The following is a 72089-nucleotide window of genomic DNA, read 5'->3' on the forward strand; positions in this document are numbered from 1 at the left end:
TCTAAGCTACCAAATATGTATTTAAAAATGATTCTTAGTCAAGTAGAAAGTATAGAATGAATGTCATCTGTATATTTTTAATATTAAGAGAAAATAATCAAATTATTATAATAAAAATTAAATCTTTATTGTTAATCTATTAAGTCTCTATCACACAGTGAATCATTTTACAAAGTCACCCAAACACACAGATGAAATAACAATTTAGATCTGCAAGAGCAATGTCTTAACAGAATAATCATTATTTAGGTTATTAAGTGAATCACCAAGAAAAATGTTTTTCTTCATAGGAAATTACTTTTATGAACTCTTTCACTTAGACATAGTGATTCTCTAAAAAAAAAAAAAAAAAAAAAAACATTCTCTGAACTATCTAGTATTCCATCATTTCTATTCTTAAATAAATAAGAAATAAACGCAGACCAATTAGGTGCCCAATATGTTACTAGAGAAGAATAGAGAAATAACTCCTGAAAGAATGAAGAAACAGAGCCAAAGCAAAAAAAAAAAAAAAAACCACCCAGTTGTGGATGTGACAGATGATAGAAGTAAAGTCCAATGCTGTAAAGAATAATATTGCATAGGAACCTGGAATGTTAGGTCCATGAATCAAGGCAATTGGAAGTGGTCAAACAGGAGATGGCAAGAGTGAACATCGACATTTTAGGAATCAGAACTAAAATAGACTGGAATGGGTGAATTTAACTCAGATGACCATTATATCTACTACTGTGGGCAGGAATTCCATAGAAGAAATGGAGTAGCCCTCCTAGGCAACAAATGAGTTCAAAATGCAGTACTTGGATGCAGTCTCAAAAATGACAGAAGGATCTCTGTTCGTTTCCAAGGCAAACCACTCATTATTAGGGTAATCCAAGTCTATGCTTCGATCAGTAATCTTGAAGAGGTTGAAGCTGAATGATTCTATGAAGACCTAAAAGACCTTCTAGAACTAACACCCAAGAAAGATGTCCTCTTCATTGTAGGGGACTGAAACGCAAAAGTAGGAAGTCAGGAGCTACCTAGAGTAACAGGCAAATTCGGCCTTGGAGTACAAAACGAGGCAGGTCAAAGGCCAACAGAGTTTTGCCTAGAGAACACTCTGGTCATAGCAAACACTCTCTTCCAACAACACAAGAGAAGTCTCTACACATGGACATCACCACATGGCCAATATCGAAATCAGATTGATTATATTCTTGGCAGCCAAAGATGGAGGGCTCTATATGGTCATCAAAAACAAGACCAGGCGCTAACTGTGGCTCAGATCATGACTCTCCTATTGTCAAATTCAGACTTAAATTGAAGAAAGTAGGGAAAACCACTCCTGAGTGATTTAGGTTATTCAGGTATGACCTAAATCAAATCCCTTACCATTATACAGTAGAATTGATTCAGAGGGATTAGATCTGATAGACATAGTGCCTGAAAAACTATGGATGGAGGTTTGTGACATTGTACAGGAGGCAGTGATCAAAAGCATCCCCAAGAAACAGAAATGTAAAAAGGCAAGATGGTTGTCGGTAAGTCCTTACAAATAGCTGAGAAAAGAAGAGAAGCTAAAGGCAAAGGAGAAAAGGAAAGATTATACCTATCTGAATACAGAGTTCCAAAGAATAGCAAGGAGAGATAAGAAAGCCTTCCTCAGTGATCAATGCAAAGAAATAGAGGAAAACAATATAATGGGAAAGACTAGAGATCCCTTCAAGAAAATTAGAGATACCAGGGTAACATTTCATGCAAAGATGGGCTCAGTAAATGACAGAAATGGTATGGACCTGACAGAAGCAGAAGGTATTAAGACAGGATGGCAAGAATACCCAGAAAAACTGCACTAAAAAGATATTCATGACACCGCAAAGATGTGACCAGTCATCTACAGCCAGACATCGTGGAATGCAAAGTCAAGTGCGCCTTAGGAAGCATCACTACCAACAAAGTCAGTGGAGCTGATGAATTCCTGTTGAGCTATTTCAAACCCTGAAAGGTGATGTTGTGAAAGTGCTGTACTCAATATGCTAGCAAATTTGGAAAACTCAGCAGTGGCCACAGGACTGGGAGAAATCAAGTTTCATTCCAATCCCAAAGGAAGGTAATGCCAAAGAATGTTCAAACTACCAAACAATTGCACTTATTTCACATGCCAGCAAAGTAATGCTCAAAATTCTCCAAGCCAGGCTTCAACAGTTTGTGAACCATGAACTGCCAGATGTTCAAGCTGGATTTAGAAAAGGCAGAGGAACCAGAGATCAGATTGTCAACATCCATTCCAGAAAAATATCTACTTTTGCTTTATTGACTTTACCAAAGCCTTTGACTGTGTGGATCAGAACAAACTTGTGGAAAATTCTTCAAGACATGGAAATACCAGACCATCTGACTTGCCTCCTGACAAATCTGTATGCAGATCTGGAAGCAATAGTTAGAACTGGACATGGAACAACAGACTGGTTCCAAATAGGAAAAGGAGTACATCAAGGCTGTATATTGTCACCCTGCTTATTTAACTCATATGCAGAGTACATCATGAGAAACACTGGGCTGGAAGAAGCACAAGCTGGAATCAAGATTTCAGGGAGAAATATCAATGACCTCAGATATGCAGATGACACCACCCTTATAGCAGAAAGTGAAGAGGAACTAAAAAGCCTCTTGATGAAAGTGCAAGAGGAGAGTGAAAAAGTTGGCTTAAAGCTCAACATTCAGAAAACGAAGATCATGGTATCTGGTCCCATCACTTCATGGGAAATAGATGGGGAAGCAGTAGAAACAGTGAGAGCCTTTTTTGGGGGGCTCCAAAATCACTGCAGATGGTGACTGCAGCCATGAAATTAAAATATGCTTGCTCCTTGGAAGAAAAGCTATGACCAACCTAGACAGCATATTTAAAAGCAGAGACATTACTTTGCCAACAAAGTTCTTTCTAGTCACAGCTATGGTTTTTCCAATAGTCATGTATGGATGTGAGAGTTGGACTATAAAGACAGCTGAGCACAGAAGAATTGAGGCTGTTGAACTGTGATGTTGGAAAAGACTCCCAAGAGTCCCTTGGACTGCAAGGAGATCCAACGAGTCCATCCTAAAGGAAATCAGTCCTGAATATTCATTGGGAGGACTGATGTTGAAGCTGAAACTCCAACACTTTGGCCACCTGATGCAAAGAACTGACTCACTGGAAAAGACCCTGATGCTTGGAAAGATTGAAGGCAAGAGGAGAAGGGGATGACAGGAGATGGTTAAATGGCATCACTGGCTCGACGGACATGAGCTCTGGGAGTTGGTAATGGACTTGGAAGCCTGGGGTGCTGTAGTCCATGGGATCACAAAGAGTTGGACACGCCCTAGTGACTGAACTGAACTGAATATGTACAAGCGAAGTAAAGATCCACGTGAGAAAAAGGTAAGTGCTATCTGCATGGTCAGGTAAGTTCCATCAAGAAGGCAGTGTGGAAAAAAAAAGAAAGAAAGGCAACAGAAGGTAGTGTGTGGGACTTCCTTGGTGGTCCAGTGTTTAAGAATCTGTGTTGCAACACAGAGGACACAGGTTCAATCCCTGGGCTGGGAACTAAGATCCCACGTGCCATGGAGAAACGAAGCCCCTGTGCTGCCACTAGAGAGTCCACGTGCTGCAGTATCCAGCGATGTTGGATATAAACATATCCAGCGAGCCAGCAACTAACACCCTACACAACCAAATAAATGAAGGAATAACTAAATGAAAAGAAGGCAGTGTGTAGGTGAGCACAAAAATAGCATTCATACTCATGATAGAACTAGAACCATTTGGCAAAGGCACTGAGATATTCCAGCATCTCTTAGCATTATTAAAGACCTCTAAAGACCTGAAGGTAAATTCTAAATCGGTTGCAGAATGTCGAGCCGTGAGGCTGGAGAAGTGCACAGGGGTCAACTTGTTGGTGCATCTGGAAGGCGTCCTACGAGCCATGAGTTCTCTGTGATGCTGACATGCAGAGGCCTTGATTACATTCACATTTTTCAGAAAGTCGTGGTTAAGTCATCCAAGTATTGCTATGTTGGCTAATGGATTTATTCTACAATTGAAGAAATAGCCTAAAACTGGAAAATATTTTGTAGTCATTTCATACTTTTCGAAGTGGCTCTATCCTTATTACCTCATTTATAAACTTATATGATGTGAGGGCTAGAATCCGGGCTTTCTTACATCTCATTTACTCCTACTGAGTGGGGAAAGGATGGGTTTATAAAGGAAATTAGAAAACTGTATTATTTTCTCAACATTCACAACATGGTTAGAACATTCTGTTAGGTAAATTAACTTGCTTCAGTAACATCACCCTTACCCCTGTCTTATTCATATTTTACATTCATTTCTTGTTTTCTCTAACTTTAATGTGAGAACACTTGATGCAGGAGAACAAAATTAAGAGTTAGACATCTTTGATTTGATCATTTTTTCATCTTGGTTCTGCCGCTCAAGCTTTGCACTGCACTCCTTGTGGGCTTCCCTATATCTTGTCCCTGCTTGATCTAAGCTTGATCCAGGCTTAACCTCAAGCCTGGGTTAAAAAAGTCAGAAATAATTTTTCACAGTTCATGGGTCAGACAAATATGTGCGGGGTAAGTTTTCACAATGAGTCAAGAAACACACAGCTAAGGCAGCTGTCAGATATGCTCTGAGAAAAAATGTGGTGAAGAATATTGAAAACTCATAAAATGTAGTTTTATTAAAAAAATTTTTTCTCTCCATGGGGATGCTGAAATAAGAATTAATGCAATAACTAAAAAGCAATTGTATTACTAGTACTAAATTTCTCTATTTCTATAAATTATATGTATTTGAAATGTTGGGACATGTGATCCTTTGTCATCTCATCAAAATTTGTGCATAAATTTGAGATAAGTTTACAAATATACCTATATTGATATTAATGTAAGTTAATTAAAACTCAAGTAATACACTATAAAGCAGAAAAGGTAAAAGAAAAAGGACAGTACATACAGAAAATTGCTAGCAGTTTCTGGTGATTGTTGGTCTTTTGCATATTGGAGAAGGCATCAGAGAGAATATTTCCCCTGTAACCACAGGTAATATAAATTTTGTACATTATTATGTCTGCTTTGCAAACATGGGAAATTATAGCTTGGGAGGCAAATGAATACTATTCAATGCTTATCAAATGTCTGAAAAAGAGGAAAATATTCTAGTATCAGGCAGCATACTTGCTGAGAACTTTTTAGAAAGCCCATGCCAGTGGTTTTGACTTTTTATTTAAAAATGTGTTAATGGTTGCTCTAATCTGTCCTGTTCCTCTGTGTATGCTTACCTGAGCCTGGCTGCTATTAGAGTTCTGGACACCCTTTAAACCAGTCTGACCTGTCTGTCATATCACTTCACTGGCTTAATTAGTGAGGTCATGCTTGAGTTCTTTTTTGGCCAGAGTATGGGCCCATATTCCATAATACTTGATTTCAGCATCTCATGGTAATTCATCACATGAGATACAAAGCACAGCAGGGTTACTCTCCCTAGGTAAGCTTTTACAGAAATAATTGTGAGCTGACTAGTCACGACCTTGGCTTTATCTATGCTCAATTTTTGATCTAAAACTTCAGTGAACATCAATTTTGAAACCATTTCTAAGTACACGGAGGAATAGCATTTGAAGCTTGGGACCATAAATTCTCCTTTAGATATTTCCCTGTCCAGGGTAGATTGAGTAGGATTAAAGGGAGCAGTCATGCACTCAGGGTTAAATAAAAAAGGTATTACACTTGAATGGTAATTTAGGTAGGACGGATGTTTTTTGCATTACAGACACAGGGGTAAAGCATGGCAGGAAACTATTCAGTGGGGAAGATAAAGGGAAATGATGCTTTAAGCCTCTCTGACCCACAAACAGAAAGAAAAGCCATTATTAACTGAAACCAGGAGCAAGTGTAAGGCAGAGGACAAACAACCAGACTATGAATCACCCAGGGAACTTACTTGTAGTTGGTTTTCACCATGTAAAAAAGTTCAGTGATGATGAATGTGATAACCAAGGTTTAGCTAAGTGATTAGAGAAGAATATTAAGCTAGGTTTTAAAATAATATTAATTACTCCCAGAAACAGATAATTGGGGAAATGTTTTAAAACCTATAGGTGATACGCTTTGCACACATTAAATACAAATAATAAATTAGAAACTTCAAAGTGAGAGTCTATGTGGGCAGAAATATTTTGAAAATTAGTTTGGCATTATAAAGATATTTAATGTTTGGTTGCTTTAAATTTTGTAAAAATGATACTATATAGACAGGTACCCCAGCAGGTATTTTCAAGAAAGTTTATGGCAATAAAATTTATAACAGACAAAAGTTAAAATTCCCTAATATTTAGGAGCAGAATGGATGAAAAACAGAGGTATAGTTGGCCCTCTGGCTATTCTGCTATATATTTCCCTGATAGCTCAGTTGGTAAGGAATCCTCCTGCAAAGCAGGAGATACCAATTTGATTCCTGGGTCAGGAGATCCGCTGGAGAAGGCATAGGCTAGCCATTCCAGTATTCTTGGGCTTCCCTTGTGCCTCAGCTGATAAAGAATCTGCCCACAATGCAGGAGACCTGGGTTCAATCCCTGGGTTGGAAAGATCTCTGGAGAAGGGAAGGGCTTCCTACTCCAGTATTCTGGCCTGGAGAATATCATGGACTGTATAGACCATGGGGTCGCAATGACTGAGTGACTTTTACTTTCATACTATTAGTGATAATATTATAAATATATTCAAGCAATGGAAAATGCAGTATTTCCAGATAAATACTACTGGATGGGTGGGGATGGGTTGGGGTAGGGTGCATACTTTCGAGTGGGGCATAAGAGATCAAAAATATTTCATAGTGTGAGTAGTCTTAAAGGCAATGGTTCATTTTTTAAAATATTTTGTTTTATAATTTACAGCATCATTTTGCTTTATCAAAATTCCAGGATTAAAAAGTCTCGAAGGCAACAGATCCAGTACACAGAAGTATTTTTATACTATTAGAAAAAAAAAAAAAAATTGAGAGAAAAAAATCTCAATTCTATTTCCTTCTACTTATACTAAAATGAATGATCCTCAAGCTTTCAAATGTACAAATAAAATATAGCTTTTTAGCAAATTGAAAATAAAGATACATGATTTAAAGTTGCTAGTCTAGATGGGGAAGACTGTTTCAGAAAATATTGTGCATGACTCACGTATGGGTTTTCCTGACAGAGGTGCTGGCACCATAGAAAGGCCAGGACAGGAATGTGTTTGCATTGTCCTGCCCACCTTGACTGGCTATTCAGAGTTTTGCACCTGGATAGAATCTAAGCAAACACAATGGTGAAAGGTATCTCTTTCCAGTTTTCTTCTGGAAGTTTATTTATGGGAAAGCACATTAAAAAAAAAAAAGCCCTGTAACTATTTCAGTATCTGACCCAGTGTGTTAGGAATCAATCATATTGAATTCAAACTAATAACTTCATTTTGGAAGAAAAAGAAAGACAGGAATCTGGCATAGCTGGAAATTCCCAAGGTGAAATGGTCCGGTGATGACTTCAAGATAACCTTGCCTTGAGCTCTTTGGGAAAAGAAAATATACAAAATTGGGGCAATTTGTATATTCCCTTTTATACATGATGATTTCAGAAAATTTCCATCAAATATAGGATAGAGTTGAATTAAAAAGAAAATACAGAATAGTATGTATGTGACCTGAAATTTTGAGTTAGAAAAATGTTGCATCTCTCTTTCAGTTTACTTTATCATCTTTTTTAAAGGAGTAATTTTAACAACATATTTGTTTTATTTCTTTAAAAAAAAAATTCCAAAACTATGGGTTGGTTTAGAAACTTTTATCAAAGATTTCTCTCCACATGCTTATTATCTATAAATTAACAATTATCTCTTTGAAAGGATTTCTCATTAAGTGAATTGTTTCATATTTAATCAACTATAAAATAGCTCCCATGTATTTTGAAATGGAACCATTGATTTAACTATATATCTGAACTGGTGAAATGAATTTTTATTATTTTGAACTATAACAGATTGGACGGTTGGATAAATTATCAATAATATTATTGCTCTATAATAAGAAATAGCAATATACCATGGCTGTTATCTAGAACCAGGCATATTTACTTACAGGTGAATTTATTAATCTAATAATTAAATATAATTAAAAGGATAATATATAGAAATATGTCTTTTAAAGTTACTTGTTCAACATAACCACAGATTTTCTGTATTTTCAATAAGTGTTTTTTTTTCTGAATCAACTAACTGTAAATACTATTTCTGGTGGATAGTTTTTACCCATATTAGACATATAACTTAATTTACCTCTCAAATTAGTATAACTATTTAATTTTTTCAATAAAAAACAATTGTTTTTGACTGCACAGCACAGGCATGTGGGATCTTAGTTTCGTGACCAGGAACTGAACCCGTTCCCCTTCCGGTGAAAGTATGGATTGTTAACCAGTAGACCACCATTGAAGTAGCAAGGTGCCATAACTATTTTAATAGCTAGGCTTTCCTGTTGTGTCTAGTCAAGTAAAGGTCACTATTGTCTTAGAGTCTCTAAGGATTTCCTGAGACCAGAATTTGATAGCAAGCAGTCTTTTATTTGGGAACCACAGGATGAGAGTGGCTCCTGGAGCCAACTCTATGTGGAAATGCTGGAAATAGTACAAAACAGATTCTTCATCTGACCCGAAGTTTGAGGAGCGGAGGGAGCTGAGATATTTTCACATCAGCTTTCAAGAGTCTTTGGCTGAAAGCTGCTCTTGTCGGGTGAAGACATTCCTCCTCTGGTGCTTTTTGTTGGGGCCCACAGATGTTTTACTTTCCACAGTTTTGGGGCAGGCAGGGAGAAGCCATCGAGAAGAGTGAAGCAGGCAGTGGCATAGAGTAATCCACAAGGGCACCAAAAAAGAGCCTGGGTCAGCACTGCCAGGCTCTGCTACCACTGCCATTCACCTCCTCCTCAAAACTCTCAAGACTCTTTCTGTGATATCTTTTATTTCAATCCATATATTAATATCTTGTACATTCACATCTTATATATTCTGCCACTAAATTATCTGTCATACATATCTCTATTTACACTGTAGAGATGTACAAAATTTATCATAATTGCTCTCTTGGATTATTGCAAGTTTATTCTAACTGGTCTTATTATATCTAGTGTTGCTCTCTTCATGGTAAAATCACATTATAATTATTATTTATAATAAATTTACAATGTGTATAATAATAATTATTTTTTATCATTTTGCTAGATTAATTCTTTAACATGGTGCATTTTGAAACCGGAGTATTTTTCTAGCTGTCTGGACCTAAAAGGAAATATTCAATACGATAAAAAATCTGGCCATGGCAATCTTGAAAACACTTTAATAATATCCTATTGTGTCTAGTATAAAGACAAGAATTTTAATATTTTTCATTTTAAAAGACTTTTATCAAAGCATAGTTGATTTGCAATACTACATTAGTTTCAGGGATACAACATAGTGATTCAATATTTTTATAGATTGTTATTGTTCAGTCACTCAGTTGTGTCCAACTCTTTGCAAACATTTGTACCGCAGCATGTTAGGCTTCCATGGCCTTCACCATCTCCCAGAGATTGCTCAAACCCATGTCCATCGAGTTGGTGATGCCATTCAACCATCTCATCCTCTGTTGTCCACCTCTCCTCCCACTGTCAATCTTTCCCGACATCATGGTATTTTCTAATGAGTTGACTCTTTGCATCAAGTGGCCCAAAATACTGGCGCTTCAGGTTCAGCATCAGTCCTTCCAGTGAATATTCAAGACTGATTTCCTTTAGGATGGGCTGGTGGATCTCCTTGCAGTCCAAGGGACTCTCAAGAGTCTTCTCCAACACCACAGTTCAAAAGCATCAATTCTTTGATGCTCAGTTTTCTTTATAGTTCAACACTCACATCTATACATGACCACTGGAAAAACCATAGCTTTGACTAAACAGACCTTTATGGTCAAAATAATGTCTCTGCTTTTTAATAAGCTGTCTAGATTGGTCATAGCTTTTTTTTCCAAGGAGCAAGAGTGTTTTAATTTCATGGCTGCAATCACCATCTGCAGTTATTTGGAGCCCAAGAAAATAAAGTCTATCACTCTTTCCATTGTTTCCCCATGTACTTGACATGAAGTGATGGGACTGAATTCCATTATTTTAGTTTTTTGAAAGTTCAGTTTTAAGCCAAATTTTTCACTCTCTCACCTTCATCAAGAGATTCTTTAGTTCCTCTTTGCTTTCTGTCATAAGGGTGGTGTCAGCTGCCTATCTCAGGTTATTGTTATTTCTCCTGGCAATCTTGATTCCAGTTTGTTCTTCATTCAGTACCAGAATTTCTCATGAGGTACTCTGCATATAAGTTAAATAAGCATGGTGACAATATACAGCCTTGACATACTCTTTTCCCAATTTGGAACCAGTCTGTTGTTCTATGTCCAGTTCTAACTGTTGCTTCTTGACATACATATAGGTTTCTCAGAAGGTAGGTAAGGTGGTCTGGTATTCTCATCTCTTGAAGAATTCACCAGAGTTTATTGTGATCCACACAGTAAAAGACTTTAGTGCAGTCAATGAAGCAGAAGTAAATGCTTTTTCTGGAATTTTCTTGCTTTTTCTATGACATTTTGATCTCTGGTTCCTCTGCCTTTCCTAATTCCAGCTTGAACATCTGGAAGTTCTCAGTTCATGTACTGTTGAGCCTAACTCGAGAATTTTCAGTGTTACTTTGCTAGCATGTGAGATGAGTGCAGTTGTGCAGTAGTTTGAACATTCCTTGGCATTGCCTTTCTTTGGGATTGATAACTGACCTTTCCTAGTCCTGTGGCCACTGCTGAGTTTTCCAAATTTGCTGGCATATTGAGTGCAGAACTTTCACAGCATCATCTTTTAGGATCTGAATAGATTGGCTAGAATTCTATCACCTCCATTAGCTTCGTTCATTGTGATGCTTCCTCAGGCCCTCTTGACTTTGCATTCCAGGATGTCTGGCTCTAGGTGAGTGATCACACCATCAGGGTTATCTGGGTCATTAAGATCTTTTTTGTATAGTTCATCTGTGTATTCTTGTCACCTCTTCTTAATATCTTCTGCTTCTGATAAGTCTATATCATTTTTGTCCTTTATTGTGCTCATCTTTGCTGAAATGATCCCTTGGTATCACTAATTTTCTTGAAGAGATTTCCAGTCTTTCCCATTCTATTGTTTTCCTCTGTTTCTTTTCATTGTTCACTTAGGAAATCTTTCTTATCTCTCCTTGCTATTCTTTAGAACTCTGCATTCACATGGGTATCTCCTCTGCCTTTTGCTTCTCTTCTTTTCTCAGCTGTTTGTAAGGCCTCCTCAGACAACCATATTGCCTTCTTGTATTTCTTTTCCTTGGAGATGATTTTGACCATTGTCTCCTGTACATTATTATGAACCTCCACCCATAGTTCTTCAGGTGCTCTGTTTATCAGATCTAATCCCTTGAGTCTATTTGTCACTTCCACTGTATAGTAGTCAGGGATTTGATTTGGGTCATGCCTGAATGGCCTAGTGGTTTTATAGATTATACTCCATTTTAAGTTAGAATAGAATAATGGCTATATTCCCTGTGCTGTATAATATATCCTTGTAGTTTATTAATTTTATACATGGTAGTTTATAACTCTTAATCCTCTCCTCCTATTTTGTCCATTCTTTCCCTCTCCCTACTGGCAAGCACCAGTTTGTGCTCTGTATCTGTGAGTCTGTTTCTGTTTTGTAGAAACATTGTATGTGTTATTTTTAGATTACCTGTGTAAGTGATGATATATAATATTTGTTTTTTATCCATCTTTCTTAAGTAAATATCTATATATTTAAAAACTATACTAAAATATAATGTAAAATATTATATTTTAAAATGTAGAGGAGAAAGATGAGGGATTTCATGTATATCTCTCAAATCTACCAGCATGAATATGTTCCCTGTATTTATTAGCTTGTTTTTTGCTTAATTTTGTTTTTGTATTTTTAGATTCCAATGAGATTATATGGTATTTGCCTTTTTCTTCATGATTCATGTAGCATAATGCCCTCAAGATCCATTCAGGATATTGCAAATGGTAAGATTTTCCTCTTTTTAAATATATAATTTTTAAAACAAGGTGAAATTAAATTATGAAGTATAATTTAATAGTAATTTTATGTATGTAGGTAAAACATATTTAGCAAACTTTTTATAAATAAAGAAAGCAAGAGAGCAGATAAAATAGACAGCCATGTTAGAGAAGTCCATGGGCTTCAGTCATTGCTCAGTAATTATATAGTAAGAGTATTGAGGTATGCTTTATCACTGGTCTCCCATGGTGGTTCAGATGATAAATAATTTGCCTGCAACACAGGAGACCCAAGTTCAATCCCTGGGTTGGGAAGATCCCCTGGAAAAGAGAATGGTAACCATCTCCACTATTCTTCCCTGGAGAATTCCATGGACAAAGGAGACTGGCAGGCTGCAGTCCATGGAGTAACAGAGTCAGACAGGCCTGAGCAACTAAACCAGTCACTTTCATGCTTTATTATTATTTAATCTTTTATTTTGTTTGTCTTGCAAATGGATAACTGGGGTATCACAATGCTATGATATTTCATCTTTATTTTTTATCCATAGTATTAACATGTGCAGTCAAATTCTGTTTTTAAAACTCATTGTAATAGAGACTTAACACAGTTTCACTTCTTTCAGTTTACCTCTGTTTTTTATGAATTGAGCCTTGATGTATAGTTATAATTGCATAATTTATAAGTGTAAATATTTTACATTTCAAAATTAAATCTAGAAAAAAACATCTATATTTAGAGAAGTCAATTTTATTTTTTCTGGTCACCTCTATCTTGTTGTTTCCTCCTTTTATATATATATACCAGAGTCAAATGCTGCTGCTACAGAGAGCTTTGGGGAGCTCACCAGCTACTGCACTGGCTAAGCAGTGCTGTTATTATTATCCATCAGCTAGAATGACTGAAGTGCCTGAGTTCTCTGAGTCTGGAGATCCAGTGGCTGAGTCTATGAAAATTAGCCCTTTATTAGACACTTTCAATGACCATTCCTACATGAATTAGTTATTGTTGGTAATGAAGTGCTGCAAGAAGTAATGACTTAAACAGCCATTTTATGATTTCTCACTAGTGTATGTATTGGCTGAGAAGTTCTGCTTCTCTGGCTGAGCTTGCTCATGCATCTCCATCGGTGGTTGGCTAGGAGCTGCCCTGTCTCAGAAGGTCTCAGTAGCTAACTCTGCTCTCCCCATATACCTCTCACATCCTTCCAGAGATTAGTCTTGGTGGCAGTGACAGTGTTTCAAGAAGAAAAGTAAAAGTGTGAAAGTGTCTTTTCAAGCCTCCATCTGAGTTGTTTGCTCCTGTTGTTCCTTTACATGAAGTCATTGTAAAGTCAATGAGGGAGGGCACTATCCAAGGGCCTAGATACAGGATGATGTGAATGAATGGGCCATTCCTGCAATCAATCTGGCAAAACTCTGTTCTAACTGCTTGTGGTATGAGGTTAAGGACAGAATCTGAGATGCCGGGTTGTAGATGAGGGAACATACAAACAAGATGAGGAGCTTACAATCATCTGGGGCTGGTTGAGGAAGCCTCAGATGTGACTGACTCTTTTTATCTGAGTGTCTGATTGACTTATTTTCTTCTTCCTTCTCATTCTCCTTCTTTTCCCTACTCCTTCTTTTCCCTCCTCCTTCTTCTCTTTCCCCTTCATTTTCTTTTCTGTCTCTATTTCTCTTTCACATGCATGCACATTATATATTAAGTTTTAGCAATCCCCATGTCATCTCATTATCTAAGATAACTGGAGCATGTGCTCAGGGATACTGGTTGTTCCTTTACTAACTCCTAGCTGCATTTTCACTTTGTCTCTTATATATGGAAAGGAAAAACTTGATGGGGTAAACACTGGTGGGAAACAACATAGCTGGTGAAAGTGACTTGTAGAGGAAGATTTTTGTTGTGATTTGGCAATATATTTACTCAAATTGCCAAAATACCTGAAAAGATTTAATATGAATGAAGATCGAATAAAAGACTAAAAAACTAAATCTCTGTCATCTTTGCAGTTAGGATTTAAGAATTATTATTATAAGAGAAGGAGATTCAAATATACATATGGTGACTTTGTTGTTGTTATTGTTTCAGCTGCTAAGTTGTGTCTTACTTTTTGCAACTCCATGGACTGCAGCACACCAGGCTTCCCTGTTCTTTGCTATCTCCCACAGACTGCTCAGATTTACCTCTTTTGAGTCAGTGATGCTATCTGACCATCTCTTCTTCTGCTGGTCCCTTCTTATGGTGACTTAAGTTTGTGCTAAACGTTGAAATATGTCCCCAAAGATTTTGCAACAATCAAATGTTTACTATGATTGTTGAAATGATTTTGTTTTAGTCTCTTGAGGAAATCAGAGAGCTGAAATTTTACTGAAAAGTTCTTAATAGTGTAACATGTACTGATATTTGGAGTGTTTTAAGAGGAGTATACTATTTGGATAAACTCTAATGCATCTGAAACACTTGAAAAATAAGAAGAAAGAGGCACTCATTTTTTCTCTCACCCTATTCTGATAATGAAACATTAGCAAAGTATCACTTTTATTGTTCTTGAGTATTTTTGAGAAAATGCAAAAAATATTTAATTTCTGATCTTATTTAAATAATGGAAATATTTTAGGGACTTACATGCAATTTTCACTTTTATGTGTAATAGTTTTCTGTTATAATAAGTAAATAACTATGCAGTATCCTTAAAGAAGGGCTTCCCAGCTGGTGCTAGTGGTAAAGAACCTGCACGCCAATGCAGGAGATGTACGAGATGCGGGTTTGATCCTTGGGTCAGGGAGATCCCCTGGAAAAGGGCATGGCAACCCACTCCAGTATCTCTTGCCTGGAGATTCCCATGGACAGAGTAGCCTGGCAAGCTATAGTCCAAGGGGTTGGACATGACTAAAGTGACATAGCACGCACACATGCATCCTTAAGAATATAGAAATATATTTATGCCATAACCATTGGAAAAAATTCCAAATGATGTTTAAAATTTGTGACCAGGCTGATACAAATTTAAAAAGCTCTGGTAATAATGACAATTTTGTTCCAAGGATACATTCTGTGTCAATACCCTATGAAATGGAGAGGATGTAATCACATAAAATAGATGAGTATTTAGAAGTCTCCTTGTTCCAAAATAATGTTCTGCTGTTACTAGATCCAGGACCTGCAACCTACTGAAGACTACTTAAAATTAATAAACATCTCCAGTATTCTTGCCTGGAAAGTCCTACAGACAGAGGAGCTTGGCAGACTACAGTCCATGGGGTTGCAAAGAGTTGAACACAGACAATATCTGGGGATTAAGTACATGATGTATATCTTTGAATGAAGGAAGAGGGCTGCTGTGAAGTTTAAATGTACTGTGTTTGTAAAAATGGTTTTACCTGACATCTAGGAACATGAAGAAGGTTATGATTTCTGGTGAGCACTGTGGCCAACAAAGAATAATATTACAACTATGTGTCATTGTGACCTCTTATAAAAATGCTTTTTATTTGTATTTTATTTTATTTACTCTGTGCCTCAGCCTCAAGTCAGTTAAGAGTCCACATGGTATATAGACTAAAAATATCTATTTTAGAATTTTGTTTAAAATCTTTTATGTACAAAGATACATAAAAGATTATATGCATATATATAATTGTAAAACTATGAGTGAATATTTGATGAAGTTTTCATGAATGTGTAGCCATGAACACCCTGAATAAACTGATATGGAAAGTGAGAGTGTTTGTAGCTCAGTCCTGTCGGACTCTTTGCAAACCCATGGACTGCAGCCCACCAGACTCTTCTGTCCACAGGATTCTTCAGGCAAGAATACTGGAGTGGGTAGCCATTTCCTCCGCCAGGGGGTCTTCTGACCCAAGGATCAAACCTGGGTCTCTTGAACTGCAGGCGGATTCTTTACCATCCATTCAGAGCCACTAGGAAACTTGACAAAGTTTTCATGAACGTGTAACCATGAACACCCTGAACATAAACTGATATTGTTAATTTTCATATTTTGGTTACTATATTGAACAAATATTCATAAATGAGAAAATAGCTTTATGTTTTAATTATGTGTGTCTTTTCCATGTCTTCTGCTTCAAGACAGAAAGGAAAAATAAACCTTTAATAATTAGTATACCATTGATAGTATAACACATAATTCTAAAGTAGATTCTACCAATCAGGATAAACCAAATACATGATTATAAAATTAAATTGTTAGATTTCAGATATATGTTTTACATAAAGATGAATAGGTCAGCCTGCACCAAGCAGAGTAAATAACATTTTACTCCTTCAAAAAATTCATTTTAGATATACACAGTCTTCAGTTCTATTTAGACCTTAAGCAATTAGTCTTGTTTGCTAAACCTTTTAAACACATAAAACAAGATTCGTTCATTTATTGGGTTAAAAAAAAATCTTTTAACATAAAAAATTATCCTTTTTTTTCCGTATTATGTATAGGCTATTTAATAAGTATCTCAAAACTTTTAAAATAAAAGATGTTTGGGAGTTATTCCAATAAGATATCTTTACCGGTAAAACTCAATAATGTGCTTGCTTGTTTCATGGGAATAACCCTGTGAACTCTTTGAAATCAATGGAAGAAGATATATAATTGTGTTTTACATTTACAGCCACAACCCACATTGTGCACAATCTATTTAGAAGCAGTATGATGTTACTTTACAGTCTGTTTTATGCCTAATGTTTTCATTTTAACATTTCTAAATTTCTCTGCTTAACAATTTTAAATTGAACTGTAAGGTAACAGCATAATTTAGGTTACTGGAAGTCAATTAACTCTGCATGATACTTGAGAAAAATCAGCTTATACAATTGCAATTTCAGAAAATAAAAACCTTCATTTTTGTTTGTAAAGAGTAGCTCACATCAAGGACTATTATTCTACTGGGATATATGTTTGGCTACAACATAGTAGAAAATAGAGACACTTTTTTCTCTTTGACTTTGTTGACCCCACGTATTGTTCTAGCCAAATAAATTTCCACAAGATATTGTAGTACATTCAGTGCTTTGGGTTGCTTTAGGGAATATTGCTTCAAAAATGATGAAACCACTGATGATTTCAGCTTTTAACCTCAGCCATAAATACAAGTACTCTACAATAGCCTCACAATTTAAATGCAAATAATCTTTAAACAAAACTAATCTTGAGGGCTTTTGTATAGTGAATGATAAATGGAAAGGAATTTTATAAAGTGTGATAGAGAGCAACCTCAGTTTCTTTCTCACATCAATCATCTCTCCTCATGGATCAACAATTAAAATAGTTCAGGGCTTTTGAGGGAGCTGGGGAGAGCAAGTTCATCATTTAGCTGCCCATGGCATTACCTGAGAGAGAGGCAAGCTGATCCAAAGGGTAAGTGTTAATTGAAAAACATGTAAAGCTGAAGATTCTTCCTCTAGGTTTGCTTACCTGCAATCTGAGTTATGCCTCAGTTCAGTTCAGTTCAGTTACTCAGTCATATCTGACTCTTTGTGACCCCATGGACTACAGCACACCGGGCTTCCCTGTCCCTCACCAAATCCCAGAGCTTACTCAAACTCATGTCCACTGAGTTGGTGATGCCATCCAACTATCTCATCCTCTGTCTTCCCCTTCTCCTCCTGCCTTTGATCTTTCCCAGTATCAGGGTCTTTTCCAATAAGTTAGTTCTTCACATCAGGTGGCCAAAGTACTGGAGCTTCAGCTTCAGCACCAGTCCTTCCAATGAATATTCCAGATTGATTTTTTTTTTAGGATTGACTGGTTTGATCTCCTTGCAGTCCAAGGGACTCCCAAGAGTCTTCTCTAACACCACAGTTCAAAAGCATCAATTCTCCAGTGCTCAGCTTTCTTTATAGCCCAACACTCACATCCATACATGACTACTGGAAAAACCAAAGCTTTGACTAGATGGACTTTAGGTGGCAAAGTAATGTCTCTGCTTTCTAATATGATGTCTAAGTTGGTCATAGCTTTTCTTCCAAGGAGCAAGTGTCTTTTAATTTCATGGCTGCAGTCACCATCTGCAGTGATTTTGGAGCCCAAAACAGTAAAGTCTCTTGAGTTATGCCTAGAAAGTCTAATCGTCTTATCTAAAATAGTATGTGCTTAATACAAAGAAAGTAAACACTTATTATAGCTGAGTTCTTCATATTGAACAACCTTATGTTTTCAAAATATCACTTTGAGCAGAATTTTGTAATAATTAAAACTATATTTTACATATATCTAACAGAAAGAATGGCACCCCACTCCAGTACTCTTGCCTGGGAAATCCCATGGGTGGAGGAGCCTGGAAGGCTGCAGTCCATGGGGTTGCTAAGAGTCAGACACAACTGAGCGACTTCACTTTCCCTTTTCACTTTCATGCACTGGAGAAGGAAATGGCAACCCACTCCAGTATTCTCGCCTGGAGAATCCCAGGGACGAGGGAGCCTGGTGGGCTGCCGTCAATGGGGTCGCACAGAGTTGGACACGACTGAAGTGACTTAGCAGCAGCAACAGAAAGAAAGGGGCTTCCCAGGTGAGGCTAGTGGTAAAAAAATCTGCCTGCCAATGCTGGTTACCGAAGAGAGGATCCCTGAGTCAGGAAGACCTTCTGGAGGAGGAAATGGCAACCTACTCCAGTATTCTTGCCTGGAAAATCACCTGGAGAGAGGAGCCTGGAGGGCTACATAAAGACGCAAAGAGTCAGACAAGACCGAAGCCAATTAGCATCAGACAACAGAAAGAAAATTTACATTTAGTTGTTGTAATTGTTCATGATCTTATTCTATATGTAATTGTACATTTAAAACTAGTAAACTGATACTTCCTTTTACTTCCAATGATCTTTTTTTTTCTTTTTCTGAGACAAAGATCTATTTTGGTTTAGTGGCTTAGTCATGTTCCACTCTTTCACGACCTTAGCCTGCCAGGCTTCTCTGTCCATGGAATTTTTCAGGCAAGAATACTGGAGTGTTACAATTTCCTCCTCCAGGGGATCTTCCTGACGCAGGGATGCAACCCACGTCTCCTCATCTTCTGCATTGGCAAAGGATTCTTTCTACCACTGGGAAACCTCTGTGATTATTTTGATTGAATGCTAAGTCGCTTTAGTCATGTCTGACTCTTCGTGACTCCATGGACTGTAGACTCCCAGGATCCTCTGTCCATGTCAGTCTTCAGACAAGAACACTGGAGTGGGTTGCCATGCCCTCCTTCAGGGGATCTTCCCGACCCAGGAAATGAACCCGTGTCTTTTATATCCTCTACATTGGCAGGCAGGGTATTTATCAATATAACCACCTGTGATTATTTTTATTACTTTTTAAAACTCTGTTGCACTGGTGACATGTACAAGGAGAAATAAATCTTATAAAAGCCTAATTCAGAAGATGATATTTCTTTGCTCATTTTATCTGCTATTTGGCATCAGTATTTAATTATAATAGTCAAATATAATATAGAGTTGAGACAGCTGCCCAGAAAAAATTGCTAGGAATTTTCACTTAGGACTTAAAAATAGTGGACATAACAGGATGAACAAACTGAAGAAGAAAAACTAGTTACATTTTGCAATCAATTAACTGTATATATTTATATTTCTGAAGGGTTTACAGTTTGGCTTAAATATAAATCTCCAGTTCCTCTTTAGCAAGAACTAGAAAAATTCATCAGTTAATTTTAACTGCGAGAATAGTTTCCTTTCTGGTGTCATCTGAGATCCTTTACTCCCTATTTTAATGAAGTATTTTATATCACTATTCCCCCTCTTTTGCTGTCTTTCAATCATTAAATTATTCAGCAAATAACTAGATCTATAACTGTTCCATGGAAATAATAAAATAGATAATAATACAATTTCTATTCTGGAAGTTATAATCTAGTGGGAGAAAAAAGTAACAGGAAATTTGTGTTACAATGTAGTTGTGATATATGTCAGTTCTTAGTACTGTTTGCAAAGTATTCAGAATCTGTGCAGTTGTTCAAAGTTAACTGTAATGCAGTGTCACTATTTTGTTGTGAATGAGAATTCTTTCTACCAATAAATTCTTTGAATATTGTTTTTGCTTTTTAACCTGAAAATAACTGATCTGCATTTGTCTTTTGTTCTTTCTCTAATTTGTAAACCCTCTGCCTTTCACCTGCAATGTTGCGGTAATAGGGAAAGTTATATTCTACCAAGTTTTTTTGAAAAACATCCATCATTAATCAAAACCACAGACATTCAGAGGCTAAAGCTATTAAAATATCTCCCTCTGTGTGACCTTCTACCCCACATGAGAAGTTCAGGTTTTCCCTTTTAACTAATATTAAGCAGGCTCTAATATTACACAGCAGCTTCTCAGGTGGTAAAGAATCTGCCTCCTAATGTAGAAGATGTAAGAGACTTGGGTTAGATCCCTTGATCAGGAAGGTCCCCTGGAGAAGGAAATTGCTACCCACTCCAGTATTCTTACCTGGAAAACCCCATAGATGGAGGAGTCTGAAGGGCTACAGTCCATGGGGTCATAAAGAATGAGACATGACTAAGCACGTGTGCGTGCACGCACACACACACACACACACACACAATGTTTCATCACTTCCCAATGTCCCAGATCAGCATCAATCCCCCACTATTCACACAATAAAGTCCATGATTTTTCCATCATCTGTCCATTTCCTACCTTAGCAATCTCTTTCATCTTTTAGGAAGTAGTTCAAATACAATTTCCTCTATGAAACCTTTCCCAAAACCAATCCTCATACTTAACAACTCCCAAAAGCATCCTGTAGGGGAGGAAAGATTTTTCCTCTACCCTCTTTATATATATAAGTGGGGCGTGAATATTAAACTGATGAAAGGCAGATGAACAAGATAAAAGACATAAAAATGTTACTGATATTAATATTTTTATATGCAAAGGATTTCCCAGAAAAGAAGTGAGAACTTGAAGAAACAACAAAGTCTCAGGCAGTTATATGCCATTTTTCAAAAATGCAATTATATAAGTGATTGGAGAAAGGAAAAGGCTTTAGATTTCTGGGGATTGTACACTGGGGACAGGCAAATACATCGGTTAAACTAGTTATAAATAAGGATTAATTTGGTAAGCTCTGTTTATCCAGACTGAACCCAGTGCCTTCTCTATCTCTAGTGATAATGATTCTTCTCTCATTCCTGGGAAGGGAGAAGGATCACCTTCACAAACAAACATTAAGGCCTGCATTTTCCCTTAGTGCCTCAGATGGTAAAGAACCTGCCTGCAATGCAGGAGACCTGGGTTTTATCCCTGGGTTGGGAAGATCCCCTGGAGAAAAGAATGGCCACCCACTCCAATATTTTTGCCTGGAGAATCCCATGGACAGAGGAGCATGGTGGGCTACAGTCCATGGGATCACAAAGATTAGGGCATAACTTGGGTAAAGCCAGATCCTTACATTTATAACGATGTAATTCTTGTAATAGGACTATAGTTTGTCATTTTCATTATTCTAGTTTACAGATGAGGAAACAGAGGCATAGAAAAATTAAATCACTAGTCTAAAATTACACAGATAGTAAGGGGCAATCTTGGATTAAAAGACTTATTTATACATAATCTTAACTGAAATAGAGTTTAAATGTACTTCAAACATGTCTTTCTATAAAAACTATTCTTACAAAGAGCTTTCAGAAATAATAAAGCATAAGTTTGAGTCAACAAAATGTTACTGACTCCATAATCTCAACTCTTAAGATTTTCTATGTATTCCAATATTCTAGTTCTGTATCTTTTCTTGCATTATATTTCTGCTTTAACAATGAGCCTTGCTAAGAAAAAAAAGTCCCTTCACTTCCAAAAGGATAATTGTTAAAGATTTTTACATTAAAAATGTAAAATGGAATTCTCATTAAAATCTTTGTCAATTTGTCCATTACTTTTATGTCCTTAGATTACATCTTTGTTTCATTCCATTATTAGAAAGATTACTGAATTCTATATCCTCTATAAGTAGTATTAATTATACAATTGATTAAATGATAGAGATATAGGGAGAAATAACTCTTTTAAGATAGCCATATTCTTTCCAGCTGGAAAGTTAGGTTAACAATAGAAGAACATACTGTACTTCATAAATTTCATTTGCATTTTTTCCTGTCCTTTTATTCATGAGTTTAGACAGTATGCTAAAATGTGCTCAATCCACCGAGGCATGGAACAAAACTACATTTCCAGCCTTGAATTATTATGCTCTCAGAGGAGATGGGACACTTTTACTTTTGGCAAGGTAATCATTTTTTGGAAACAATGTTTTGAGACTATCACATTCTATGATAATGAATCATTTTATATTGAGGAATTGATGGACTATTTTTTGGTGATTCATTTAAGACTGCCTGGAAATGACAAATAAAACCAATCAAACATAATTTCAGACAGAATACTCCATCTCAATGTTAGATATATGCATGATGTTGGCATGAACATTTGAAATAGTCCTGATTCTTTATGTTCAGGTAGCTAAAACTGCCTCAATAACTATCTGCTTTTATGACAAACAAAGACATGAAATGAGAAGCTTCATAATTAAAATGTCTAACCATCCAAATGCTTTCAGTATTTTACTCAATGCACTACATTTCCTTGTAAATTTGCTGAAAAAGATGGAATAATAAAATTAAATATATAGAGCTGAAAACACTGAAAAAGCTGTCTTAAAACTCAACATTCAGAAACGAAGATCATGGCATCTGGTCCCATTACTTCATGGCAAATAGATGGGGGAAAAATAGAAACAGTGACAGGATTTATTTTCTTGGGTTTCAGAATCACTGTGGACAGTGACTGAAGTCATGAAATTAAAAGACACATGCTCCTTGGAAGAAAAGTTATTATAAACCTAAACAGTACATTAAAAAGAAGAGACATCACTTTGCTGACAAAGGTCCATATGGTCAAAGCTATGGTTTTTCCAACAGCTGTGTATGGTTGTGAGAGTTGGACCATAAAGAAGACTGAGCACCAAAGAATTGATGCTTTTGAACTGTGGTGCTGGAGATGACTCTTGAGAGTCCCTTGGACAGTAAGAAGATAAAGCCAGCCAATTCTAAAGGAAATCAATCCTGAATATTCATTGGAAGGAATGATGCTGAAGCTCAAGCTCTAGTACTTTGGCTACAGATGCGATGCGAAAAGCTGACTCATTGGAAAAGACACTGATGTTGGAAAAATTTGAGGGCAGGAGAAGGGGGCGACAGAGGATGAGATGTTTGGATGGCATCAGCAACTCAATGGACACAAGTCTGAGCAAACTCTGGGAGATGGTGAAGGATAGGGAATCTGGTGTTCTGCCATTCATGGGGTTGCAAAAGTCAAACACAACTGAGCGACTGAACAACAATAAAGAACTGAAGAAAAAGATCCAAAGTCTTAGATTTAAGAAACCAGTGAAACCATATAAAATTAACCAGCATCTCTCATATATTTATGGTTAGAAAAGCCTGCTAGGCATATATGAATTTTGAAAAAAGCTCCTAAAATTGGTCAAAATATTCTTAGAAATAAATATCACAGCTACTTTATCAGCTAGGGGCTTCCCTGGTGACTGAGTGGTGAAGAATCCGTCTGACAGTTCAGAAGACATGGGTTCAATCCCTCATCCTGGAATATTCCATATGCATTGGAGCAACTAAGCTAATGCACCACAACTCCTGAGCCTGTGGTCTAGAGCCATGAGCCACAATTACTGAAGCCTGTGCACCCAGAGTCCACGCTCTGCAACAAGAGAAGCCACCACAATGAGCAGCCTGTGCAACGCAACTAGGGAGTAGCCCACGCTCACCAAAACTAGAGAAAACCTGTGCCAGGCAACAAAGATGCAGCACAGCTAAAAATAAAAAGATCAGCCAGGACTATTTCTGCATCATGTCTATATAGAAATTCCCTAGGTAATATATGATTACTGTGTTTTCAAAAATGCAGAATAGAAACTATCAAAACCAGCTTTCATAGCTTATGTAGACACAGAAAGTGTTAGAGGACCAGAAAGTACTAAAGGAGTACTATTTTCCCTAGTAAATATCTATTATTACAAAACAGAATTCCTATTGTTAATGCAGAGTGTTTGTAAAATACAAATCCATAGAATATAGCACAGTTACATGAAATGATTCTCCAAGTCAGGCTTCAACAGTATATAAACCATGAACTTCCAGATGTTCAAGCTGGATTTACAAAAGGCAGATGAACCAGAGATCAAATTGTCAACATCTGTTGGATCAAGGAAAAAGAATAGAGTTCCATAAAAATAGCTACTTCTGCTTTATTAACTACGCCAAAGACTTTGACTGTGTGTATCACAACAAACTGTGGAAAATTCCCCAACAGATGGGTATACAAGACCACCTGACATGCCTCCTGAGAAATTTATACTCAAGTCAAGAAGCAACAGTTAGAACTGGACATGGAACAACAGACTGATTCCAAATCAGGAAAGTAGTACATTAAGGCTATATATTATCACACAGCTTATTTAATTTATATGCAGAGTACATCATGAGAAACCCTGGGCTGAATGAAGCACAAGCGGGAATCAAGATTGCTGGAAAAAAATATCGATAACCTCAGATATGCAGAGGACACCACCCTTATGGCAGAAAGCGAGGAAGAACTAAAGAGTCTTTTGATGAAAGTGAAAGAGGACAGTGAAAAAGTTGGGTTAAATTTCAACATTCAGAAAACTAAGATAATGGCATCTGGTCCCATCAGTTCAGTTCAGTTCAGTTGCTCAGTCGTGTTCAACTCTTTGTGACCCCATGAATCAAAGCATGCCAGACCTCCCTGTCCATCACCATCTCCCGGAGTGCACTCAGACTCACGTCTATCGAGTTGATAATGCCATCCAGCCATCTCATCCTCTGTTGTCCCCTTTTTCTCCTGCCCCCAATCCCTCCCAACATTAGTCTTTCCCAATGAGTCAACTCTTCGCATGAGGTGGCCAAAGTACTGGAGTTTCAGCTTTAGCATCATTCCTTCCAAAGAAATCCCAGGGCTGATCTCCTTTAGAATGGACTGGTTAGATCTCCTTGCAGTCCAAGGGACTTGCAGGAGTCTTCTCCAACACCACAGTTCAAAAGCATCAATTCTTCAGCACTCAGCTTTCTTCATAGTCCAACTCTCAAATTCATACATGACCACTGGAAAAACAATAGCCTTGACTAGACAGACCTTTGTTGGCAAAGTAATGTCTCTGCTTTCCGATATGCTATCTAGGTTGGTCATAACTTTTCTTCCAATAAGGAGTAAGTGTCTTTTAATTTCATGGCTGCAATCACCATCTGCAGTGATTTTGGAGCCCCCAAAAATAAAGTCTGACACCATTTCCAATGTTTCCCCATACTTCATGACAAATAGATGGAGTAACAATGGAAACAGTGGCAGACTTTATATTTGGAGGCTCCAAAATCACTGCAGATGGTGACTGCAGCCATGAAATTAAAAGATGCTTGCTCCTTGGAAGAAAAGCTAAGACCAACCTAGACAGCATATTAAAAAACAGATACATTACTTTGCCAACAAAGGTTTGTCTAGTCAAAGTTATGATTTTTCCAGTAGTCATGTGTGGATGTGAGAGTTGGACTATAAAGAAAGCTGAGTGCAGAATTGATGCTTTTGAACTGTGGTGTTGGTTGAGAGTCCCTTGGACTGCAAAGAGATCAAACCAATCAATCCTAAAGGAAATCAGTCCAGAATATTAATTGAAAATACTGGTGCTGAAGCTAAAACTCCAATACTTTGGTCACCTGATTTGAATAGCTGACTCATTTGAAAAGATGCTGATGCTGGGAAAGATTGAAGGCAGGAGGAGAAGGGGACGACAGAGGAAGAGATGGTTGTATGGTATCACCGACTCAATGAACAGGAATGCGAGCAAGCTCTGGGATTTGGTGATGGATAGGGAAGCCTAGCATGCTGCAGTTTATGGGGTCACAAATAGTCAGACATGACTGAGTGACTGAACTTAACTGAATTAATATGAAATGAATCAATATCAATTATTTGATAAAATAAAATCTTTTAAATGGAGAAAGATCTGTAATATACATATATACACAGAAACAATATGGCACAATTGAATTGGAAAATTGCTCCTATAAGACATGAAATATTTTGCAAACATAAGAATTAAAACATATTAGAAGTGGCTTCACCTATCATTTATCCTGATTCACACACTATAATTACTGTTCTTAAGTCTGAAATTTTGCAGTATTATTTAATTGTATAAATGTAATAATGGCCATTCATTGGGCATAAAATACTAGACATATGAATAAGCTCTTAATTAAGTACAAAGGAGGAACATGTTTGGGAACACTGGTGGCAAGGAGCATAGACTCTGCACCCAAGGAACACCTCTCAGTGCTGTAAAAACATTTAATGATAATGCACTATGCATCGTGAACTCCTGATATCCAAACAGGTTATCAAATTTTATTTATCTGCTTTTCAATTCATGGACATTGGTATTGTTTCCAGGTTTTGTTCTTACAAATGATGCCATCAGAAGCATTCCTACACATGTCTTCTGGTCTATTGCAGCAAAACAGTGTCATGCATATAAGTGTAATTTGGGGATGATAGCATAAATGGATTCCCATGTGGTGATAGTGGTAAAGAACCCACCTGCCAATGCAAGAGAAGTAGGAGACATTGGTTCAATCCCTTGTCAGGAAGATCCTCTGGAGGAGGGTGTGGCAACCCACTCCATTATTCTTACCTAGAGAATCCCATGGACAGAGGAGCCTGGTGGACCACAATCCAGGGGGGTCACAAAGAGTCAGACATGACTAAGGTGACTTAGCACCCAAAATATGGAGATGCTCAACATTTCAAGACAATGCTGAATCATTTACCTGAAAGTGGTACCACTTAATACCCTCATTTATTAAAAAATAAGGAACCTCAGAAATATGAAGTTCCCCAGTATTTGATGTTGCCAGATTGTATTTTATTTCATTTGGCAGTCAGTTAAATGCTTGAGAAACAGAAATTCATTGGGGTCTTATTTTACTTTGATTAATCATGAGGCTGATATTGCTGAGTGATTCTTTTTCTGGTTATTAGTTTTTTCCCGGTGGAGAATGTCTGCTTATGACATTTGCTCTTTTTGTATGAGTTTTCATGGTAGATTGTTTTTAAAAAAGTGTTTAAAAACTAGATGCCCATCAGCAGATGAATGGATAAAAAAGCTGTGGTACATATACACAATGGAATATTACTCAGCTATTAAAAAGAATGCATTTGAATCAATTCTAATGAGGTAGATGAAACTGGAGCCTATTATACAGAGTGAAGTAAGTCAGAAAGAAAAACACCAATACAGTATAATAATGCATATATATGGAGTTTAGAAAGATGGTAATGATGACCCTATATGCGAGACAGCAAAAGAGACAAGGATGTAAAGAACAGACTTTTGGACTCTGGGAGAAGGCGAGGGTGAGATGATTTGAGAGACTAGCATTGAAACATGTATATTACCATATGTGAAATAGATCTCCAGTCCAGGTTTGATGCATGAAATAGGGTGCTCAGGGCTGGTGCACTGGGATGACCCTCAGAGATGGGATGGGGAGGGAGGTGGGAGAGAAGTTCAGTATGGGGGACGCATGTACACCTGTAGCTGATTCATATGAATGTATGGCAAAAACCACTACAATATTGTAAAGTAATTAGCCTGCAATTAAAATAAATAATTTACCAAAAAAAGAAAAAAAGAGAGAATCTCAAAGATTCCCTTATCCTAGAGGTTTTCTAAAGCCATTTCTCTTAACAAAGGTTAGTATCTGTGTTTACTCTCCTCCAACATGTGACTTATTTTGACATATAGAATGAGACAGAAGGGATGTTGTGTTATTCCTGTGCCTAGGCTTAAAAAGCCATTTGTATGTCCTTCTCTACTCTCTGAGCCCTAAGCCATCATGTAAAGAAGCCTGACTAAAAAAGAGTATGGAGGAGTCATATGGTGAGAGGATTTGGAAGATGTGAGAATAAAATGAGACAGTCCCAGCCAGTCCCAGCCAGCCAACCACAGAGCCACCCAAAAGCTGGTGGCTGAAATAAAGTCATGATGTCCAGGATTTTTTTTCGCTTGTGTCTCTCAACCCAAGTCAGCAAAGTAGTCCATAAGCAAGCCATCCAAAACGCATTATGTCTCAGAACTATGAAAAAATGTATGGTACTTGTTTTCACCAAGCATTTTAGAATTGTTTGTTATGCAGGAGAAGATTATTAAAACATTGTCTTCCTATTATATATTCTTTATATAGATCATCATTGCTCAGTTGTATCTGACTATTTGTGATGCCATGGACTGCAGCACACCCATCTCCCAGAGCTTGTTCAAACTCATGCCCATTGAGTTGGGGAAACCATAATCCATCCTATCTTCTGTTGTTGCCTTCTCCACCTGCCTTCAATCTTTCCCAGCATCAGGGGCTTTTCCAATGAGTTCAGTTCTTCACATTAGGTGGCCAAAGTATTGGAGCTTCCGCTTCAGCATCAGTCCTTCCAATGAATATTCCGACTTGATTTCCTTTAGGGTTTACTGGTTGGATCTCCTTACAGTCCAAGGGACTCTCAAAAGTATTCTCCAACACCATAGCTCAAAAGCATCAATTCTTTGGCATCCAGCCTTCCTTATGGTCCAACTCTCACATCCATACACTACTATTGCAAAAACCATAGCTTTGATTATATAGACTTTGTCAGCAAAGTAATGTCTCTGCTTTTTAATATGCAGCCTAGATTTGTCATAGATTTACTTTCTAAGAGTCGTTTAATTTCGTGACAGCAGTCATCACCTGCAGTGATTTTGGAGCCCAAGAGATAATATCTGCCACTGTTTCCATTGTTTCTCCATCTATTTGCCATGAAGTGATGGGACCAGGGGTCATGCTCTTTGTTTTTTGAATGTTGAATTTTAAGCCAGCTTTTTCACTCTCCTCTTTCACTTTAATCAAGAGACTCTTAGTTCCTCTTTGCTTTCTGCCATCAGGTAGCGGATGGTGTCATCTGCATATCTGAGGCTATTGATATTTCTCCCGGCAATCTTGATTCCAGCTTGTGCTTCATCCAGCCCCTCATTTCTCCTGTTGTACTCTGCATAAGTTAAATAAGCAGGGTGACAATAAATAGCCTTGATGTATTCCCTTCCCAACTTTGAACCAGTCCTTTGTCCCATGACTATTTTTAACTATTGCCTCTTCACTTGCATAGGTTTCTCAGGAGGCAGATAAAGTGGTCTGGTGTTCACCTCTCTTTAAGTATTTTTGCAGATCGCTGTGATCCACACAAAGGCTTTAGCGTAGTCAATGAAACAGAAGTAGATGTTTTTCTGGAATTCTCTTTCTTTTTCTGTGATTCAATGGATGTTGGCAATTCAATTTGATCTCTGGTTCCTCTGACTTTACTAAATCCAACTTGAACGTCTGGAAGTTCTTAGACATTGTACTGTTGAAGTCTAGTTTGGAGAATTTTCAATATTACTTTGCTAGTGTGTGAAATGAGGGCAATTTTGCAGTAGTTTGAAGATTTTTTGACATTGCCTTTCTTTGGGACAGGAATGAAAACTGACCTTTTTCAGTCCTGTGGCCACTGCTGAGTTTTCCAAATTTGCTGGCATATTGTGTGCATCACTTTAAAAGCATCATCTTTTAGGATCTGAAAGAGCTTAGCTAGAATTCCATCACCTCCACTAACTTTTACTGTAGTGATGCTTCCTAAGGCCCACATGGCTTTACATTCCAAGATGTTTTGCTCTCGGTGAGGGATCAAACAATTGTGGTTATTTGGGTCATTAATATCTTTTTTTGTATAGTTCTTCTGTGTATTCTTGCCACCTCTTCTTAATATTTTCTGCTTCTGTTAGGTCCATACAATTTCTATCCCTTATTGTGCCCATCTTTGCATGAAATGATCCCCTGGTATCTCTAATTTTCTTGAGGAGATCTCTAGTTTTTTTTTCCATTCTATTGTTTACCTCTTTTTCTTTTCAATGTTCGCTTAGCAAGGCTTTCTTATATCTCCTTGCTATTCTTTGGAACTCTGCAATAATGGGTATATCTTTTCTTTTGCTTTTCTTCTTTTCTCAAATATTTTTAAGTTCTCCTCAAACAGCTATTTTGCCTCTTTTGCATTTCTTCTTATTGGGAATGATTTTGATCACGGCCTCCTATACAATATCACGAACCTTCATCCACAGTGCCTTAGGCACTCTTTCTATCAGATATAACCCCTTCAATCTCTTTGCTACTTTCACTTTATAATAGTAAAAGATTTGATTTAGGTCATAACTTAATGGTCTAGTGGGTTTTCCCCTAGTTTTTTCAATTTAGGTCTGAATTTTGCAATAAGGAGTTCATGACATGAAACACAGTCAGCTCCAGTCTTCTTCTTGCTGACTGTATAAGCTTCTCCATCTTCACTTCAGTTCAGTTCAGTTGCTCAGTGGTGTCCGACTCTTTGTGACACCACGAGCTGCAGCATGCTAGGCCTCCCTGTCCATTGCCAGCTCCCAGAATTTACTCAAATTCATGTCCATAGAGTCAGTGATGCCATCCAACCATCTCATTCTCTGTCATCCCCTTCTCCTACTGCCTTCAGTCTTTCCCAGCATCAGGGTCTTTTCCAATCAGTCAGTTCTTCACATCTGGTGGCCAAAATATTGGCAGTTTAAGCTTCAGCATCAATCCTTCCAATGAATATTCAGGACTGATTTCCTTTAGGATGGACTGGTGGGATCTTCTTGCAGTCCAAGGGTACTCAAGAGTCTTCTCCAACACCACAGTTCAAAAGCATCAATTCTTTTGCTCTCAGTTTTCTTTGTAGTCCAAGTCTCACATCCATATATGACTCCTGGAAAAACCATAGCCTTGACTGGATGGACCTTTGTTGGCAAAGTAATGTCTCTGCTTTTTAATACGCTGTCTTGGTTGGTCATATCTTTCCTTCTAAGGAACAAGCATCTTTTAATTTCATGGCTGCAATCACCATCTGCAATGATTTTGGAGTCCAAAAAAATAAAGTCTGTCACTGTTTCCACTGTTTTCCCACCTATTTGCCATGAAGTGATGGGGCCAGATGCCAGGATCTTCATTTTCTGAATGTTGAAATTTAAGCCATCTTTTTCACTCTCCTCTTTCACTTTCACTTTCTCTTAGGCTGCAAAGAATATAATCAATCTGATTACAGTATTGACCATCTTGCGCTGTCCATGTGTAGAGTCATCTCTTGTGTTGGTTGAAGAAAGTGTTTGCTATAACCAGTGCATTCTCTTGGCAAAACTGTTAGCCTTTGCCCTGCTTCATTTTGTACTCCAAGGCAAACTTGTCTGGCACTCCAGGTGTCTTTTGACTTCCTACTTTGCTTTCCAGTCCCCTATGATGACAAGGGCATCTTTTGTGTGTGTGTGTGTTAGTTTTAGAAGGTCTTGTAGGTATTCATAGAACCATTCAACTTAAGCTTCTTTGACATTAGTGGTTGAGGTATAGACTTGGATTATCGTAATATTGAATGGCTTGCCTTGGAGACAAACAGAGATCATTCTATCAGTTTTGAGATTGCACCCAAGTACTGCATTTTGGACTCTTTTGTTAACTGTGAGGGCTTCTCCATTTCTACTAAAGGATTCTTGCCCACAATAGTAGATACAATGGCCATCTAAATTAATTTCACCCATTCCAGTCCATTTTAGTTTGCTGATTCCTGAAATGTTGATGCTCACTGCTGCCATCTCCTGTTTGACCATTTCCCAATTACTTTGATTCCTAGACCTAACATTCCAGGTTCCTATGCACTATTGTTCTTCACAGCATTGGACTTTAAATTACCACCAGATACATCCACAACTGGGTGTTGTTTCTACTTTGGCTCAGCCTCTTCATTCCTTCTAGAGCTATTTCTCTGCTCTTCTCTAGTAGTATATTGGACACCTAATGACCTGGGAGGTTCATCTTTCAGTGTCCTATCTTTTTGCCTTTTCATACTGTTCTTGGGATTCGTATGGCAAGAATACTGAAGTGGTTTGCCATTCCCTTCTCCCGTGCACCACATTTTGTCAGAACTCTCCACCATGACCTGTCTGTTTTGGGTGGCCCTACATGGCGTAGCTCATAGTTTCATTGAGTCAAACAAGGCTGTGGTCCATGTGATCAGTTTGGTTAGTTTTCTGTGATTGTAGTTTTCATTCTGTCTTTCCTTTGAAGGCTGATAAGAGGCTTGTGGAAGCTTTTTGGTGAGAGGGACTGGCTGTGGGCAAAACCTAGCTAGCTCTGGTCGACAGGGTCTTGCTCAGTAAATCTTTAATCCAATTTTCCAGTTATAATAATGCATGTTATTATTTGTTATTCAAAAATATTGTTTTATATCGTATGTGTTTCCAATAATTTCCTAAGTTTATGGCTTGATTTTCCACTTTATAAGATATTTTTTGAAGGTCAGAAATGTTTAAACTTAATATTGCCACATTTTGAATGTTCATTTTCTTTAATACTGAGAAAAACTTTCATGACCTGTTTAAGAAGACTTCTATCTCCCAATATAAAAAATATATTCATCTATATATTCCCCCAAACACTATAAAGCTTTGTCTATGTAATTTTAAGTTTTAAGCCATCTAGAATGAATTATGGATATGTTTTGAAGAAGGATTTAATTTCAATGAAATGAACTGAAGAATTCAATTTCACTTTTCTTTCCATATGGATAACAAATATTTGCTGATCATTTTGCCACTTCAGCTCTAAATTAAAGTGGCATATTTGTGTGGATCTATTTCCGGGTTCACTATTTTCTTCTATTTGTCAAATTGCCTCTCCTTGTACACATTTTACACTTTCTAAATTGCTATAGCTTCAAATAAGTCTATGGATTTTGTAAAGGCTTTTTCCCTTCCACATTTTTCTTCTTCAGAAAGATTTAAACTATTTTCAGTTCTTTGTTTTTCTATATAAATTTTCAAATCATTGAGTGCGTAGTTCTGTAAGTCTATGGATTTTGTAAAGGCTTTTTCCCTTCCACATTTTTCTTCTTCAGAAAGATTTAAACTATTTTCAGTTCTTTGTTTTTCTATATAAATTTTCAAATCATTGAGTGCGTAGTTCTGTTTGTATCTATAGAGAAGACGTGGCATTTTTATGATACTCATTCATTCTATATATTGATATTGGGTATAATTCTTTGTTTCATATTTTCAGTGATTTTTCACTAGATTTACATTTTCAGTCTTGCCACATGTATTGCGTATTTTTAGTTACATTAACTTCTAGATATTTATTTTACTGTGATATTTAAGTGTCTTAGTGTTGTTGGTAAACACTGATTTTTTATTTTTCTTTTAAAAAATTTATGATTTAATTTTATATTGGGGGTAGCCCACTCCAATATTCTTGCCTAGAGAATCCCATGGATGGAGGAGCCTGGTAGGCTATAGTCCATAGGGTCGCAAAGAGTCGGACATGACTGAGCAACTTCACCATAACTGGTTAACAACACTGTGTTAGTTTCAGGTGTACAGAAAAGTTATACATACATGTGCATCTATTCTTTAAAAAAGCCTTTTGATGAAAGTGAAAGAAGAGAGTGAAAAAGTTGACTTAAAGCTCAACATTCAGAAAACTAAGATCATGGCATATGGTCCCATCACTTCATGGGAAATAGATGGGGAAACAGTGGAAACAGTATCAGACTTTATTTTGAGGGGGTCCAAAATCACTGCAGATAGTGATTGCAGCCATGAAATTAAAAGACACTTACTCCTTGGAAGGAAAGTTATGGCCAATCTAGATAGCATATTAAAATAAGCAGAGACATTACTTTGCGAACAAAGGTCCATCTAATAAAGGCTATGGTTTTTTCCTGTGGTCATGTATGGATGTGAGAGTCGGACTGTGAAGAAAGCTGAGCACCGAAGAATTGATGCTTTTGAACTGTGGTGTTGGAGAAGACTCTTGAGAGTCCCTTAGACTGCAAGGAGATCCAACCAGTCCATTCTAAAGGAGATCAGTCCCGGGTGTTCATTGGAAGGACTGATGCTAAAGCTGAAATTCCAATACTTTGGCCACCTCATGAGAAGAGTTGACTCATTGGAAAAGACTCTGATGCTGGGAGGGATTGGGGGAAGGAGGAAAAGGGGACAACAGAGGATGAGATGGTTGTATGGCATCACTGACTCGATGGACATGAGTTTGAGTGAACTCTGGGAGTTGGTGATGGAGTGGGAGGCCTGGTGTGCTGCTATTCATGGGGTTGCAAAGAGTCAGATAGGACTGAGCGACTGAGCTGAACTGAACTGATTCCTTTTCAAATTCTTTTTCCTTGTAGGTTATTACAGAGTACTGAGCAGAGTTCCCTAACACTGATTCTTTTTGTATATTTTTCCTGTTTCCAACTTTACCATTTTATCCTATTTTCTTTAATACTGATAACGCGTCTGTATCTTCTTCTCATCTAAACAATCACATTAACTGCAAATGACAAATAATTGCCATCTTTCTAATCCTCAAGCTTTTGTGTGTCTTTTACCCTTTGCTCTATCACCTACATTATCAAATGTAAGTAGTGATAATGGATTTGTCCCTACTTACAAAGGACATACTTCTCACTATTCTCATCTAGACTATTTTTATGGAAAACATTTTCCACCTATCTTTATTAGGTTAAATAATTTTGTCTATATCTCAAATATTCTAAAACCTTCTATCTCAGAAATTAAAAAAAAAATAAATGTCAAATTTTATTTTACTTTTTAAAAGTATATTTAGTGTGATGATCATAGGCTCTTTTCCTGTAATTTAGTAATTGTCTCAACCACCTATTGATTTTTTCATATAAGTTTTTCTTTTTTTCTACAACTTTTATTTTCAGCCTATTTCCAAATCTATTTCTCACATTTTCTCTGTTGACTGCTTATTTAAGAAACTATCTGATTTGTTTCTTTAAATAATTTACATGTAAATATTGTATATACTGTGAATGACCTTCTAGACACAGATAACCCTGGAATTAAAACCATTTATTTATTGTTTTTTTTTTTTAGAACTTCACTCATACTTTGTGGGATTCTTGTGCATTTGGTTGCTTTTTGTTTTTGTTTTGTTGATGGTTTCCTTTGCTATGCAAAAGCTTTTGAGTTTAATTAGGTCTCATTTGTTTATTTTTGCTTTATTTTCTTTTACTTAGGGGGCAGATCAGGTTCCAAATAAACAAAATAAATGAAAAGAGATGTGGCTTGTTTCTGAAATGACAGCACTCTATGTTTGTAAATAATTTTAGTGGATAGAATATTCAGTCTTTCACTCACACATAATATACTGACCCCTACTCAAGGAAGACAACTCAAAAATCATTTGCAGTAATTTATCATACTCCATGTTCAGGCTATTGGGAAAACCTCATATTTGGTCTAAGTCTGGAAGCTCATGAATAAAGAAGACAAGTAATATAGTACCAGGGAAGATTCCCCTGGAGGAGGGCAAGGCAACCCACTCCAGTAGTCTTGCATGGAGAATCCCATGGACAGGGAAGCCTGGTGGGCTACTGTCTGTAGGGTCACAACGAGTCAAACGTGACTGAAGTGACTGAACATGCGCACATGCATGATATACTCTCCACAAACCCAGTAAAATGTAGCTTTGGGGCAGGATAACCACAGTAAACACTCATCTTTTGGGAAGAAATCATTGGAGCCATATAACAATCCCTCTACATAGCAATAGTGAAATTCCAGCTGACAAATATTGGGCAGAGCCCCTACTCTCATGTCCTGGGTTTTCCAGGTGGCACTAGTGATAAAGAACCTGCCTGCCAGTGCTGGAGACATAAGAGACTCAGGTTCAATGCCTGGGTCAGGAAAATCCCCTGGAGAAAAACATGGTAACCCACTCTAGTATTCTTAGCTAGAAAATCCAATGGACAGAGGAGCCTGGCAGGCTACAGTCCATAGGGTCACACAGACCCTCATATCCTCAGTCAGTTCAGTCGGTCAGTTCAGTCACTCAGTTTTGTCCGACTCTTTGCGACCCCATGGATTCAGCATATGGGATCCTAGTTCCTGGAGCAGGGATTGAACTCTGGCCTCCCGCACTGCAAGGTGAATTCTTAACCACTGGACCATCAGGAAAATCCTAAAAAAATATTTTTTAATTGTATCTTTTACTATTTAGGTTTAAGAAATGTTTTTCTTCCAACCTGTAAGTCTCTGAATTTCAGCTTTCAAAATGGCCAATTCTTTTCTGAGGTAAGATTTCTTTGCTGTGCCTTGTGTGAAGTAGCCAATGATTATAAGCCTGTACTCTTAAATTCTCTTTGTCAGCCTCTGCATCCAGCAGGACACTTGTTTCAGTAAAGAACATTTTATTAGGATACAGACATACCTATTTACTTGCACTTCATTTATGGTCATTTTCTTGCTGTGGTGGCAGAAGTGAGTAATTTTAACAGAGATCATATGACCCACAAAACCCAACACACTCTAGTCCTTTACAAAAACAATGTTTGCTAACCCCAGATTGAGAGCTTTAAGCTATTATAGGCAAGTGGTTTACTACATTTTTGCCACTGCATAACATGAATAGCTCTGATATATTTCATCAAATAAAATGAAAGCTGTGAATTGGCCATTTATTTTACTCATATTAAAGTTATCAGTTCTGTAAAGTGCAGATTCGGTGGAGGAGTAAAGTGAAACAACATATCAATGAGGAGAAATATGAAGTCAAAAGTGAGGATGGCAGAGAAGTGTTGGCTATTTGAGGAAAGAAGAGAAAATGTAAAATAGTTGTCTATAATAGTGACAAGTTAAACAGAAAAGGAAACTATGATCTGATTTCCAGGAATCATTAAAATATACTTGAGTTTCACAGAAATAAATTGAAGTGAAAACAGTCAATATGGTTTTAAGTTTTACTTCTACTACATTCAATAATAATGTTCAATTGTATTATAAGCAGACTTTGGATCTAGTAACCATGTGATTAAATATGTGCTCAGTTATTATATTTGGGTTCAAAGTCTGTTGGATTTAAGCTATTAGAGAGAATAATCTGAGACACAAAAAACTGATGACCTTTGATGGAAGAAGTTAATATTTTTCTTATTGTAAAAAGAAATGTACAGTCATACAATTTCTCTGAAAATAAAGATTTTGGTACCCCAAATATATTGAGGTTATCTTTTGTTAACTGTTTTCCCAGCACTGAAATCCATATCCTGAATACTTTAGATGCTAAATGGGCTTCCCTGGTGGCTAAGACAATAAAGAATCTGCCTGCAATGCAGGAGATCTGGGTTCAATCTCTGGGTTGGGAAGATCCCCTGGAGAAGAGAATGGCTATCCACTCCAGTATTCTGGCTTGGAGAATTCCATGGACTATATAGTCCATGGGGTCGCAAAGAGTCAAAAACGATTAAATGACTTTCACTTTAGATGATTAACACATATTAATTGACATTTATATTAAAATAAGAAAAAATAAGTTAAAATTCTCTTTGATTTATTTGAAAAATTCAATTTATGTTATATCCCAAATTTCGCAGTTTGCTAACAAAGAGCAGGGAATTACAGAAATCACATTTTTGATGATAGCTGCCCTGAATGCAATTTCTCTACTACCCTATCAATGAAAAATGAGTTACTTGAGGAGCTTGGGGAATGTTGCAATTAATCTTAACTTATATAATATTTAAAAAGACCTCTCTCAGTTCAGTTCATTATTATCTTTGCGATATCCACTCAATTATATTTCATTTTGGGAGGTAAACAGTAGCAGCCCATCAACTGCACTGAACCACCCTTAATTAATGATAATCACAGGTTAAATTTCTTCTCCCTAAAAGAAACTCTCAGTGTTAAAAAAGGGATGTTTTTGTATCCACTGAAAGTACTGCAAAAATTTTTATTTGAAAAAGAAAAGCAGCTACACATTTAGCCAATTAAAAAATTATGGCTGCAAATTCATCTATTTGATTTTTCTGTCTTATGTTCCAAATTATGTCTGATATTAACATTTATCATGTTATTGATAATTCCAAATTATTAACTTTAACAACACTTGAGATTGTCATTATGAATTGAAATTAATAAAAATGAAGCTATCCAGGATTTAGGTAGTAAGTACATAGTAAATGCTTTATAGTTAAAATTCCTATGTGCCCTATACATATACGCTATAACCAAAGACAGAAAAATAAAAAAAGGAAAATTACAAGCATATCCTACAATATAATAATAATAAACTGATTTTGTGTAATGTGTCTATCTCTGTTTTCTTATTCTCTTCATTGCTGGTCATACACTGTTGACTCTTGTATATGTATTATATACCTTTATGATATCCTAGTCTTCATGGCAAAAGAACCACAGAGGCTCTGAGAAGGTTATGTTTGCATGGTGTCTCCTCTTTCTTCTGTTAGGCACAGGGTTGGGTCTATTCACTTCAGACTAGACAGGCACTGGGCTGGACTGGGGTTCATTTACATTTTGGAGAGTGTAAATTTCCTCTACACGGTCTTCATCTGGGTTGCACATAAATGTACCTCTGACTTCTGATTGAGTGCCTGGCATATCTCTTTGTCAATAGCACTGAAAGACAGAGGGATGTCTTTCTCTGTTCTTTAGAGGTTCCTAATTCAGTTCTCCAACCACCTACCCCTCAGCCTCGGAATTTGGCACAGGCCTTGAAGAGGAGAGCAGCAGAGTGCGTGGGACAGGTCCACTCCTTCCAGCAGGTATTTGCTTTTCTAACACCACAATGCAGAGCTTTCACTCTGCATTTAACTTTTTAGTTATTTATTTTAAAGTATAATTGCTTTACAATGTTATGTTGATTTCCGCTGTATGATGACGTGAATGTTATTTATATACATGTATCTCCTCTCTCCTGAGCCTCCCTCCTATCCCCATCCCACCCCTCTTGACTCTGCATTTTAGAAACTATTGACCTAGTTCTATGTACTGTTGTAAGCCTTGAAACTCAGCAAATAGTTTATAGAAAGAAACAGCTGTGTGTTTGAGACATTTCAAGTTTTCCATGTTGTACTTTATATCCACATGACTGCCAACAGCTCCACTCTTTTTTCCTCTTTACCCAGTGAACCTTTCTCATGAGCCTATGGTGTTTAATTCAATAAATTTAAGTATTGTGCAAAACCAACCATTAAGTCCAAAGTTTAGTTTGATTTCAGCCCTTCCTCCTTACAGAGAATTTCTGACTACCTTCCATATCAGAACAGTTTCTTTGGGGTAAACACATATATATTGCAGAAGGAACAAAGTTAATGAATAATGCAAGTTAAACTATTTTGTATAATAAATAATATTTTAATTTTAAAGGATGCTCATTTGAGAAATTTTAGATAAATAACATCTGGGCTTAAAATAAAAGCCTTCTTCAAAATTTAACATGTGTTTTTTTCCTATTTTGCATCAGAACCTTCTCTCATCTATATACGATAATTTTTAGATATTTACAATTGCACCTTCATATTTTAAACCAAGGAGTGTTTTAAAACCACGTGGGGAAGAGCACAACAAAAAGAGCCAGCTGTTGGCCTTTCAATTAAGAAAACAATAAGCCTGCATATAGTGACAATGAACCAACAATCCAATTTCAGCAAAGCAGTGAACAAAGCAAAAACTGCAACAGATGCTGTTTTCAATATTATCAAACACTCTATATAGAAGAAACTCCCTTGAAAATTTAGCAGAGGGAACATGCCAATTTTTGATTAATTCAGATTTGCCTCAGCTCTCGAGAGCTCAAGCAGAAAACCGTCTTGCCCCTATGGTACTAGAACTAGAAACAGTGATCAGTGATTCAAAAGAAATAAAACTCAAATCCAGATGGTTATAGGGCAAACTATAAAACTTTCAAGGAAATTTTTAAGTGAACGCATTAAAAAGCCTTTCTCTACATACAATGAAACAACGGTTTACTGCCTACCTAGCAAACAATAACTTTCAGCATCATCTCTAATGCTTTTTGATTTCTGCCTGCTTAGGAGAACCAACACGATTCCATAGCAGCGATTCTAGTGGAATGGTTCACCTACTTACTCCTTCATTTAATGCAATCTCTTTTAACACATTGCATTGTGTGTGTGTGTGTGTGTGTGTGTGTGTGTGTGTACATGTATAACTATTTAAGGATCTAATTAAAATTAAGGTTATTCACTACAGAGAAAGGCACATTTGAACTCACAAAGCTTTACATAAAATTACTGAGAATTTCATGAAGCTTAAAATTTATACCTGGCCTCTAGGACCTGAGGATAAAAAGAAAAACTTCCTTAAGGTCCATGTAGATATGATAACTTATTATAATATACAAGTCACATTTCAAATCAGAAAGGATGTTCAGTAAATGATTCTGAGAAAAGTTTTGAAAATCATATCCATTAAGTCTCCACTTCACACTATTTCAAACATAACTCCTGATATATTAAAACTCATAAATAAAATATTCTATTTAAAAAATAAAGGAAACTATGGGATATCAACCCTGGGATTTCTTTGGAAGGAATGATGCTAAAGCTGAAACTCCAGTACTTTGGCCACCTCATGCGAAGAGTTGACTCATTGGAAGAGACTTTGATGATGGAAGGGATTGGGGGCAGGAGAAGGGGACGACCGAGGATGACATGGCTGGATGGCATCACTGACTCGATGGACGTGAGTTTGAGTGAACTCTGGGGGATGGTGATGGACAGGGAGGCCTGGCGTGCTGTGATTTATGGGGTCGCAAAGAGTTGGACATGACTGAGCGACTGAACTGAACTGAACTGAACTGAACTGATGGAAGACTAAATATATGCCTTTGGTCAAGGGAGAATTTCTTCAAGAATGCATGAAAAGCTAAACCCTCAAAGGGAAACATAATAATATACTAAATCTGAATATATGAAGATTAGATACCTAATCATGGAAAAAAATGACCACAAAAAAAATTTTAAAGACTACTGTCCCTCAAGGAGAAAATATTTGCAATAATATAATAGCTAAATGGTATCCATCCAGAATATAATAATGTAATTATTCTCAAAAGAGAAATAAGGAAATATTTAAATCAGGAATTTCACAGAAGCATAAATATAAATGAGTATTCAGCATAAAAAAGATAGTTGATTCTATTAATTACTAAGGAAGTCAAATTAAAGCAACAAAGAAAGAGCATTCTTTTTACACATCAAATTGCCAAAAATTTAAAAAGGCAATTTAAAGACTTTACAAAATGATGGAATATGGGTCTTCACTAGTGGCTCAGTGATAAAGAATCCACCAGCCAATGAATGAGACACAGATTCAGTCCCTGTGAAGATCCCACATACCGAGGAAGCAACCAAGTCCATGTGTCACGACTACTGAGACTGCGTTTTAGAGCTCGGGAGCCACAAGTTCTGAGCCCAGGTGCTGAAGCCCATGGGCCCTAGAGCCTGTGCTCCACAACAAGGGGGGCCACTGCAATGAGAAGCTTGCACGCCACTGCTAGAGAGCAGCCCCTGCTCAACACAGCTAGAGAAAAGCCAGTGCAGCAATGAAGACCCAGTGCAGACAAAAAAAAAAAAAAAGAGAGAGAGATGGAATCTAAAAGTGCACAATGTGTTCACTAACCAAGTCGTCTTCAAGACCCCGTGGACTGCATGTAGGCAGAAAAATTATTCAATGGGGTAATAAAGCTGTAAAATATGACAACAAAACTATAATTCCTGTGAATAAATGTCAAATATATTAATTAGTATTACTCATATATAGCATTTTACTGGAAGCTCTAAGATAATCTAAGAAGTATAGTATTTACAGAAAATAAATATTTTCTAAGTAAGTTTTTAAATAAAAATTACATATATAATTGCTTCAAATATATCCATTAATCATTTACCATATGTTAGAAATTAGGACTGACAATATCTTATCAGGACATACCATATTTTTAGGAATTCCATATAATTTTTAGAATACTTATATTGAAAATGTTTACTTATACAGTATAACCTGAAAAAGCTTCTCAGTCATTTGACAATGCTTCCCATGCAACTTCACATACCAAATAAGGTACATATGTGCTAAATTGCTTGTCTTTCCTCTTGAGACTCCATGAACTGTAGCCTGCCAGGTTCCTCTGTCCATGGGATTCTCCAGGCAAGAATACTGGAGTGAGTTACTGTGCCTTCCTCCAGGGGGATCTTCCCAACCCAGGGATCAAACCCACATCTCTTATATCTACCTGCATTGGCAGGCAGTTCTTTACAACTAAGGACACCTGGGAAGCCCACGAAATAACAACAAAGCCCCCTTTTTTCCTTCAGTCTCAGGGATAACAGATAACTAGACTTAAAATTAAGATATATCACTTACATCTCAATGACACAGAAAGAGAAATAACAAGTCTTTTAAGAGAGCTAGCTTCCTCTTGGAGAAGGCAATGGCACCCCACTCCAGTACTCTTGCCTGGAAAATCCCATGGACGGAGGAGCCTGGTGGGCTACAGTCCATGGGGTCTCTAAGAGTTGGGGACGACTGAGCGACTTCACTTTGACTTTTCACTTTCATGCATTGGAGAAGGAAATGGCAACCCACTCCAGTATTCTTGCCTGGAGAATCCCAGGGACGGTAGAGCCTGGTGGGCTGCCATCTATGGTGTCGCACAGAGTCAGACATGACTGAAGTGACTTACTAGTAGTAGTAGTAGCTTCCTCTAACTGAAAAGCAAAACCCAGATTTAGAATATTGTAAGAGACTCATCTTGGCCATTTTCAGGGATTGTTTCTTCAGTTGCTAAATTGCCAATTCAGTTATAATCAATTACAGTAATAGAAAAAATATACAATGCTCATTTGTGTTCACATGTATCACTTTCAGATAAACTTGAATCTGCACTGAAGCTACCTGGGCCCCATAAACAAAGATCAAACAAGAAAAAGAGAACAGGACTAGAGCTCATGTACTGAGATAACATATATACACCCAAGATATTGATAAAAGCCAAAACAATTCCAAGAGGCTTACTCTGATACAGTAGCAGAAATATCAGGGGGCATTGTTACCCAGATCTCAAGGAATCTTGAGGTCAAACAGTGTTACCAAAAAAACCCCAGAATTTTGTTTAATTTGTGGGAGCATAGTTGGAGATTATAGCAAATATCCTCTTGCAACAGTACAAGAAAAGACTCTACACATGGACATCACCAGATGGTGAATACTGAAATCAGATTGATTATATTCTTTATAGCCAAAGATGGAGAAGCTCTATACAGTCAGCAAAAACAATACTGGGAGCTGACTGTGGCTCAGATCATGAACTAATTATTGCCAAATTCAGACTTATATTGAAGAAAGTATGGAAAACCACTAGACCATTCAGTTATGACCTAAATTAAATCCCTTATGATTATACACTGGAAGTGAGAAATAGATTCAAGGCATTAGATCTGATAGAAAGAGTACCTGAAGATGTATGGATGGAGGTACATGACATTGTATAGGAGGTAGTCATCAAGTACACCCCCAAGGAAAAGAAATGCCAAAAGGCAAAATGATTGTCTAAGATGCCTTACAAATAGCTGAATAAAGAAGAGAAGCTAAAGGCAAAGGAGAAAAGGAAAGATATACCCATTTGAAAGCAGACTTCCAGAGAATAGCAAAGAGAATTAAGAAAGCCTTCCTCAGTGATCAGTGCAAAGAAATGGAGGAAAACAACAGAATGGGAAAGACAAGAGATCTCTTCAAGAAAATTAGTGATAGCAAGGGAATATTTCATGCAAAGATAGGCTCAATAAAGGACAGAAATGATATGGACCTAACTGAAGCAGAAGATATTAAGAAGAGGTGGCAAGAATACACAGAAGAACTGTAGAAAAAAAGATCTTCACAACCCTGATAATCATGATGGTGTGATCACTCACCTAGAGCCAGATATCATGGAATGTGAAGTCAAGTGGGCCTTAGAAAGCATCACTATGAACAAAGCTAGTGGAGGTGATGGAATTCCACTTGAACTGTTTCAAATCATAAAAGATGATGCTGTGAAAGTGCTGCACTCAATATGCCAGGAAATTTGGAAAACTCAGTAGTGGCCACAAGACTGGGAAAGGTCAATTTTCATTCTAATCCCAAAGAAAGTCAAGGCCAAAGAATGCCCAAACTACCACACAGTTGCACTCATCTCATACGCTAGTGACTCAGATGGTAAAACGTCTGTCTACAATGCGGGAGACTGAGGTTCAATCCCTGGGTTGGGAATATCCCCTGGGGAAGGAAATGGCAATCGACTCCAGTACTATTGACTGGAAAACCCCATAGACAGAGCAGCCTGGTAGGCTACAGTCCATGGGGTCGCAAAGAGTCAGACACGACTGAGCGACTTCACTTTCACACGCTAGTAAAGTAATGCTCAAAATTCTCCAAGCCAGGCTTAAACAGTACTTGAATTGAGAACTTCCAGATGTTCAAGTGGATTTAGAAAAGCCAGAGGAACCAGAGATCAAATTGCCAACATCTGCTGGATCATCGAAAGAGCAAGAGAATTCCAGAAAAAACATCTACTTCTGCTTCATTGATTATACCAAAGCCTTTGACTGAATCAGTTCAGTTCAGTCACTCAGTCGTGTCCGACTCTTTGCGACCTCATGAATCACAGCACGCCAGGCCTCCCTGTCCATCACCAACTCCCGGAGTTCACTCAGACTCACGTCCATCGAGTAGGTGATGCCATCCAGCCATCTCATCCTCTGTTGTCCCCTTCTCCTCCTGCCCCCAATCCCTCCCAGCATCAGAGTTTTTTCCAATGAGTCAACTCTTTGCATGAGGTGGCCAAAGTACTGGAGTTTCAGCTTTAGCATCATTCCTTCCAAAGAAATCCCAGGGCTAATCTCTTTCAGAATGGACTGGTTGGATCTCCTTGCAGTCCAAGGGACTCTCAAGAGTCTTCTCCAACACCACAATTCAAAAGCATCAATTCTTCGGCACTCAGCCTTCTTCTCAGTCCAACTCTCACATCCATACATGACCACAGGAATAACCATAGCCTTGACTAGATGGACCTTAGTCGGCAAAGTAATGTATAGATCACAACAAACTGTGGAAAATTCTTCAAGAGATGGGAATTGCAGATAACCTTACCTGCCTCCTCAGAAATCTGTATGCAGGTCAAGAAGCAGCAGTTAGAACCTGATATGGAAAAACAGACTGGTTCCAAATCAGGAAAGGAGTACATCAGGCTGTATTTTGTCACCCTAGCTATTTAACATATATACAGAGTACATCATGAGAAACGCTGGGCTGGAAGAAACACAAGCTGGAATCAAGATTGCCAGGAGAAATATCAATAACATCAGATATGCAGATGACATCACCCTTATGGCAGAAAGTGAAGAGGAACTAAAGAGCCTCTTGATGAAAGTGAAAGAGAAGAGTGAAAAATGAAAAAGCTGACTTAAAACTCAACTTTCAAAAAAGTCCAATCATTGCATCTGGTCCCATCACTTCATGGCAAATAGATTTGGGAACAATGGAAATAGTGACAGATTTTATTTTGTGGGCACCCAAATCTCTGTAGATAGTGACTGCAACCATGAGATTAAAAGATGCTTGTTCCTTGGAAGAAAAGCTATGGCCAACCTACACAGCCTATTAAAAAGTAGAGACATCACTTTGCTAATAAAGGTCCATCCAGTCAAAGCTATAACTTTTCTGGTAGTCATGTATGGATGTGAGAGTTGGAGTATAAAGAAAGCTGTGTGCTGAAAAATTCATGCTTTTGAACTGTGATGTTGAAGAAGACTCTTTAGAATCCCTTGGACTGAAAGGAGATCAACCAATCCATCCTAATGGAAACCCATCCTGAATATTCATTGGAAACACTGGTGCTGAAGCTGAAACTCCGATACTTTAGCCACCTGATGTAAAGAACTGACTCATTCGAAAAGATCGTGATACTGGGAAAGATTGAAGGCTGGAGGAGAGGAGGACTACAGAGGATAAAATGGTTAAATGGCATCACCAACTCAATGCACATGAGTTTGAGCTCTGGGAGTTGGTGATGGATAGGGAAGCCTGCAGTCCATGGGGTCTCAAAAAGAGTCTGACATGACTGAGCGACTGAACTGAACTGAACTGAGTTGAATATTTACCAGTTTTGCATAATATACCCCCTTGTAGGATATAAGTTGGAATAGATCTCTGATCACCTGTTTTTAACTATGCACAGCCAAAAGCAAACTAATGCAATGCAGGATGGTCTCTCAGGGTTGCAGATCCCTAGATCCAGAAAGGGATATTCCCCACCAATTGTCCACCATAGGTGAAGCCAATGAAATAGGGAAGAATAGCCTAGTGTCATCAGAACTCAGAGACCAGAGATATCTCAACCAGTCAATGCAAATACTCAAACACACATACATACAAACAACAAACATGGGCCCACAAACAAGAGACTGGATGAGATGTAGGCCAAAAATTATACTTCCACTCCCCAACAAAGTTCTCCTAACAGATTAGACCAGTTCTTAATCTAATGGGCCCTGAAGTGGCTCACTTTCTGAAAGGGAAATGAGCCCTGATGGATTGGGTAGAATTTTCCCATCCTGCACACACTGGAATGATTCAGTTCAGTTCAGTTCAGTCACTCAGTCATGCCCAACTCTTTGTGACCCCATGGACGGTAGCATGCCAGGCTTCCCTGTCCATCACCTCCAAGCAATGCTGAATAAGGACATTTCTCAGCTCCAAACATCTTCATGCCAGGGTGGCTGGCAACTGTCAAGGAGAATCCCTCCAAGTTCCCTGGAGAGAAATGAGCTTAAGCAGCTGCTGAAGACTCAGAGAAAGGGCTGCTCTCTGCCAGAGCTGACCTGCCATGGACATAGACTTCTAGTCTCACCAAAATTGTTAACAGCGCAAGTTTGTGAACCTGAACACAGTGAGGTCAAACAAAATGAAACAGAAAACAAAACAAAACAAAACAAAACAAAACAAAAGGTTTATTGCAGAGCCAAGCAAGAAGAATGAGTGGTTTGTGTTCAAAAATCCTGACTCCATGATGGTTTGTGGGAGAAGATGTTATAGGCAAAATATGAGGTGAAGCTTCAGAGAATGTGATTTTATTCTGACTGGTTAGTGTTCCAGAATTCTTGTGCTCACGCTGAAGTTATCATCCTCTAACTGTGTAGGGGAGTTAGTTCCTGCCAAAGAACTCAAAGATATTGTTATGCATATCCCTTGATGAGAAACCGGGACCCCAGTTCATCATTGAGCTATTATTTCTTGAGTACTCGTCCTTTGTTTCTTCATTCTCCCCCTTCCCTGTGTGCTCAGCCACTCAGTCATGTCTGACTCTTTCCAACCCCATGGGCTGTATAGCCTGGCAGTCTCCTCTGTCCATGGAATTATCCAGGCAAGAATATTGGAGTGGGTTGCTGTTTCCTTCTCCAGGCGATCTTCCTGACCCAGAGATCAAACCCATGTCTCGCATCTTCTGCATTGGCAGGCAGATTCTTTAGCACTGTGCCCCTTGGAAAGCCCACAACTATTTGAATCTGCTTGCTGGAATGCAGGGAAGGACTAGGAGACCAAATGAAGCCTCTTTCCTAGGAACAAGAAATGGGGAACATGTAAAGAATTTATATGCAGCAGAGTCCCACAGAGTCCTGCCCAGTTTTACTATGACACATTACAGTTATTAAGTTTGTCACATGGCCACACAAAACTGGAAATCACAATGGGAAAAATAAAATCTAATCTAGGTGGTCATGCTGCTGCTGCTGCTCCTGCTAAGTCACTTCAGTTGTGTCCAACTCTATGCGACCCCATAGACGACAGCCCACCAGGCTCCCCCGTCCCTGGGATTCTCCAGGCAAGAACACTGGAGTGGGTTGCCACTTCCTTCTCCAATGCATGAAAGTGAAAAGTGAAAGGGAAGTCGCTCAGTCGTGTCCGACCCTCAGCGACCCCATGGACTGCAGCCCACCAGGCTCCTCTGTTCATGGGCATAAGAAGATCTAAAATCTTACAGTTGTATTAAAAATAAATGAATAAAGGAAGCAATAAACAGTTTCTGCTATATCCATGGTAGACTGTCAATCAAAAAACAAAACTGCCTACAGAATATATAATGGTCACATCCAAAATATATAATAGTCACATAAATATATTAATACTATCAATATATGCTAATATATTTGCAAGTCTATGTTTCTTTTTGGGTAGCTATAGATATCAATATGTCTCTAGTGCTAGATTATGGGTTAAGCAGAAGCAGAAAGTAAAGGTTTTTACATTTTTTTCCTTTAGATTTCTATATGTATCTTTTTCAAAGACTAGATGCTATTCTGATAACCTAAAACAAATGAAAAGAAAAGAAAAACTATAGACTCAGGAGACTTCATTGGTAAATTAACAGTTTGAATTGACAAACAATACATCTCAATGCAATAAAAATGAACTTGAAAGCAAATGTTTAAATGTTACCCTTATTTTTACCATTACATTTTAGGATGTTATCTAGATATTGGGTAGCAATTCAATGTTCTCTTTTTGCATATCAGGCTAGCATAATTTCAAAGGGTTCCAGAATTCTGGTAAGGAATACTAGAAGGATTCATAAGCCCTACAAGAAGGAAAAATTAAAATCAATCAACTATATTGCTTGTTAGCAACTGTGTAATGTTTTTTGAATTATCTAGATCAGCCGTCTTTGGAATATGATCTCTGTGGACTAGCAGCAGTAGCAGTAGTACTTGAGAACTTGCCTGAAAGTCATGTTCTTGGGCACGACCTACGTCTATTCCATCAGAAACTCTATAGGTGGAGTCTGACAATCTGTCTTTTTACATAAAGCTCTGCAGATGATTCTAATATGAGCTCAAATTTGAGAACCACTGACCTAGATAATTACTTCACCCTTTTGCTTTGTTTCCCTTCTGCAAACATGTCAGTAATTGCTATGAAAATGTATTATAATATAGTCAACATGCAATTATCTCTGATATTCAGGGAGCAGAATGATTTGGACAAGAAAATACCCTGGATAATCCCCACACCTCTCTTTAGCTGTTAGTTTCAGACTCCGCCCACCCATACATTTTTTTTTTGCCAGCGCCCCTGATGAGAACCGTAATTGACTGACTCCTGTTTCAGCTCATTTTTTCCTCCAGCCCACTTTCTGGTGAAGGTGCTAATGAACAGCGAAATAGCCTCAAGGCAAACAGCAGGAGAGAAAAGGAGAGCCCTGCCCCACTGAATATTTGCAAATATAATATCAAAAATAATTTTTTAAAAACCTCTTTCTCCTGATTTAAAACTTCTGAACATGCCAACGTTAAGTTCATTTTAAACACTCTCAGTAAAAAACTGAACTGTTACAGTAGTACTATTATTTTCTCAAGATTACTTCCTTTTACTTCAGCTATTGGTTTTCTTTTTCCCTTCAGTCCTGTTTGACTAGTTTCTCTCCCCTCTATTACTGCTATCAATAAAGCCTTGCTTTCCTTCTTTCTATTATCTCTGTAAACTTTCATCTCCCTGTTTAACTGGGTTTGAATGCTAGTCTATAAACCTACTTAAAAACAGATGAGAAAGAAGGGAAAAAAAACATAACATTAAATCCCATGCCACTGTTATAGGTATAATTCTAAAGGTGTTCCAGGGTTTGAAACATCAAATAAACCTCAGTTTGAAGGGTATTATTTAACTTCTCTGTCTGTATTGCTTTCTGCAAAGTAGTAGCAAGAAAAAAAATCATTTTAGAAATTCTTTCTGTGACATTGACTGAAAAGAAAAATAAAAAGCTATATCATCAATATAGTCATAATAATGCTAAACTCTTATTTTTCTATGTTTTTATTTGATTCAAAAGATTGCCCTCCCCTCCCCCAGTAAAAAACCTTATGTCATTTTGTTATAAATGGTAAAAATGATTCTGTGAGCTTCCCTAGAAATTTAACAGTCTTGTAGGTTATATATCACTTAGGCAAAAAGCCCTGGGTAAGAAAACTGCCATGTTGATGCAATTACATTGATGAGATTGTTACAGATTCAGCATTGATATGAGGCCATCTCCACTCTTTACATTAATACTATTGTACTAATCTTAATTCTTTTCCTAAAAGACTGAACCATGTGCCATATTTGATGTGATTTAGCCTGTTGATCCTTGTTAGCTATCTTTGTTGAGATCAAAGTAAAGAAAATTGCAAAGATCCCAGTCATTTGATCATTATGTTAATATTTTCAAGATTTACCACATAGTTTACATAGAATGTAAACTGGGACAGAACTACCATGAGTTATGTTTCTGAGTACAGTAAGATTTTTATATACAGTAAGATACTTTTGTTTAAAAGTACACTAATGCTTTTGAACTGTGGTGTTGGAGAAGACTCTTGAGAGTCCCTTGGACTGCAAGGAGATCCAACCAGTCCATTCTGAAGGAGATCAACCCTGGGATTTCTTTGGAAGGAATGATGCTAAAGCTGAAACTCCAGTACTTTGGCCACCTCATGCGAAGAGTTGACTCATTGGAAAAGACTCTGATGCTGGGAGGGATTGGGGGCAGGAGGAGAAGGGGACGACCAAGGATGAGATGGCTGGATGGCATCACGGACTCAATGGACGCGAGTCTGAGTGAACACCAGGAGATGGTGATGGACAGGGAGCCCTGGCGTGCTGCGATTCATGGGGTCGCAAGGAGTTGGACATGACTGAGTGACGGGACGGAACTGAACTTAACTGAACACTAATGCTTCCTCTTCAAAGTTGTTTCTTTCAGAAGATCCACCTATTGTTAGTATTAATGTTTAAGATAAATTTGAAATTTAAACAATGGTTTTCAAATTCTTTTCAGTTGTTTCCATATTTCCATAACCTTATCTGTTGAAATAGAATTTGAATTCTGATAAACGGGCAAAAGTATTTGGGGCCAATTCTAGTGAATTAAATAATCAAGCCTCAGTAAAAATGAAACATGATGGCAGGGAAAGGGGAAGATGTTCTCAGGTGGCTGTGTAAACAGAAGCTGAATACAATTCCATATTTTAGTCTTTAGCAGAATTAAAGAAATTAATTACAAGCTATGTTTTTGTTAGTTTTGGGAATTGTCTGATTTACCCATGTCTGGTAAGAGTATTAATAAAAGTGCATGGCAGATGTTACTTAGTGGATCAAATTATATTAAATGTATTTGATTCGGTAATATAATCAATCTATAGCTAAGCCACTAGCATGTCACCGTTAACTGATGGAGTGATGTAGAATCAGCAGCATATCCTGTCACGGATGTTCTTTGTTTCAGGTTTTTTCTCGAAATAAATGTCACCAAGGACTTTCTTGACTATGGGAAGGTAAAAATAAAAATATTTCTTGGAAATTGAATTTCACTCTATATGCACTCTTGAAATCTCTATTTTTATTTTGTTATCTGTTGTGAATGAAGGAGCGGCCCATTTATCTAAAACAGTTCAAGACTCTGAATTTTAAATAAAGAAATACATGTTTTGCATCTGTCATTGGACAGAATAAACAATGTGATAATGCATTTTTAATAAGCTGATATTAGTTTTGCTATTAAATATGTGCAACTCTTACTTTTAAAGCCAGCAGCTGCTCTCACGTAGCAGAACTGCTGCCAGACTTCACAAAAACAATTCCTAGCATTTCTAATTCAGGCTTATCCACATGCTTAGAAAGTTGCAAACATCTGGGAATTCAAAGGTTTCTGCCTATATTGAAATCTAAATCTTAACTATTTTTTTTAAGACTGTATATCTTGAAAATAAAATCCATTAAAAATACTGGCATTTAAATGGCAATTATATTAGAACCCAGTTACTGTGCTGAATACAAACTACCTGAAAACTCAGGGTTGAAACAACCTTTTATTATGCTAGCAGGTTTTGTGGGTCAGGAATTTAGGCAGGATATAGAAAGAATGACTGTTTTCTATATGGCTTGACTTCCTCACAGCATGGCACACTCAGGGTGACTGAACTTCATACATGGTGGCTTCCAGTTCAGGTATTTCTGAATTATGCAAAGGCTGACTCCTCTTTCATAACCCAAATTCAAAAGTCACTCAACATCAAATTCAGAGTTAGGGATAATACAAATTATTCCTAGGGATAATATGAATTATACCATTACAAATATTTTGCAAATAAGAATTTGTCATTTTAGATGTGATTAGTCTTTGGCCTGAATTCTTTAGAAAAATATTTATTAAATTTTCACATGAATGAATTTTTGTTGTCTGTGTGGTTATTATTATCATTTTGATCTCCATATCCTGCTTCATTTCAATATGTTTATTAAGGTCTTCTGATTTTCTCTTTTACTGAGGATATTTTTTGCCTTTGGATATGACTGATTTTTATAACTTTCCACAGGACAATAAAAATACATACATAACTTGGAGGGTGCAGAAGTTTTTCTGCAAATTCCATTTACCAGATTTGAGTGTTTAACTGCATTCACCTTGTTATTTCTGAGTTAAACTGCTTACAGAATTTTAAAAGTTTCTGATTATAATAAATATGATGAATCCTATTTTAATAAAATAATGTATACTAGACACAATTTTGCCTATAAATTGATGATTTGTTCTTTTAAAAATAACTATGTGTTTGTCTTCTAACAAAGTTTGTCTTTTTCCATATGCATGGATATTATTGAATTAACTTGCTCCTTGGAAGAAAAGCTATGATAAACCTAGGCAGTATATTAAAAATCAAAGACATCACTTTGCTGAAAAAGGTTTGCATAGTCAAAGTTATAGTTTTTCTAGTAGTCATCTATGGATGAGAGATTTGGAAGATAAAGAAGACTGAGGGCCTAAGAATTGATGTTTTTGAACTGCAGTGCTAGAGACGACTCTTGAGAGTCCCTTGGACAGCAAGGAGATCAAATCAGTTAATCCTAAAGGAAATCAACAACAACAATTTGCTGGAAGGACTGATGCTAAAGCTGAAGCTCCAATACTTTGGCCACCTGATGCAAAGAGATGACTCATTGGAAAAAACACTGATACTGGGAAAGATTGAGGGTGGGAGGAGAAGGGGGTGGCAGAAGATGAGACAGTTGAATGGCATCACTGTCTCAATGGACATAAGTTTGAGCAAGCTCCAGTAGATAGAGAAGGATAGGGAAGCCTGGTGTGCTGCAGTTCTTTGAGTTGCAAAGAGTAAGACACAACATAGCAACTGAACAACCACAAAATGGATACTGCTGAATTAGTGAACAATTATAACTGAGATTTCTAGCAAAACAGTCATTACACATTCTATAATTGGAGCCAGACTCATTTCTGTGAAATTCTGAATACAAGTTGAGACAACAGTATCTAAGTAATCTTGAAAATCAAGTTGAAACTCTCACATATCATTTTTCTGGCTCATGTTTTAAAGGAGCAAGAGTGAAGAACAAGGATTTAGAAGTTCTAAGGAATTTAATTTTTAAAATATTTTACTGAAGTTTAGTTGATTTGTAATAATGTGTTATTTTCTACAAAGTGATTCAGTTATACATGTGTGTGTTATATATATATATATATATATATATAGTGTTACATGCATATATATGTGTGTGTGTTATATATACATGTATAGAGAGAATATATATATATTCTCTTTCCTATTCTTTTCCATTGTGGTTTATTATGGGATATTGAAAATAGCAGAACTTTGTTATCTGTTTTATTATGTTTTTGTTATCTATTTTGTATTTAGTGATTTGTATTTGGTAACCTCAAACTTCTAGTTTACTAAGGGACTTAAATATAAAAAATTATAATTAAATAATGATAATCTAATGAATCACTAAAATTTGAAGAGGTTAAATATACAATATGTTCAAAGAATTTAAATATCTTTACAGAGAATGTTGTTGAAGTACAGAACTTAAGAGGAATGATGAAAAATTTTTTATTAAAATACTCTGTGATGGAAATATCAGCTTTATCTTGACAAACAGTAGAACATTAATGATATCATAATGACAAGAATTCTAAAGATTGATAGGGAAAAAATATGGCTACTTTTTAGTGGAAAAAATGTAAATAAGATTTAGCAATTTATATTTTATTCTGTAGAAAAGACAACATTTTTTTATTTCTGCATGACACATTACATGATACACATTAATTCTTAAGAAGATTTTATCTTATTAGATTAAAACATATTGGATGATCCATTGTTATAATAATTATATAAAATTATCTTACTGTTTCTAATGAACATTAATTTCCTTCATACGTCTTTATTTTTGTCACTCTCTCTTCAAAATAAACATTTGATAGTCAGATGGAGCCCAAGATCTTTAGCCAACTTACTGCCTCGTTCCCTGCTAGTTCCTTATTTGTTGTTGTTCAGTCGCTAAGACACATGTGACTCTTTGCCACCGCATGGACTGCACAACTGGATTCCCTATCCTTCACTATCTTCCACAGTTTGCTCAGATTCATGTGCATTGAGTCGATGATGCTATCTAACCATCTTATTCTCTGCCTCCCTCTTCTCCTTTTGCCCCCAATCTTTCCCAGCATCAGGGTCTTTTCCAATGAGTTGGCTCTTTGCATCAGGTGGCTAGTTTCTTATACCCCCACCTTTGTACCTACATTTGAGATATATCAATTTTCTTTTAGAATCTATCTATAATTAACTCTCTCACCAGCATCCTCTTACTTCACATATTTTCCTGAGCCTCTTACTTTGCATATTTTGCTTAGTAATGTTTAGTAAGCCCCATGATATGTCTCATACCCATTCTGTGACATAAACCTCCCATAATCCAAAGTTATTTTCACCTTACTTTCTTAGACTACTGTACTCAAAGATATCTCAGCCTACACAGCACTATTTTGTGAGTTAAAAAAGGAAATCTCATTTGTGTGATCACAGACCTGCCAGAGTGCTCAGTGCTCAGAGCGCTTGGCGGAGGTCACCACTTTCTCTACGGGACATAATCCTACACCAGATCACCACTTTGTGACACTTGTCTTCCCAATATATTAGTAACTCTTGCAACCTGATGGAGAATGCAAAACACAACTAAGCAAACAATTCTTGTGTTTTGCATTACATCATTCATGCATGTATTCATATATCTGACTGACCTACAAAAACCTAATATGTGTCAGGCAGTATGTTATTAATTGAAGATACAGCATTGAACAGGATATAAAAATCATTGCATCTAGGATGTATATATTCTAGTTGGAGAAAGAGAAAATAAACAAACTCAAGAATAATATAGCACCAGTAACTGAGCAAGGCCACATGACCTATGTAATGAGATATCTGTGAATTAAGTTACATCTAAATATCAGCTATAAAATACTGAAGCTACTATTCAAGTACAGAAAGTCTAATGCACAGTTGAAGAAAGACCTTTTCAAAAGCTCCCACATCTATTTCTGTTAGTTACTTTAACATGTCATAGACTCAGTTTTGAAGCAATGTTCTCTGACTTTATATTTTGCTAGAATTGCAAAGGTTTCTTCTGTCCATGATAGAGGCATTAGTGACTGTCAGAGGTGGAAGTCCCAGATAAAGACTGACCATCTAATATTTATGCAATCATGACCATGAAGTTGGAATATTTTCAAAATTATCTTCAACTACTCCCCAAATGCCAACAACTATATTGCTAAAGGTAGCAATTATATTCTGTATGTTCAATGTCTGATAAACATATTATGAAAAGCTTTGTGTTAACGTCTGTAATTTCATGTTTTTACCCAACAAGGCAGTTCTTAAAACTAAGATTTTGAGGGTTTCTCTGGTGGCTCAGCTGGTAAAGAATCTGCCTGCAATGTGGGTGGAGCTGGGTTCGATCCCTGGGTTGGGAAGATCCTCTGGAGGAGGGCATGGCAAGCTCACTCCAGTATTCTTGCTTGGAGAATCCCCGTGAACAAAGGAGATGGGCGGGTTTCAGTCCATGGGAATCACAAAGAGCTGGACATGACTGAGCAACTTTCACTAGCATGAGTTCTGTAGAAATATTTATGTTCTACCTCTTTATATGTCTGTTTTATTCTCATGAACCTTTTCAATATCCTCTATCAAAATCTTGTGCTTAGTCACTTAGTAGTGTCCAACTCTTTGCAATCTCATGGACTATAACCTACCAGGCTCCTTTGTCCTTGAGGATTCTCCAGGCAAGAATATTGAAATGGGGTTGCCATGCCCTCCTTCAGGGAATCTTCCCAACCCAGGGATTGAATCCAGGTCTACCCACATTGCAGCTGGATTCTTTACCAGCTGAGCCACAAGGGAAGCCCAAAATACACCAATAGCAGAGGATGGTTTTGATCCATTGACCTCTGGGTTATGGGCCCAGCATGCTTCTTCTGAGTCACTCTGCTCTACAGAATAGTAAGTTAAAAAGATATAATGTTTTAATGGTGAAAGGGAATTATAACCATTTGCTCTCTAACAACACTCCTTGTTTAACTTAAACATTGTTAGCTTTAGCTCGTTATTGTTCAGTCTTCAAGTTATGCCCAACTCTTCATGACCCCTTGGACTGCAGCTTGCCAGGCCTCCCTGTCTGTCATCATGTCCTGGAGACTGCCCAAGCTTATGTCCATTGTATCGGTGATGTCTTCCTCTTCACATCAGGTGGCCAAAGTACTGGAACTTCAGCTTCAGCATCAGTGTTCCAATGTGTATTCAGGGTTGATTTCCATTAAGACTGATTGGTTTGATCTTCTTGCTGTCCAAGAGACTTTCAAGAGTCTTTTTACAGCATCACAGTTTGAAAGCATAAATTCTTCAGTGCTCTGCATTCTTCACAGTCCAGCTCTCACAATTATAGATAACTACTGGAAAGACCATAGCCTTGACTATACAGATGATACTTTAGCTTACTATATCCTAATCCATTCTACTAAAAAAAATCTGTCTATCCAGCCAGCTGACAGTCTGCTTACCAGGATTTGTATTGACTTATATCTTGAGATGAGCTAAAAAGCCTCTTGATGAAAGTGAAAGAGGAGAGTGAAAAAGCTGGCTTAAAGCTCAACATTCAGAAAACGAAGATCATGGCATCTGGTCCCATCATTTCATGGGAAATAGATGGGGAAACAGTGGAAACAGTGTCAGACTTTATTTTTGGGGGCTCCAAAATCACTGCAGATGGTGACTGTAGCCATGAAATTAAAAGACACTTACTCCTTGGGAGGAAAGTTATGACCAACCTAGACAGTATATTCAAAAGCAGAGACATTACTTTGCCGACTAAGGTCCGTCTAGTCAAGGCTATGGTTCTTCCATTGGTCATGTATGGATGTGAGAGTTGGACTGTGAAGAAGGCTGAGTGCCGAAGTATTGATGCTTTTGAACTGTGGTGTTGGAGAAGACTCTTGAGAGTCCCTTGGACTGTAAAGAGATCCAACCAGTCCATTCTGAAGGAGATCAACCCTGGGATTTCTTTGGAAAGGATGATTCTAAAGGTGAAGCTCCAGTACTTTGGCCACCTCATGAGAAGAGTTGACTCATTGGAAAAGACTCTGATGCTGGGAGGGATTGGGGGCAGGAGGAGAAGGGGACGACTGAGGATGAGATGGCTGGTTGGCATCACGGACTCAATGGACGTGAGTCTGAGTGAAGTCCAGGAGATGTTGATGAACAGGGAGGCCTGGCATGCTGTGATTCATGGGGTGGCAAAGAGTCAGACACAACTGAGCGACTGAACTGAACTGAACTGATATCTTGAGAAGAGTGGCATGTATATAATTGTACTGATGGAAAGGAAAGACGATGTCATACCCTTCCTGTGAAACTATAAATATGCAGTTAAGTCATAGACTGTTTTTTAAAAATGAGAAACAGCTTTTCTGCAATTGTCTGAATTCCAGAATATATACCATAATTTTATTGAACCCTAACTCTTTGTGAGCAGGTTATATGTATATTCTATTGAATTATAGGGGACTTCCCTAAGGTCCGGTGGTTAAGACTCTAAGTTCCCAATGCAGGGGGCTCAGGTTCAGTCCTTGATCAGGGAAGTAGATCCCACGTGTTGAAACTAAGACCAAGGACAGCCAAGTAAATTGAAAAACAGGAGAAGAAATATCACTCTCAGATTTAATAAATACAACTTAAGATATTCGTTTTTATATTTAAATATATTATACTGGATTATAGTATATCACACTTTATCACTATATGTGTAGTCTTTTATGTGCTGAAACTTTCACTGTAATGTATTCAGGTCATGGCAACATGGATTTATTTAACAATAGAACACTTCAAAAGATATTTTACTCTGTGAATGAAAATAAATCGTACAATTTTACAATTTTTTTCAGTACATATTTTAAATACTGCATGTTATACCCAAAATGCTATTTTAACAAATAAGACTGGTGAAAATTCATATTTATATGACAGTTATTTATGACAGTTATTTCTTCTTAATGCTTATTCATTTTTTCACAAAAAAGAAAATGAATCATACTCTGTATGATTCAAATAAAAATAATTTGTTAAATACATTAATGTATGAAATATTTTCTCAGAATTTAACAGCCATTCCTTTTCTGATTTATTTTGTTCAAATTTAAAATGCAATTGTGTGTGAGTCTATATAGAAAACAAACTTATGGTTTCCAGAGTGTATGGCATAGTGGGGGAGATAAATTAGGAGTTTGCGTTTAACATAAATATACTACTATATATAAAATAGATAGCTATAAGGACCTATTGTATAACACAGGGAGTTCTACTCAAAGTTCTTTAATAACATAATGAAAAAGAATATGAAAAATATATATATACATATATGTGTGTGTGTGTATGTATATATATATAATTTTGTTCTTGTTTAGTCACTAAATCATATCCGACTCTTTGTGACCCCATGTACTGTAGCCTGCCAGGCTCTTCTGTTCAAGAGGTTTCCCAGACAAGAATACTGGAGTAGCTTGGCTTGCCTTCTCCAGGGGATCTTCCCCACCCAGAGATCAATCCTGTGTCTCCTGCCTTGGCAGGTGAATTGCTTACCACTGAGTCACCAGGGAAGCCATATATATATACATATATATATATGAATCACTTTGCTATACACTTGAAAGTAAAACAACATTGTAAATTAACTATATTTCAATAGAAAATTTAATTGCAATAAAGAACAGAGTTTATCCTGGAGATACTAGCATTGTTATCTCACATTATTTATGTAAAAATAATTCATTGTAAAGATTACTCATATTTTGAGTACAAAGAAACAAGCATTTACTTAGTCTATTCAAAGGTGAACATTCTTGTTGAATAGATATATGTCCAACAACTCATAAATATTTATAGATTCTTAAGCAAAGAAACACAAAGAAACTTGAATTTTATGATCACAGTTTTGTTAGCAGTTCAAAAGTGTCAGGTTCTCCTTTGAGAACTCAGTCTATGATCTATTTTTGAAAGATTTTGGTAAAATAACATATATTAAATTTTAAGCAAATAAGGAATTTTGCCACTAAAATATAAGTTGTTTGGTTTTATCACTTGTGTTCCCTGGATCTGAAAAGTATACTGTTTAAATTTTCATGCTGGAGACTTTTTAAAAGTAATTTCTGTCTTTTATTGTAAGACTGTGGCACATCCTGGAAGCTTTAAAGAATCCAGAAGAACCAGATGCATATTATAAACTTTAAAAGGAATATGAACACAATTAAACACCAGACAAGTACAAAGAAATTAAAAGTAGAGCATTAAAGTGTATTCTCTCAGACTTTTAGTGTGCTAAATGTCTCTGTTCATAACATTGATGGTATCTTTTTTGCATGCTAGTGGCTGAGAATAATTATCAGAGGCTATAAAATGTACTGTTGAAAGAACAGCTTTTTTAAATTATGAAGAATTTTCTTCAAAGGTAGTATTAGCATTAATTTGTAGCAACATGGTAGCGCATTTATCTATTTAAACACTAAGAAACTTCCAAATTAAAAAGAATTAAGAATGTTGACTAATAGGGTTACTTTTGCTTACTATGTGCTATGGTGTCTTATGCATGCTGAATTTTTTTTCCTTTCCTTGATTTTTTTCTTTGTTGCAAGCTTATGCAATATTGACAAGTGATTTCTAGCTACTGACATTCATAGGCTTCAACTTTAAAGGCTCTTATTTATAAATAATACAAACATATATATAATCTTTTACAAATGAAATATCTAGGCTTCATTTATTTATGATCTTTGTTTTTTCATTTCTTCTGTGTTTCTTTTTTCCTTTTGTTTTTTTGATCTAATAAAGATCCATGATCACCCTTCTACCAACATTACTTCATTTGAATACTTTCGGAGATATATATGAAAGAACTTGTGAAATAAAATACAATATATAGAGAGAGTTATAAATTTATCTTCTTGGGTATCAATTACACAACATAATGATTCAAAATAAATGACACAGCGAAATCAGATGAACTGTATGCTTAAAGATCATTTAGGAACAACAATAAACACAAGCAAACCCACCAAAAAAAGTGTTTTGAAATACATCAGCTTTTTAAGTCACACATTCTAAATCTATATGCTGTTTTGATCACATTTTTAAAACAGCAGAATATGAACCTAGTGGCTCATATTCCAATAGTTAAGATATTTTTCTTTAGTTTCATTTTTAAGCATATTAAAGTTTCTTCATAGGTATCTGAGAATCTAAAGGATTTTGTGCTGTTTTTGTTCTCCTTAATTTGGTATTACATTTCTCTTGAGGGTAAGCTTTTCAATTAGGAACAGCTTTACCCTTAAGCTTATTATCTACTTGGTATAGAACATTTCAATTTTAATTTTACTAATCAGTGCATTTTGAAAGATCCCTCCAACCTTTCTTAGCTGTACTAAGCTATCTAAAGCAAATTGTTTTCTCTAAGAATCATGCTAATATTTTGTTGGCCTTTGTATTATGTGGTTCAAATATGAAAAATATCCTTAGGATTCTTGCTACATTTGCATTTTAGTTACTAAGAACTGTTTAAATTTTTATAATATTGTATTATTAATTGAACTTTTTCTCTATGGTTTTCAAACTTGAAAGAACTGCTGTGTAATAAATGTTTAGGTCTTAGTCCCAATTTTTTGTTGAATAATAAAAAAAAAAAAATACCTTGAAGATTTAGACATGAGTGATGCCACAGTAATACCAAGTTCACATAATTCCTGGTCTGACTGTACCACTAGTGGACACTTAACTGAATCAGAGCTTCCTGTGACGTGTGATGTGGCCTTGCAGAAAATGATGAGCAGGCCAAATAAAGCTGAGAGAAAGAAAGAGAGATGGAGATTAAAATATCTAAGCATTGACACCACAACTGCTGATAGGTGGCATTAGGTTTAAAAAAAAAATGTTTTCAAGTAATGAATGTATTCTTGTTTCTTGTCCCCCAAAATATCTACCAAAAACATATATGATTACCTAAACTGAGCAACTTATGACTCAATAATAAAGAACTACCTCATCAACAGTATTAATAGAACCACAAATGGAAAACATTAGTATGAAACAGACAGAAATCTCAAGAAAAGTTGTGTTTCACTTGTTTCTCTTTTGTATCTGTATTAGAATAGTCATACTGAGCTATGTGAAGGAGAGCTTTTTTTTTTTTTAATGTGCTGTTTAACAGTCTCTCTTAAGCATCTACAAAAATTTATCTATTGTGTAATTTTAAAATGTCATTTCTTTTTTAACCCCTTCTAACTTCTGCCTTCATTCCACATTTCAACAAATACTTCTTGATAATACTAGGTATGAAACAATTTGTGAAGTAAGAAGTAATAGAACTTTAAAATTATTTTCTAGTAGGCAAATAAATTTATTTGTTATTTTGGAAGCTTTGTATTTTTATTCTACTAATTTTCTGGGTTTTTGAAACAATTTTTATTATTCTGTTGTTGTTGTTCAGTCACTTAGTTGTGTCCAACTCTTTGTGATCCCATGGAAGGCATCATGCCAGGCTTCACTGGCCTTCACCATCTCCCAGAACTTGTTTAAACTCATGTCCATCGAGTTGGTGATGCCATCCAACAATCTCATCCTCTACCATTCCCTTCTCCTTCTGCCTTCAATCTTTCCCAGCATCAAGGTCTTTTCTAATAAACTGGCTCTTTGCACCAGGCAGCCAAAATATTGGAGCTTCAGCTTCATGATCAGTCCTTCCAATGGATATTCAGGACTGATCTCCTTTAGGATTGACTGCTTGGATCTCCCTGCTGTCCAGGGGACTCTCAAGTCTTCTCCAATACCACAGTTCAAAAGCATCAATTCTTTGGCATTCAGCCTTCCTTATGATCCAACTCTCACAACCAGACTGGAAAAACTATAGCTTTGGCTATACAGATATTTTTAGGCAAAGTAATGTCTCTGGCCTTTTAATATGCTAAGTTTGCCATAGCTTTGCTTCCAAGGAGCAAGCATCTTTTAATTTCATGGCTGAAGTCACCATCTGCAGTGATTTTACAGCCCAAGACAATAAAGTCTATCACTGTTTCCATTGTTTCCTCTTCTATTTGCAATGACATGGGGGACAAGAGGCCATGATCTTTGTTTTTTGAATGTTTAGTTTTAAGCCAGCTTTTTCACTCTCCTTTTTTACCTTCATTCAGAGGCTCTTTAATTCTTCCTCGCTTTCTGCCACAAGGGTGGTGTCATCTGCATATCTGAAGTTATTGATATTTTTCCCAGCAATATTGATTCCAGCTTGTGCTTCATCCAACCTGGCATTTCACAAGATGTATTCTGTATATAAGTTAAATAAATAAGGTGACAATATACAGCCTTGGCATATTCCTTTCCCAATGTTGAACCAGTCTGTTGTTCCATGTCTGGCTCTAACTGTTGCATCTTGACCTTCATACAGGTTTCTCAGGAAGTAGGTAAGGTGGTCTGGTATTCCCATCTCTTTAAGAATTTTCCACCGTTTGCTGTGATCCACAGAGTCAAGGCTTTAGCGAAGTCAATGAAGCAAAAGTAGATTTTTTTCTGGAATTCTCTGGCTTTTTCTGTAATCCAATGAATGTTGGCAATTTGCTCTGCCTTTTCTAAATCCAGCTTGAACATCTGGAAGTTCTTGGTTCAAGTACTGGTGAAGCCTAGGTTGGAGCATTTTGAGCATTACTTTGCCAGCCTGTGTAATGAGTGCAATTGTGCAGCAGTTTGAACATTCTTTGGCAATTCCCTTCTATGGGATTGGAATGAAAACTGACATTTTCCAATCCTGTGGCCACTACTGAGTTTTCGAAATTTGCTGGCATATTGAGTGCAGTATTTTAGCAGCATCATATTTTAGGATTTGAAATAGCTCACCTGGAATTCCATCATATCCACTAGCTTTGTTTGTAGTGATGCTTCCCAAGGCCCACTTGACTTCACATTTCAAGATATCTCACTCTAGGTGAGTGATCACACCATTGTGATTATCTAGGTCATGAAGATATTTTTGTATAGTTTTTCTGTGTATTCATGCCACCTCTTCTTAATATCTTTCTTGCTTCTGTTAGTTCCATACCATTTCTGTCTTTTACTGTGCCCATCTTCACATGAAATGTTCCCTTATTATCTTAATTTTCTTGAAGAAATCTCTACTCTCCCCAATCCCCCCCCCCCCGCCCCTTTTTTTTTCCCTCTTTTTCTTTGCATTGCTCAGTTTGGAAGGCTGTCTTATCTCTCCTTGCTCTTCTTTGGAATTCTGCATTTAGATGGGTATATCTTTCCTTTGCTCCTTTGCCTTTTGCTTTTCTTCTTTTCTCAGCTATTTTTAAGGCTTCTTAGAGAAAGTTATTTTTTCCTTTTCACATTTCTTTTTCTTTGGGATGGTCTTGATCACTGCCTCCTGTACAATGTTATGAACCTCCACCCATAATTATATAATTATCCTAATATCATGTTTTTCTAACTTAATCTTTTACTGTTAGTTTTAAAAGCAATCCTTTGACTCCTACATAATTTTAAAAAATAGTTAATAATATTTACCTTTCCCTTTAAATCTCCCCCTTCAGACACTTTTATTTGCATTGTTTTACTCAGTCAGACATATGATGCTCAACACATTCTCATCTGAAAACCTCACTATGTGTCAGTGTTAACTCTACAGTTAAACATATGAAATGTTCAACATGAATTTTCCCACTTTTTGTTGAGATAATTTTCATCTTCTCTTTGTTTCCTTGGGAAAGACACAAGTGCACAGCTTTCCCTGATTTCTGGTACATTTTTCTATGGCTTCAAGACCTGAAGGACAGCATGATAGATTAAATATTTTTGATTGACACTTTATTCTTAAGTAAATAAAAAATTCAACAGCCTGTTGTTAGTACAGTTTTCTTGCTCTTATTGAGAAAGGAGAAAATTCCTGATTACCCCTTAAATTATTCTATTATTTCTTTTCACTCATTGCATGTGACACTTTATAATACACTATATATTTTAGTTATTTGTCATTTTCTTTTATATTTATATTTATTGTCTGTTCCTTCCCCAGTAGACTACAAGGTCCATGTATGCTATAGTTGTTCCATATATCCTATATTTACTAGAATAGTACCTGTTACATAGTAAGCAATAAAAATATTGAATAGTAAATGACTATATATATTTTGATCGATTCAATGATAACAATATTTAATTTTTCATTCTGAGAAATTTCCACTTTATAAATACAAAAGGAGGCAGAAAGTGTGTTAGCTATAAAGTCTTAGAAGTAATTCCCACATGCTGCAACCAGAGAAAACCCACACGTAGTAACAAGATCCAGCACAACCAAAGATAAATAAATAAAAAAATATTTTTAAAAAGAAGTAATATTAAATTGACAGTGGAAACTGTTGAGGTTCTAGATTTGTTTTTGTCACTTTTTTGTGGTTGGAAAAAAATATTTATCTCTCTTCAAATAATAAAAAAGCCTCTTTCTTTTGACTGCACTGCAAGGCATGTGGGATCTTAGTTTATGAACCAGGGATCAAACCCACAATCCCTGCATTGGAAATGGTGAGTCTTAACCACTGGACCATCAAGAAATTCTCTTCTCAAATAGTTAAACAGTGTTTCCATGAAGAAAGTCTCTGTAATTAAACAAATATTTGAAATTTTCTTTCCAAACTGCTTCTAAATACAAGAAGACCATGAGGAATATTTTCAAGGGGAAGCTGATTCTGCTCATATTCTAAAGTTGCATATTTTATTTTACCTAGATATACTAGGTCATAAACTATAGTTTGATTTTTTAAACTAGAATTCTTTGTTATTGTGCATGCCATTCCAAGTACAAATGGAAGATTTGTGCTTCTCAATTTGTCTGAACTGCTATCTACCAAGCAAGAATAAACTTACCAACATCTGTCCAAAGCAGGAAAAAATTTATGACCAGCACTGGCCCAAGGTGGCAGTCTGTCTGTTGGAAAAGAAAAGTAAATAAGTGAGCTGAATAGTAGAATAAACACAGCTGAAGGGCAATTTGGCTAGCTACTAGATTGAATCAATGAACTCTCTGAAAGTGATTGATTAATCATCCTAGCTTTTACAGTAATGCCCTTTATTTCCTGCTGATTTAGCAGCATAAGGGGACAAAAATGGCCAGTGGCAGTCTTGGCATCCAATTTAATGGAACCATGACTTGTTTCCTGGTGGCAACCTTTCTCCCTTGGGAATAGAACTCACTGAGCCCAATATTACAGGAATGGGTGGGAAGGGGGACTATGACAGCAGATTCTTTGGATTTAGAGTAAAAAAGAGTCATATCCCATCTCCTGAATTGTGGGGTCCATACATTCTAATTATGGGAGAAAGACCATCACATACTAAGTACTAACTGAAGACATATATGGCATGATCAGGACTCAAGATTTCATTTCTCCAAGATGGTCCCATAACTTAGACTGTTCTGTGCCATGCTTAATTGCTCAGTCATGTCTGACTCTTTGCAACCCCATAGCTTGAAGGCAACCAGGACCTCTGTCCATGGGATTTCTCCAGGCAAGTAAACTGGAGTGGTTTGCCATGCTCTCCTCCAGGGGATCTTCCCAATCCAGGGATCAAACCCAGGTCTCCCATATTGCAGGCAGATTCTTTACTGTCTGAGCCACGAGGGAAGTCCTAACTAGGACTATAGCAGCTTATCTCACAGTTTTCTCCAACAACTGCTTCTGGTTGATGAAGGATGTTGCACCAATGAATTTGTGGCTATGAGCCGACTGCTCTAATTCCTTCACTCACTATAAAGCATGTTCTTTGGAGATGCTGTATGTGATACTCTGGCAATGGATATGGCTTTCTGTAAGTTTATGAATGGTAGTGTTGGTAGAGACACCATGGGCAGTAAGGAAATATTGTATCTCTGTGGACATGTATTCTAAACTATTGCTCTCTCTGTAATGAGAGGAGTCCCAAACAATCAATCTGTTTGGAGATGCTTGGCTGGAACTCTGCAAAATGTGCAAAGTAGATTTCACTGTTGGCCTTTGTCATTTGCAGATTGGGCACTCGGCAGTGACAGTAGCCAGATCAGTCTTGGTACAAAAACTTTATAAAGTTGAGCCCATGCATGGCTTCCATCTTTGTTTTCATGGCCACTGTGTCTACGTCCATTGAGCAAGCACTAATATGACTGGGGAAAGAGTGAGCAGTCACATTTTCCTTCTGCTTACTGAGGACGTGTCTACTTTACAGCCATCCATTTTCATTTAACTGGGACACTATATCATTTTAGATCTAGTCTGACTAAAAACCTACAGCACAATAGTGAATAATTCTCAAAGACTAACAAAAACCCTGCAATTTGCAAGGCACTTAGGAAAGATCCACAAACTGCCTTGGAATACAATAGCAGGCAGCTGTTGACAAGAAGCCATTGAAGTTGCAACACAATTGAGGTTTCAGCTTCTTTAAAGGTAATGGCACGCAGAGTAAAGTCATTCAATTCCATAGACATGAGCTCATGGCTTCCCCTTCTTTTCTGTAAAATAAAGTTTCTTGGACATAAGAATAGGTCATTCTGTAAGCTCAACCACAGGACTGGAAAAGGTCAGTTTTCATTGCAATCCCAAAGAAAGGCAATGCCAAAGAATGCTCAAACTACCGCACAATTGCACTCATCTCACACGCTAGTAATGTAATGCTCAAAATTCTCCAAGCCAGGCTTCAGCAATACGTGAACCGTGAACTTCCAGATGTTCAAGCTGCTTTTAGAAAAGGCAGAGGAACCAGAGATCAAATTGCCAACATCCGCTGGATCATTGAAAAAGCAAGAGAGTCCCAGAGAAACATCTATTTCTGCTTTATTGACTATGCCAAAGCCTTTGACTATGTGGATCACAATAAACTATGGAAAATTCTGAAAGAGATGGGAATACCAGACTACCTGACCTGCCTCTTAAGAAATCTGTATGTAGGTCAGGAAGCAACAGTTGGAACTAAACATGGAACAGTGTGGTTCCAAATAGAAAAAGGAGTATGTCAAGGCTGTATATTGTCACCTTATTTATTTAACTTCTATGCAGAGTACATTAAGATAAATGCTGGGCTGGAGGAAGCACAAGCTGGAATCAAGATTGCCAGGAGAAATATCAATAACCTCAGATATGCAGGGGCTTCCCTGGAGACACAGAGGTTAAAGCGTCTGCCTGCAATGTGGGAGACCTGGGTTCGATCCCTGGGTCGGGAAGATCCCCTGGAGAAGGAAATGGCAACCCACTCCAGTATTCTTGCCTGGAGAATCCCACGGACAGAGGAGCTTGGTGGGCTACAGTCCACGGGTCACAAAGAGTCGGACACGACTGAGCGACTTCACTGTCACTTTCACTTTCAGATATGCAGATGACACCACCCTTATGGCAGAAAGTGAAGAGGAACTAAAAAGTCTCTTGACGAAAGTGAAAGAGGAGAGTGAAAAAGTTGGTTTAAAGCTCAACATTCAGAAAACTAAGACCATGGCATCCGGTCCCATCACTTCATGGCAAATAGATGAGGAAACAGTGCAAACAATGGCTGACTTTATTTTGGGGGGCTCCAAAATCACTGCAGATGGTGATCACAGCCATGAAATTAAAAGACGCTTACTCCTTGAAAGGAAAGTTATGACCAACCTATACAGAATATTAAAAAGCAGAGACATTGCCAAAAAAGGTCCATCTAGTCAAGGCTATGGTTTTTCCAGTGGTCATGTATGGATGTGAGAGTTGGACTATAAAGAAAGCTGAGTGCAGAAAAATGGGTGCTTTTGAACTGTGGTGCTGGAAAAGACTCTTGAGAGTCCCTTGGACTGCAAGGAGATCCAACCAGTCCATTCTAAAGGAGATCAGTCCTGGGTGTTAATTGTAAGGACTGATGTTGAAACCAAAACTCCAATAGTTTGCCCACCTGATGCAAAGAGCTGACTCATTGGAAAAGACCCTGATGCTGGCAAAGATTGACGGCAGGAGGAGAAGGGGACGACAGAGGATGAGATGGTTGGATGGCATCACTGACTCAAATGGACATGGGTTTGGCTGGACTCCAGGAGTTGGTGATGGACAGGGAGGCCTGGCATGCTGCAGTCCATGGGGTCGCAAAAAGTTGTACATGACTGAGAGACTGAACTGAGCTGAACTGAACTGTAAGCTCAACAATGTGGTTTGAACAAAAGCATGTGGGTAAGAAGGTAAGTCCTTACATAAATACAGAGCAAGTTATCTTCCCAGGAAGGAAAATTTGCTGCCTCATTCCTTAGTGGAATGGGTCCAATCTAGTCAATCTGCCACCAGGTGGCTCACTTTTTCCTCAAGTGTTTGTTTCTACTTTCAAAGCTTATGTTGGCAGGTGGGGCCCTGAGACAAATTAAAGTTTGAGCCTTGTGACTAATTGATAGAAAAAATGGCCAAAATTTTTTCTCATCTACTTATGAATGTTCCCTTGACTTGGAGAGAAGGATTTCACAAAAGGAGACTATTTTTCCTTTGCATAAGTCTGGGCAGGTCTATGATTCAGTTAAGCCAGTTAAATATTAACAAATTGGGGATTTCTCACTTTCTATTTCTGGAACATGTTTGCCATCTTGTGAAAAATATTTTTTGATATCTAGGGTAACTCCTTTAAGACCACATGATATTCAGGCTTCCCAGGTAGTTTGGTGGTAAAAGAATCTGCTTTTCAGTGCAGGAGTTGTGGGTTCAATCCCTGGATCAGGAAGATTTCCTAGAGGAGGAAATGACAACCCAGTCCAATATTCTTGCCTGAAGAGAAATTCCGTGGACATAGGAACCTGGTGGGCTACAGTCCATGAGATCGTAAAGAGCTGGACATGATTAAGCAACTGAGCATGAATATGAGAACAGCTTGGAACTTGGTAGTTTAGAAGAGTAACTGATGACATCAGCTAAATGAGCTGAAGAAGTTAGTTTTCAAAATTTCATTGGGGAACTGTAATTCTCAAGTCTCTGGAAACTGTTGACTGGAGAAGCTGCTATACAGCTTGTGGTTGTTCATATGCCTGATCACTGCGAAATCTTAATAATGCTTTCTCCTCACTTTCACCCCACAAGCCTGATATGCATTCCTAATATAGACTCTTGAAAGGAAAAAAGAGTCTTTTGAGATGTTGTCTGGCTTCTCCTTTGCAATCAACAGAGCCCATCGATGTGACTGGTAATAGTGCAGACTTGGCAACCAGCAGCACAGATTAGCATATCTTCACATCGAATACTCACCCTGAAGGGTTCAATCATGTACTGCTCACAAAGACATCCTGCCCCCCATCTTCCAAGTTCCTAGTCATCTGAAAAACTCTTAGCCATTGCTAATGGATTAATGTAGATTCCTACTTAAAGTTCTAGCACCTACTTAAAGCCATTTATCAACCCCAAATATTGTGAGCAACTAAAAGTTTTTCTGGAAATTCTGTCCCCTGAAAGGCGTTTCTTTCTCCATTATCTCTTAGAGACACTCCTTACTTCTCAGCGTGTATATACTGTACCAGTCAGACAATTCCCACTAGCACCAGCACACAGTGAAGATTCATCTATAAACCAGGCTTATCTTTTCTTTCTTTTCTTCTCGATTACCTGGTCATAGTGAATTTCCCTAGGTATGTGAATTGGAGAGAAAGTTGACAAAACAGCAGGGGTAGATACCATGGAAGTCTGGGCCAGCAGTTGTGAAGTTTTTCCTTTCTAGATCTGGTGGTGCATACACGATTTCAATTTTGCAAGAGATTACTGCTGTGCATGACCAATTTCATGATCCTGTCGATTGAATAAAATTTGTTTTATCAGGGGAAATTTAGTTTGTTTTATGATTGATGTCCCTTGGACACGTATATAGTTTCTGTTGAAGCACAGCTGCAAACCAGAAGCGGTTTTTCAAATGGAAAACAGTTGCATCACATAAAATCTTTAAGGGTCTAAGCTATGAGTTTCATATCGTCCAAGGCTTAACATAGAACCATAGACGTTTTCAATGTCATTGGTTGATTAAATGAAAAGTATGGTTGTCTGGCTTTGTCACTAAAAAGTCTCTTGTGTTCACCTAGAAGATAAGTTAGAGAAGTATACTTAAATATATTCTGCTTTGCCTCCTAAATTAAAAGCATTTTGGACTTCCCTGGTGGTGCAGTGGATAAGAATCCACCTATCAATGCAGTGGGCATGGATTCGACCCTTGATCCAGGAAGATCCCACATGCCATGGAGCAACTAAGTCTGTGTGCCATAACTACTGAGCCCATGCAAGCTGCAACTGCAAGCTGCAACTACTGAAACCTAGATCCCTAGAGTTGACACTCTGCACAAGGAAGGCCACTACAAGGAGAGGCCCATGTGCTGCAATGAAGAGTAACCCTTGCTTTCCACAACTAGAGAAAGCCAGTGCAAAGCAATGAAGATGCAACCCAGACAAAAATAAAATAAATAACTATGTATTTATTTATATAAATAACTATATATCATTTTATATGTATACAAAGCATTTTATCATTCTTTCTCTGCTTTGTGGTAGCATAAAGCATAGCGATTTTACTTTTTCTTAAAGGGAATATCACCTCATGTCTTCAGACCATGGAAACTTAGAAAGCTTCTTGCTGTACGGGGTTTTTTATACATGCATGGGTTTTATTTCTCCTTCTATACAATGCATATAAATTAACAAGATATCTAGGCTGCTTTGTATGTCTTGCTCAATAGGCTCATGTTGATGTTCTGATATCAAGATAATCAAAGTCACTGTTGACTATAGCAAAGGCAAGGCATTTGACAGATCAAGATGAAAGGCAATGACCATCCATTCACATGAAGGCAAATTGCCACTAATTTACTTTGTGATAAAATTTTATTAAAATTATATGCTTGATAAATTTTCATGTCAGTTACAGAGATAAGTATTTGCTCCAGTAAAGATATTATATCCAGAATGACAGTTATGATTGGCATTATCAATTGGTTAATGTGGATATAAACATCATCCTTCCTCAGTCAGTCTCTCCCATCAGGAAGCTTCCATTAGCCTCTTATCCTTCTCCATCAGAGGGCAGACAGACTGGAAACTGCAATCACAGAAAACTAACCAATCTGATCACATGGATTATAGCCTTGTCTAAGTCAATGAAACTATGAGCCATGCCATGTAGGGCCACCCAAGAAAGATGGATCATGGTGGAGAGTTCTGACAAAACATGGTCCACTGGAGAAGGGAATGTCAAATCACTTCAGCATTTTTGCTTTGAGAACCAAATGATCAGTATGAATAGGCAAAAAGAAAGGACACTGAAAGATGAATTCCCCAGATCGGTAGGTGCCCAATATGTTACTGGAGATCAGTGGAGAAATAACTCCAGAAAGAATGAAGAAACGGATCCAAGGAAAAACAACCCTCAGTTGTGGATGTGACTGGTGATGGAAGTAAAGTCCAATGCTGTAGAGAGCAGTATTGCATAGGAACCTGGAATGTTAGGTCCATGACTCAAGGCAAATTGGAAGCGGTCAAACAGGAGATGGCAAGACTGAACATCGACATTTGAAGAATCA

This window comes from Budorcas taxicolor, chromosome 16 (assembly GCF_023091745.1).
Source record: "Budorcas taxicolor isolate Tak-1 chromosome 16, Takin1.1, whole genome shotgun sequence".
Classification (NCBI taxonomy): domain Eukaryota; kingdom Metazoa; phylum Chordata; class Mammalia; order Artiodactyla; family Bovidae; genus Budorcas; species Budorcas taxicolor.